This window comes from Pinus tabuliformis, chromosome 5_2 (assembly GCF_031772625.1).
Source record: "Pinus tabuliformis cultivar Carrire ecotype Pingquan chromosome 5_2, CPIR1, whole genome shotgun sequence".
Taxonomy (NCBI): Eukaryota; Viridiplantae; Streptophyta; class Pinopsida; order Pinales; family Pinaceae; genus Pinus; species Pinus tabuliformis.
This window is the reverse complement of record NC_142306.1, coordinates 436,836,121-436,908,209: the sequence shown is the minus strand read 5'-3', so window position 1 is coordinate 436,908,209 and position 72,089 is coordinate 436,836,121. Positions and strand designations below refer to the sequence as shown.

Sequence of the window (72,089 nt, the reverse complement as noted above, 5' to 3'; positions counted from 1 at the left end):
ACACCTACATGCAGACTCTTAGTTAGAGCATGGAACTGCATGCAAGATTCCTTTTGCATGTTGGAACTACTACACACCTACATGCGGACTCTTAGTTAGAGCATGGGATTGCATGCAAGATTCATTTTGCATGATTTACTCCTTGATTTGCTCATTCTTTAACTCCGCAACTGACAAGTTATCTCCAAAACTTGTTGTAGGTGTTGAGTCTTCTCATTGATCACCACTATAGTGCATTACCTTGGGATCTTCACCCAGTGATGCTATATCATGAGCATTGTAACATAATTTCGAATGTATCATTCTTTTCTTCTTTCGATTTTTTTTTAGTGTTTTTTCTCTGCAAAACTGTGTGTTCAACCTTTACTAGCTAGATTCATCTGTGCAGGTTTTCTAACACATTTACAATCTGTTAAATTCACATGGACAGCAAGACATTAGGAAAGATAAATCATTCAATACCTTTTTTTATTAACATAAGATACACATTTATAGTACAATACGTGACTCTTGGGATTCAGATCCCAAGGTCTCTTGGACTGCTTTTGTCCATTCGAATTCCACACTAACCCTTTAGGATTAGGTGTCCAACATTCCCCCCCTTAATCCGAAGGGTTATGTATGAGTCCAAGAAGAGAGCTGTAATACAAAATGTGCAAAAATGCATGGCAGCACTAGGCTGAATGTGCTCTATGAAATGTTAGTAAAAAAGGGCGGTGGTTTAAGGATGACCACCAACACTGGAACGCTTAGTGCAGTTCCCGGAACTCTTCCAAAACTGGCAAGAAACTGAAGTTTTCTGCTAGAGGAAGTGATCCTATTGTTTTAAAGAGGGAAACCTTCAACCATGAAAGGGAGGTCTCACCCCGTATAAAAGGTAAAACTTCAACCTGAAAATGGAAGTCTCAACCTGTGATGGTTTAAGGATGACCAACAACTCTGGAATGCTTAATGCAATTCCTGAACTCTTCCAAAACTGGCAAGAAGCTGGTGTCTTCTGCTAGAGGAAGTGTTCTCAATCTGTTCATGGGCATCTTTGTCTCTGGCTGCAACTCTGAAACTGATGTGGCAGGTTGTGACTCAGGTTCGCTTGATGTGACTTTGAAGCTTGTAGATGACCATCATTTCCCCCCCTGTCAGATACAAGGTGACAAGATGGAGAAAACTCAACTGCAAGACTGTTCAATACTCTGGAACAAGTTCTGACATGTGTTTGGAATATCTTCTTGGCTGTTGATGCCCATTGCCAAGAAGCGATCCATCCAAGATGAATCTTTGTTCTTGCAGGGTGTTTGTTTCTGAAGCATCTGTTTGAAGAATGGCTGGTTTTATGACAGTGCTTACATGGATGAAGATCAAAACAGTGATCTTTCAGATGGCCAACTTGATCACAGTGTTGGCATTTCTCAATCTGTTGTTGTTGTTGTTGTTGTTGCTGTGGAAGAGGAGTAGAATCTAGAACAGCTGGAGCTGAACTGTCATGAGGAGCAGGTGAACTGTCATAAATGAATCCAGCACTCTGAAACTGAATGGGCTTGGCATAGTCTGGAATATGAAAGGACAAGTCCTTGTCATATCCAAGACCAGTTCTGTGCTTGTTGTGGACAAGCTGTTCCCAAGGTCTGATGATGGGCTTGGGAAGTGCAGACTGAGTTTCTGCATCTGCATATACAACTGTTGCTTTATTTGAATGAACTGTACCATTATTAACATGCTGTTCATGGGAGTCTGTTTCATTGTTCTGAACAGAAACAGGTTCAGAATGATGACTCCACTGCTGTAATTCTTCCTGCTGCAGTTGTGATTCAAGCTGCAAAAACTCTATTTTTTCTTGTGCATATTGCAGACATGTTTGAATGTCTGAAAGAGATGCTTTGTTAATTTTGACTGTGCTGTTAGCAGTGGACATGATTAGAGTTCTCAATAATTCTAATATTCTTTCAAGCTTAGCCATTTTTCTACACCTTAAAAATCTCCAAATCCCACAGAAAAATGTAAGCTACTAAATATCTTCAAGTTGCACAAGAGAGCCCTATAGCTTAAAGAGAAAAATCAACGAGAGATATCTTGAAACTTGTCAAAATTATACAAATATCACCAGACTTTCAGAGATTCTGTTCTTTAAATTCAGCAAATGTTAGGAAGAACAGTGGCTGTAGATAAGTGTAACCACAGAAAATACAAGTTTGTAGCCTTGGGGCTAGATCATTCTTTATGGAAGTCGCTGTAGAAAATACAAAGTTGGCCTATGCAGGTCACGAATCAACTTTAGAAAGATTGCTTTAGGCCTGGAAGTTACAAGGCTATTGGAGGAGTACACCTGGTATAGGCTCCTTCTATTAAGAAATTGAACAAGTTGATTGCATACGCCACTGAAATAAACTCAATCTTCTGTATAGGTAGTCTGCTACAGAAATATGGCAGAATACTCAAATCAATCAGCTTGCAATACTGTGTATAAGAATACTCTCCATTGCAATAAGAACGTTTAGTATGTATGTTGTCTTTGATAACTCTTTAAACCTTGCAATCCTTCCACCATGAACTGTAACCCCTGAAGAGTCAAAGATAAAAACAGGCTCGGTAAATTTAATCAGAACTGCAATACTATGTTCCTTTGTCTTTCCCGGTGAATTTGTATTTTTTTTCTTGTCCAACAACCGAGGAAGATGTGACACTCCAAAGGTTCTAGTTCTTAGAGCAAAGAATCTCATACATGCATGTAAACGAAATCTTCTTCGCTGGGAAAGACGAATTGAAGTCTGTCATATATTCCACCACGCGCTCCAAAAGTCCAGTGGTTCACGTTATACAGCAGAAAATGTTTCTTAATGCAAAAAATTCCATGCCCACCACAAAATATCGTGTGGACCGAAGAGAAAATAACAATAAAAGTACAACAAAAATGCTGGAAGGCCACGGCGACCCAAGACAAAATTACAGTGAAAATACAACAGTGGCCCACAAAATAGGCGTGTTCATCACGGGAATCTGCCTTATAAAAATGGGGTTAGCCTAGCATCACCATACCCGTTCAGAAAATGACATGATAAAGCAAAGTTTAAATCTTGTCAGCACAATACTGAGTTTATTCTCAGAAAAAAGGCTCACTCCATTTCAATTTCTTAGAAAAATGAACGGCTCTCTTCACCTTTTTTTTGAGAAAAGGGTACACAGTCTCTCCATCCTCACCACCATGCAATGGTCATTTGTTGATTTAAAAACTTGTATACAGTTACCCATCAAAATCATTATCTTAGCAAAATAATGAAATATTCTTTAGATTTAAAACAACGTTATTCTGGAAATATTCCATAACAACTCTTCTTCAACAGCCTCCTACTTCCGTTTGGTCCAGATTCGGAGCACTTCGCCTTTACAATGCAACAGTCCCACTGTTCGTCGTGTGTTCAGTGCGCCAAGATAAATTTTGAAATTGAATCCGCCGATGGAACCGCTGAGCTGGACCTGGACAATTTGGCCGGACAATTTCCCTTTTGAGGCGCCTTGTCGGCCCCGCCTGTAAAGCTTACAAACAACGCGCAGATGTGGTCGGACGCTCGATTCTCACTGAGTGGTTTAACGCGGAGAAAACCCCTTTTGGTCTTCTCTCCCAGGGATTTGGATCTAGAGCTATTCTCAGAACATTCGGGTATCCTGTCAAAATTCTTTGCTTCGCGACAGTGAGCATTACGATTTTACTGAAGGCAGCATCAGAGACGTATGTAAATACAAATATCAGTCCACTGGCAGCGTATATGTTCAACCCAGCATCCAGTGTTTGACATCAAAGGACGCAGCCGTTAGCATGACTTGAGGAAAACTGGTTGTTGTATAAATGGGACCATTAAAGTGAATGCCGCGACCCCACTGGGAAACTCCGTGCAGAGCTTCCGACCATCATTCGTATATGTTAAACACAGGATACCCAACAGAGCGCTGATATAGTTCAACGCATATACAGATTTGTACGGGCACTGAAACAGAGTTTGTCGCAGACGCTTGAAGCGCTCTTGGTGCAACGGAAGGGCGTAGTGCCATACAAGGACGATGAGATCACGATTGTAACAAATTCTTGAACAAGAAAACTCGATTCCAGATTAAGAGAGCCGTGGAATCCATGGTTTTTTTTTTTTTTTTTTGGTGAGTAAGCATACAACGTTAATACTCAAACGCATTCAACTACGATTCAATAACCCATTCAATACCACAGCGTTTCAAACTCATTCAACTACCATTCAACAGCGTTAATATGCATTCAACTTCGATCATAACGCATTCATTCAAAATCGTTCATACGCATACCATTCAACTTCGAACCATAACGCATTCAACAGACCTTCATGGATGGTGGTGAATCTCTGCAGTGGCACCTTCAGGCTTCAGCTCTAAAACAGGATCTCTGCAGTGGCACCGTCAGGCTTCAGCGCTAGAACAGGAAATGATGGTCTAAAATGGAATTTCACACAGTCTTCGATGCGCAGAGGATGAAACGCAGGACAGAGGCAATCAATGCGCAGAGAGACAACGTTCAGGCATGGCCAGACAAACGTTCAGCATTTAATATATCAGAGTGCGCAGTCAATAAAATTGACAGACAAGCATCTCAGAACCGTTTTGGACAGATGCGTTATATGGCAGAGGCAGCATGTCAGGGGCGCTGGAAAAGAATATGGCAGAGGGCCAGGACTGACATGACATGCACATAACAGGCCACAAAAAAACAAGTGGCTCTGATACCATGTTAAATTCACATGGACAGCAAGACACTAGGAAAGATAAATCATTCAATACCTTTTTTTATTAACATAAGATACACATTTATAGTACAATACGTGACTCTTGGGATTCAGATCCCAAGGTCTCTTGGACTGCTTTTGTCCATTCGAATTCCACACTAACCCTTTAGGATTGAGTGTCCAACACAATCAAATCACCAACGTACAATATTACCTGTGTTATTTTTTTCCTCTACAATTGAGCTTACTCTCATCATGGTTTCCTCCTTGAAAACAATAAAATCTCCAAACTCCATGAAAATTGGCTGGAGCTACAGCATATTTCAGAAGATATAAATCATTAAGAGTAGACTGTGTTCGCTCATTGAGAGTAGATCAACTTACTGCCGTTGGTCAATGGTATTCTTGTGATTTTCAGAGCGGAAAAATCAACGTTGTATCTGAGACTATATATCACATTCACCATCTCTGGCAAAGTCTTTGCAGTCGCGGCAGGAAAAGTGCAGGTGGTGCAGGAACGGGCATTAGTCCTCATGAAGTTGGTTTGTCCTCAGTTTATACCATCTCCTTGTCGACTGGCGGCTCTTCGGACTCTTCAATATTGGCAGAGATATCATTGAAAAGCCATTGAAGCAAAGACCTCTTCCTCACGGTAAAGTGTGGGAACAATGGAATCTTGTTGCCTTTAATTATACTGCTTATAGAGGGACAGAATCTGCAAGTGAATGATGATTTCTTCTCTACAAACGACACGGTGGTTTTCCACTCTCTCCACCTGAAGGTGCGTATTTCTAGGATATCGTTACGAAAATATTTTGTTTGAAGTTTGAAAATAATAGTTGTAATGTCAATGAATGTTTAATAGGACCTCCACATTGTTGATGCTCCTCGCGGATAAGCTTTGACAAACACGTCACCCAATATTATCAAATCGGAGCATCGAATCAGTTTAGAAAAGGGTGATTAAAACTTTATATGCGCCATTACACCCACATTGTAATCAAGATATTGCTCAATAAAATAAAATTGCAGGTATGTTTTATTTGATTAATTGCTTGTTTGATTTTATTTTCCTGAACTTCTCGCAAATTAAAAAAAAAAACACTTGTTTATCATTATTTTACTAACATTTGTAATGATCCCATACTTCCGTGGAATTTAGAAATAAATGTTTTTCCGGGTTCTGTATTGAAAACCTGGAATAGGTTGGTCTAACAATATTCCGCTAATGTATAAAGTTGTTAATATTGAACATCTATTGCTCAAAATGTGGAACGGGTTTACCTTGTCAATGTGCATCATTATTTTCTGAAAGTTTCAGTCTCAATTTTCCGTTATGTCCTGCTTTATAATTTGGAACAGTGAACATTTTATATCATGGTATTACACTCAACGAATCTCTTTGATTCAATATTTCTCTTCTTAATGTCTTCTCAATTATCCGTGAGTGCAATTCCACTATGTTTATGACAGAAAAACATCGGACCCCACAAAATTAAAGCAGTAGAAGATCCGAAACCTCTAAAAGAACCTTACACTCAAAGTGTTTTTGCCACTATTCTTCAATGAGCTTGAGAGTATCCTTGTTCACAAGGACTCTATAGAAGAGCAGGTTGAGCAGCTTCAAATCAAATTGGTGTATAGGACTTCATAATGTTCTTGTGTTTGTGGGATAAAATATATGTCTTAACCTAGTGATTTATTTTGTTTTAACGAAATGATTACTAAAATCTTCAGTGATTTACTATTTGTTTTAATGCAATGGTTTACGAAAATCTATATAAATGTAAAGAACTCTCCTTTAAATTTGTACATGTACATATAATTTTTGAAGAAGAAACATTTCCATTTTTTTAACTATAATTTTTAGTAAAGTGTCTAGCTTGTAATGATTTACATATTTTTGACCTTTTAACCAGATAGGGTAGTTAGGTAGTTAGCTTTATGCATTCAAGTTTTTTAATTATGATATTTGGCTAGATAAATACTTTATTGCTCAAAAGGATTAACATGTGATACATGCTCTCTGAAAATTATGATAACGGGTTTCAGTGAATCAATTTTATTAGTATCACGAGAAGCATGAAATAATATGAGATGAAGGAGAGTTGCATGTGTTCATCAAATTTCATTAAAAATAAATAAATAAATTTTTAGTTACTTTATCGTCCAAATATTATTCATATGGATTCATATTTAAACAATAACCAAAGCATATTTAAAAATATTATTGCTATACAACTTAAATAATTATTATGAATTATGTTAATTAGCTAATTATTATAATAATAAACTTTTTGGTAAAGGTTCAGTAAAAAAAATTTAGAAGAATAATATTTAAACGATTTTTGTTTAAATATACTTTATATTTATTATAATATAAACCTTAAATTCTATGATGAAAGTTAGAAGGTGAAAAAAAGGAGAAAATGAATAGGGTACACTATTTTACATAAAATAAAATAATTTATAACACTACCAAACAATAGATTTATTTTAAATTAAAATGTATAAATATTAAAACAAACATAAATATAATATTTTATAGTTTTCAACTGGGGTGTGTGTAATAGTTAGTTTTAATTAAAGCTGGGATCTAATGCATGACTTTTAACCTTCAAACGTTGACCTTACTACTTTAGAAAATGAAAAACATATGGCATACATGTCTACAAATGTATTTCCTGTACAAATTTTCTAAATTAACAAACCTACGGCCTCTCTTTGCACCTTTTGGAGAAATGGCTAGTTTATACCATCGAATTTATTTATGTACTAATTTTGACTACATTTCTTAGTGAACATTAGGAGTAGTGCACTTGATAATTAACTGTATTTTAGAATTGTATTTTTTTTAATTTTACCTTTTTCTGCCTATTTTGTAAGTAGTATGCAAAGACTATCATTCTCTATTTTTCAAATATACAACAACCCATTGGCAACCAATTTTATGCACTTATTGTGGTAGTAGGTTGCTCCTTCATATGAGATTTGATGTCTAGGAGGTGCTTGCTTTGTTCTCCCTATAAGTTCTAGATCACCATTTGATATTGGGTGATATTAGGTGATTAACCCATGAGGTGTAAACCAATTGGTTTACATGGGGTTTAGTCCCACCCACATCATAGGTTGAAACCTTATGTTGAGGGGTTGAGGATGGAAGCCACTTTTGCAAAATTAAATTCCCAAAGGTTGTCCAAGCTTGTCAAAGCCTCACATGATCATGGTGATAAGCATCCCATTGTGGGTGGATAGGTCCTATTCAAATGGGTGGATTGATATTCTTCCATCCAATAAATGGGCTAGCTCCAACCTAGGCTAAACCTAGCTACAAAAAAAATGGTGGTTGGCTTAATCATATGGATTCGAGTGTAATAGTAGTTGGAGTAATTTGATAATGGTTGTTAGGAAAATCTAGGATACTTGGAATTTATGAGCACCTGGTGGTCCCGACACCAACCCATTGGGGGGATTAAATTGCATATTTAAGCCACAATAAAAGTTGATCAAAGTTATTGTATGGAAACATGCTCATTATCATTGGTTGTACTTTTATTGATTGGTAATTTAAATTTGTCATGAAGACTAAACTTGTTGGTTTGATTAGAGTTTACATCACACCATCTTCTAGTTCAAATTTTATGGTACCAATTGAGGATGGAAGCCATTTTTGGGGGAATTAAATTATCCCAAGGGCATCCAAGTTCAATGGAGCTTCACACCATCCTAGTTGCACGAATAGGATCTCTCTAACCCAATATGGAAGTGATGTTGTAATGTTATGTTATGTAAAAATTTTGACACAGTTAAATTACATAAATAATAATAATAATAATAATAATAATAATAGACTAACATATTTGGACTCAATCAAATTAGATAAAAATAATAATAAAATGATAATAATAATTACAATTATTAACAATTAAACCAACCTAGATCTATTTGAAATCTAGATCTATCAAGCTCCCAAACAAATCAAATCTTATCCTATCATGTTAACTAAGTACTTAAATCCAAGAGACTAATTGACCCCAACCTACTTTCAGCAATTGTTTTTTAATGTTTTTATAATACAATGATGTGTTAGCTCTTATGACATGTTTAGGTAATGTATATCCAGTTATCATGTATTTTGGTGAAGAAAATATTTGCAGTTTATTTCTAAAGACAACAACATCATTTGATCACTAACATATCATTATATAATATAAATATTATTTTTCTCTACTCTTCTTTATGGCATATTTAGTCTGAAATAAACGAGTGTCATTCTTCACCTAAGCCAACCTACAATAAATCATTCTATGATGTAGAGTTTCTTTAATTCTCCTCTACTCTGGGTTAAACCAATTTTTAATTTAAAATCAACTATTCATTCTTTTAAATATGTAATTCTCTTAGATTAAGTATTATTTCATGTTATATGTTTCACTTTCATAATGTTCTTTCTTCTCTACTTCGATGCAATTCCCAGTGAAGTATAGAGTAAGGTAATATATGTAATGTCCTGGCTGTCAGGTTCATTTGGTTATAATCCCAGTTGAATGTTGTTATGGTATTAATTTATTGTGTCTTAAAATTTATAAGGTTTGTGGTGTATATGTGATAAGCTTCTTGGTCCCGTTGGTTAATTCTCTATTTATTATCATTGATGTAATATATTACCACATACCATTCTTCTAGATGAGTCTATGTAAATTTGGCTTTAATCTACTATGATGTGGTGGATACAACCCGACCCTAGATCACTAGGAATTGGATTTGATGGTCCAAAACAATTGGGTTTAGTTATGGGTGTAGCTTCCCCTTACCCTCCCTGCACTTGCACCTCATTCTTGCTTTTAAGCACTTGGCACATCTGCACTCCGACTTTTCGAACCTAGGTCACTGGTTTGTCGATTCCATGTTAATACACCATTCATTTCAATCTTTATTAGTTTATGTTATTAAACGGTCGAGTTTCTTTGCTAAATTTCCATGACCTGCAAATGAAGAGATGCAGGCTTCCACAACATTAATGTTTTCCTTGGCTTTTCCAGGGATGTGGAAAGAACCTTTTCTCGTTCTTTAGTGTTCGAGGTCTCTATTGCCACTTATAGGGTTTTCAAGTTCTAAATATTCACTAGAGAAGAGATTAAGGTAATGTTTTATTTGAGTCCCTTTACCATCACTACTATAAAAAAAAATTCTTTTACTTATGCTTACAAGGGTACTATCCCTATTGGGCTTACCCATCTATAGGTTGGAGCCTCAAAAATGCCGATCATTCAGGTATTAATAACAATTCCAACTTTTCTTTTCATTAGTTTGACCTTGCATCCCTTCTTGGTCCACTTCCTATTATTTATCCTCTTGTTAGGGCTCCTTGGTAGGTTCATTTGTTGTGGAGTTTCCTCCATCATTTTCTTTGGGTTTGTCATTCAATTGTTTAATCGACCTGGGAGTTTTTCCCTTTCGGGTTCTGACCATAACATACCTTTGTTTAACCGGTTACAAGAATTGATCTTTCATCTTCAAGACCACCCCGACCTAGATTGTTCACTTATTGTGTGTTTAATTTAAGTCGGCCATTTGACCTAGACCTTCCTTAAAGATTAATGTGATAGTTTGGCCATTCGAACCTTGAAATACTTTTTCCTAGTCAGTGTTTGAATTTTCAACAATTGTAATTATAGGTTTTTAGCAATTACTGATTTATGAAGACAATTTCCTCCTTGTTAATCTTGTGCTTTGTCTTGTCTATGTGGTTCTAGTGTGTGTGTATGTATATATATATATATATAACACATTTTTAAATGTAAAAATAAATTTAGCTGTCAAAAAATTACTGAAATACTAGATATTTCCAAATTAATTAATTTAAACTAATGAAATTTTAAAAATCTAAAATAGATTTTAAGCAAAATTGAATTGAAAAAAACTGGCAAAAAATACATTTCATTTAATAATTAAATTGAGCATTTAAATATAACTTAAAGATTATATTGAAGATGTAAGAATCCCAATCGGGATGCGGGCCGACAACTGGGACAACAAGGGTGCAGTAATGAAGGGTACCTAGGCACTCAATACCATCATCCCCCACATGCACAAGGTAGAGGGTGCAGTTACCCTGGGAGTGATTGCATGCTCGGGAGGTCGGCAAGGTGGCGAGAATGGAGACAAGGCAGGGTATGATAGATGGCTAGGAAATTCGATGTGTAGTCTTAGTGTGGTAGCTTGTGGAGAAGGGTGGTATCACAGGGCTGGAGGAGAACGTCAGAAAGCGAAGAATGAGGGCCGTCGACAAACACCTGCAGACTTCGGGTATGTTATTCAGTTCCACCTTGAAACTGAAATTATGGTCTTGTTGGCGTTTAGCCGGGATGCAAGGTGTTCTTTCTGGGGCATAGGAAATTGTTGGTGGAAATGGGCCATGCAACTGCTCGCCATGGCCTGGTTGTACGTCTATACCTTCTGTGAAACCCATGACTGCTGGGGGGTCAATTTCTTGTTGTTAGGATGAGAAGCTTCACGCTTTGTAAAAAAGGATAGGGCGAAGCTTGACTGTCGCAAGGTAACATAGGAGGGGAAATTTATCTTAGATGGGGCCAGGGGAAATCAACTAGTAGGAGGCTTGGGATGCAATCATACCCGTGACTCGCAATGTGAGCATTGGGCAACCTGGAATGCATGTCGGGGTGATGGCAAAGGCCAAAAGCTCTAGGTGGAGACCTAGTTGGGGGGAACCGAGAGGGAAAAGCACTAAGTTTGAGGCAAAGGGGGAAAGGTACCTAAACTATAGCAGACATATAAGAAGATGCAAGGGGGTCTGTGAGCTTGACATGGGCATGGGTTGGTAGACCAGCATACAAATGAGAGAATGGGAGAGGGGGAAAAGGGCACCTCAAGGGGCTGCGGTCATGACCTTTCCCATTAGGTGTTGCAGGCTCTGACCCATCCAAGCATGACTATGGGGAGATTTGGCGGAGAGGGGAAGCAAGGAAAGAAGTACCTCGCTGCAAGCAATAATGAATGGGTGAGGTGGTGCATATTTTCAATTCTGTGTTTCAATCTAACTTACTGCGGATGTCATCAGTGCTCAGGACAACAGATTATGGCTCATTCTGCATGAGGCCATGGGCGTGGTAGGAGAGGCCCGACACCCTAGAAAGATAAGGGGCTGAGCATGTCGGAGCCACTCAAGGGAAGAAAATCCACAGAAGATCTCATAACAGAGGCAGTGGAGGCTTGTCGAGAGGGGACAGATGTTGGCATCTGGAAAGTGCTAGAAGAATGGGAAGAGGAAGTGAAAGAAGGAAGTGAGACAAAGGAAGAGATGGACAACTGGAGGACCATACTCCCAGATTCGAGAAACACCCATGGAAGGATCACTCAGTTCAAGCAAACTCTGTACTTGTATTGGCTAATGAAGAGTTTACTAGGCAAGGAAATGGAGCAGATCTCAATGGGAATGGCAGCGACACTACAGGGAATGTTGAACTATAAGAACGATATGGAGAAGATCTTCTTTCAACTACATAAATAGGATATTAGGCTAGACAGAATTGACAACTATATCCCTTGCATCCTAGAGTTGTACGACATGCCAGGAGCATCTGCCAAGGACCCGGCACCTGTTGCATCTATCTTAAAGGAACAGAAGGAATAGATTCCTACCCATGCATAATTTTGTCTTATGTGAATAGCTTTTAATTTCCATGTTGCAATTATGAGTTTATATAGTTATGTAGTGTTTGGTCATGAAACAAAGGCATATCTATCCTCGATGGAAAGACTAAGACAATATTATTTTTGGATGGCTTACAATGTAGACTGGTGGCCAATAGACTTGGTTTCCCTTTGGGTCAAGTTGAGTCTACTCAGTTTATCAGTGTGGTGTAAACTTGTTTATGTTTAATAGAAAATGGAATGGTCCTACAAAGTTTAACAAAAAAAGGATTAGATTCAAGATATAAATTTAAATAAATAAAACTCAAATATTTAAGAAAGGATAAATTTTTTTTTTTTTTTCTAAAGCTAAAATTATGAATTCAAAAGGAAGAAAATGATATTATTTAAATATAAAAATATAGTAATGGGTATTATTATATTAAAATTACATTAAATGGATAAAGGCTATATATATATATATATATACACACATATACATATAAGGAGCTTTGAAGACCTCGGGGAGAATTTTTTTGGGTTGGAGCTAGGCAAGCTCTGTAGTGCTTAGGATCTCATAATTTGCAACAGTCTAACGAAGTGGCCCAGTTCTATCCAGATGACCTGCATCCATGGGCTTAGTAGTAGCGTGGTAGACTATGTTATTTCCGATCTCTCTTTATACAACAAAATAATAAAGTTTGACATTTTAAACGACCACGAGCCTAACTCTGATGATAGGCCTTTACTTATAACTCTCAATTTTGTCATGCATAGAGATCCCATAGAAAATAATCCTTATAGCCAAAAGAACTTAATATTTGATAGAAATAAAAACGATCTCTTTCTAAATGAATTAAAAACTAATTTTCTTCCTTTATCTAGTATAGACAACATAGAAGACCTCTATCATAATTTTACTACAACCCTCTCATATTCTATTAACAAGTTCTCAATTGAAGTTTCAAATAGTAAAATAAGTAGCAAAACTAACCCATGGTATGACAAATATTGTAAAAGTGCAAGGAGAGAAATTAAGGAATTTGTTGATGAATCTCTTAAAATGGGAAAGATAAAAATATACAAAGCCCTAACTAAAAGGAAAAAGAGGCAGTACATTCCTCAAAGACAAGAGAATCTCTTACACCTCTCTAAGGTAGCTCCTAAGAAATTTTGGAGGTAGATTCTGACTAGGAAAACTAAAGATAATAATAAAATTGCTCTACACGATTGGAATTCTTATCTTAAAAAGCTTTATGAATCTCCAAATGTCATGGATAACTTTGAAACCCTACTCACAACAAAAGAAGTTTTCTCTTTAGAAGACAGTGAGTTTGGGGTTAATCGCCTGGCTAATGGGAAAGCCAAGGAAATTGAAGGTTACGAGGTGGAAATCATAAAGAATGGAGGTCCTGTCCTCATCCCCCACATCCACAAGCTTTTCAATCAAGCAGTCAAGCAAGGGTTCCCTAAACCATGGACTGAGACCCTCATTATCCCTATTTTTAAAAGTGGGGATACAAATAACCCCTCTAATTATCAGACAATTATGATCAGCCCTCTCTTAGCCAAGTTATATGGTACTATTTTGGAAATGAAGTTGAGCATATGGCTTGAAAGTGAAGGTAAGCGGGCTAAAGGCCAAGCGGGTTTCAGAAGGCATCACTCAACAATAGACCATCTCATTACGCTTAGGACCGTTGTGGAGGAATGTCGTAATGATAAATCCAATCTCTTCTGTTGCTTTGTGTACTTTAGAAAGGCTTTCGATACATTTCCTAGAAACAACCTTTAGAATAGATTAGAAGAGCTAAAGGTTCCTTTTGGGATGAGAGCTGCCATTATAAGGTTATACGAGAATGTAATTGCCAAGCTAAAGAGCAATGAGGGGTGGTCGAAAGATGTTAAGTGTAATATCAGAGTTAAGCAAGGTTGCCCCCTCTCCCTTACCCTATTTGGCATTGACATCGACAAGCTCGAAGGTTATTTAGAGGAATCAAGATGTGTTGGCACGATCTTAGCTGGGATAGTCGTCATCCTTCTTCTCTATGCTGTCGATATTGTTCTTCTTGCAAGGTGCCCATCTAACCTTGATAAGCAACTTAGGCTTCTTAAGGATTTCTGCTCTACCATGGGTGTGACTGTTAACACTGACAAAACAAAAGTTATGATTATCAAATCCAAGAAGGACACTTATTATAATTTTAAGTATGACAATAATAACTTGGAGGAAGTGTATTCATACAAGTACCTAGGAATTGATATTCATCACAAGCTCAATTGGAACCATAGCATTAAGAAAAGGATTAATGGGGGGTGGAAAGCTTATTTTGGTCTTGAAAATAATTGTAAAACGACAAACCTCGTAATGTGGGATAAAAAGAAGTTCCTCTTTGAAGCTTTAGTCACTCCTGTTATCCTATATGGATGTGAGGTTTGGGGTTGCAGCATCTCTAGAGAATCCTGGAGAAAGATTGAGCAAATCCAGAAGCATTTTATAATGTATAACCTGAAAATTAAAAGAAATACACCCTATCCGATTCTCCTTATAGAAGTAGGTCTTGCCCCTATCGAGAGCCTAGCTATGATTAGGCTTTTGTGGTACAAGCACAAACTCAATAACATAGGAGATCATAGACTTCCTAAGCTAGCTTTAAATTCCAGCCAAAACCACCTAAGGCTCAAACTGGGGTGGTATAAAGACATGAGGGCTTGGATAAACTATTGGGAGATCAACGAGAATGATGCATTGCAAAACATTAATAACATTAAAAATATTGTTACTTCTAAGTTCAAAGAAAAAATGTGGTGTGAGAAAGATTTAGTGGCTAAAAGAAAATTAAGTTATTATAAGAAGGTCATCAACCCTACCCTTGAAGATCAAAAGTATCTCTCTATTTTAACTAGCTCAAGAAGAAAATTAATATAGCAAAGATTAGAACAAACTCTCATGAGCTCCATAGTGAAACAGGTCGTTGGGCAGTTCCTAAAACACCATGGATGGAAAGGATCTGCCATCTCTGTGAGAATAGGAACATCGAGGATGAAAACCACTTCCTCTTAGAGTGCCCCACATACAACCACATTAGATCTCAGTTTCATAATCTTTATCACAATACTGACCTTCCTAGCCTTTTATGATGTCAAAAGTATAGTGAGCTCGGGAGGCTTCTCTCCAAGATTTTTGAGCATAGGAATAAAATCTTAAATCAAACTAAATAATTTGTTTTTTTTTTAGGTCTGATAGACCAAAGTTTGGTCTCAGTGGACGTTAACCACCACCACCATCATCATCATCATCATATATATAAAATATGTTGGAAAAAAATCCATTTTATTTACTAATTTAATTAAGCATTTAAGTATTACTTAAATATTAGATTGAATATCTAAATTTAAATAAATAAAACTCAAATAATTTATAAAAGCATAAAAAAATATTATTGTCCAAAGCTAAAATTATGAATTCAGACAAGAAAAAGCTGATATTATTTTAATATAATGATGTAGGACCATTCATTGGGACAATCTTGAGCTTCGTGATATGCCTCCCTCCCTCTATATCACGGGGCCAGCCAAGCACGCATTGACGCTGATGCACCAATTGCGGTTAGGTCAAGTGAAGTTATGATTCACTAGCTACTTAAATGTATAGAAGGCCAGCTACTTCACATGCATGTTCACTCCACTAAATAGAGAGCACTGAGGGCGTATAAGGAAAATAAGGCTCGACCCTTTATAGTTTTAAATATATATATATATATAGATATATATTTAAATAGTAAATTTTGATTATCCAATCATAATCATACTCTCTTTTTGGTTAAATGATATTGCGATTATGAGAAGATACAGTCAGTTTTAATATAGAGATATGGTCATGGGTATTATTATATAAAAAAAACCTTCAATGGAGAAGATTTCCCAGAATATATTAATAATATAATTTGATTTTTTTTAATAGATTATGGTGGAAACTTTAATTATTAAATCGTAATCATGCTACCTATCACCAAAGTTACATCAAAGTAAATTTAATTATAATCATTATATAGAAAGGTCCTTTTATTGAAAAAATAAAAAATCAAAATACCGAGATTTAAAATAATTTCTTAAACGTTTTGATATAAACATGAATCACTTAGATTTATAAACATGAACCTTTTAAATTTGACAAATTGAAAAGGTAATAAATAGCAGATCAATATCCATATGCTCGATAACTTAGGATAAAAGATAATGTGAAGTAACTGCTCATAACTATTAGCTAAAGTTGCAAACCATGCATAGCTAAACTGTGAGAAGGGGGACATTCGAGAAGACACAGTTTTGAAAAGTTATGAAAGTGTTTGTGGGCACTCAAATGCAAGGAGACAAAGTTTTGAAAAGAAATGACAATGTTTGAGGGCATTCAAATTCAGTTGTGATAATGGTTGGCAAGACACTAGAATTAGTAGGTGTCACATCTCCATATATATTATAATAATAAAAAAATTACCTTGTACCATAGCTCTTTTACCTACTTACCATATAGTCATTTAAATGATTACTATCTATCAAGGTTTATTGTAATTTCCATAAGTCAAATAAGAACTTTCGAGCATGGTTATGATGGTACTTACTATAATCTTTATGTTGATACCATATACAATCTTATTTCAAATGATATTTTAGTACTGATATGCATATGATACGTGTAATGTTTACAATTCAAATCACACTTGGGCTTTAGTGTTGTACATAGTTCTCAGTACCTAATTTAAAGCTTATTAATGTTCTGCTCTGCCACGGAGTTGTGGTGGGAGCAGGCTTCATCCATTACGCCGAATGCCCTCCAGCTGTCCTCCTTGCCTCATTCTCTTCGCTTCATCGATGGTGCACAAGCTTCGGTGCCGATCCTATGGTTGTTATACTTTTTGGAAAACTTCAATGTGCAATATGTTGGTAGTGTGGTTCATTATTCACTTCTACTCTTGGCTCTTGGGCTATGCTACCAGGGTTTCACTCTAGGACGGTTTGTGTAGTGTCGAGGATGTCATGGCATCTGTAATGACTCTTGAGGCAAATGATTTCTCTACCCAGGTGCGGCATATGTTAGGTAAGTCCATAAATTTCATTATCTTTTTCTTGGCTTTCGTCTAATTTCATCTCGGCTGGTATCTTCTGACACCTTGTTGACACTGGGATGTAGGTTTTGTGGATATAGTCTTGGCATTCCTAAGGACCCTCGTAGTAGTTTACGTTGATCCTGCGACCATTCTCCTGCTCCAGTAATTAAAGGGTTTACAGGTATGCTTTAGTCTAGCCGCGGTCTGTGTAATTTTTTAGTAGAGAGGTCAGTTGTTCCTGTAGATGTTGTTTTCAGTTGTTTAGAGTAATTGTCTAGGTTGTCTAGATTTACACTTGAAAAAAAAATGTAATTATTCTAATTTGAACAAAAAGGGGCTTGGCCAGAGGAAAACTTCACAACTGTGAGTGTATATTTAACTGGGTATTCCTTTATGTTTTCGAATGATTATACATATCTCTTGTTTGTTGAAATGGAATAAGGATTTAGCCTTTATCATCTTTGTTTGTATTTAAGAGGAGGCTTCAAACCTTTGTTCTAATATTCAAATGGTATCTAAGTTTACACTAGCAACCCTAGAAAACTCATGGGAAGGCTCGAATCCTTCTCTGTGATGCTTCCATGTGTACTGATGCCTTTTGGACTTGTCGTGTTTACAACATAGTAATGGCATGATTTTTGATGATTGGGTATATAATGTTTTTAGCTATGACTAAAATCTATCTTTAGTTTTATTTGGTGTCTTCGATGAATAACCCTCTGTTCCGGCATCTCTCCAGTTTTGGAGCATGATGCATGCGAACTACTGGGCAATGAATCGAACTCTATTATTTCGACATATGTGAAATTTGGGGTTTTTAAAACATTTTCTTGACTTATAAGCACAGTTCTTGTTCTGAGATGCACATCTACTTTCGATGATTATTAACATCTTTCTATGGTTAAGCTATTAATATATTTATATGGCTATTTTCGTCATGCTTATTCTGTCTATTTTCCCTAAATGACTTTGGGATACTACTGGTCAGTGCTACCATATAAGTTTTCAGATTTTATTGCCAGTATTAGAAAATGTAGAGAAAAGAAAAGGGTTATCGTGATTTTTCAAATTTAATAATTTATATAGGTTTCACCCGTTATTTTTATCTATAAATATTTTTCTTCTCGGTTTTAGCAAGTAATTTGTTCGTACATTCTTCTCGTGGGTAATTGAACTTAGTTCTTTTCTGTTAATACTATGCATGCACAGTTTTTCTTTTTCTCTCTCAAAAACTATTTTCCTGAGTCTGGACTTAATTGTTCAAATATCTATTTAAGTAGGAATATCTTATCTCTAATTTTCATATATCACTATACAATAATCATTTTAGGTGTTATTTATAGCATTTACCAGAACTGAACATTTTATCCTAACAGCTCATAAAAAATAAGTTGCTCTAGGTTATTTACTTACCTGTATAGCTGTAATAAAGAAAGAAAATTCAAATGTTGAAGTCACCTCTGTAATTTATAGATTTCAATCCTCCCATCCATGAGACTTGTCGTCAGGTCCAAGTCTCCCCCCAAGCTTTCTCACAAAACCAATGTCTTCTTGCAATACTTCACACACAGTGCTTTCGCTATTTGGTCACCACCAGACTTAGCTTCTCTTACCGTATGACCCCTCAGCATGGTTCCTCTTCCTTTCTCCCTAGTAACTCACATGTTTTTCTCCCATTTTTAAGTTCTTTCTTTGGAGCATTCATAATCAGGGAGGTAGTTAAGGTTTTTAGAAACTGCCTACCTTAACTTTCTTGATATGAAAAGTTACAAGATTTGTTAACACTCAAAAAATATCTTTCTATCTTTAATAATTAACAAAATTGAATAGTTAATTCAAGTAATAATCATAATATCTAGTTTTGTTTTTACTGTAGTAAAATAAAATATTTACAGTCTTCTGGGGACATCACATCTCCCCCTGAAATCAAACATCGTCCCGATGTTTTTCTACCACAAATAGTGTTGGAAAAGTTTCTTTCATGAGTTGTTCATCCTCTCATGTGGCCTCATCTGGCCCAAAGTGCTGCCATTACACTTTAACCTGAGTTATAGCTCGTCTCCACAACATTACTTCTCTCCGATCAAGTATAACGAGAGGCTTGACCAAGAATTCTCCTTCCGGTTCGACCTGTAAAAGCAGTAAATTGAATCAGTTCCTACTATCATTAATGTATTATTTGGATTACTTAAATAAACTCTCTTAACTGTATATCTTTCGAACTGATTATGTGTTTAGGATCATAAACATATCTTTTTAGTATAGACACATGGAAAACATTGTGGACTCGAATATGGCTGAGTAAGGCGAGTTGGTATGCCACTAGCCCGACCCTTTCCAGAATTTGAAATGGGCCACAAAACATGGGTGCTAACTTAGCACACCCACTCAATTGTAAAGTACTCTTCTTGGCGCGTACGCTTACATATACATGATCTCCTACTTGGAATTCTCCGAAATTCCTTTTTTGATCGACGAAGTTCTTTTGTCGATCTTAGGCATCCCTTAAGTTAGAACGTACCTTCTTAACCATTTCTTCCATTTCCTTTAACATCTCGAGTCCCAACATCAACTTTTCCTTCGGTCCTCCCTAACTAGATGGTGTGCGGCACTTACGTCCATACAAAACTTCAAATGGGCTCATTTGTAAGGAGGTATGATAGCCGTTGTTGTAAGAAAATTCGACCAAATGTAAGTAATATTCCCATTTGGAAGGTTTCTGCATCACATACATTCTTAACATATCTTCCACCACCTGAGTCACCCATTCTGTCTATCCATCTGTCTGAGGGTGATAGGCAGTACTGAAGTTTAACTGAGTACCTAACCCTATTCTCCTTTCCCTTCAGATGTTTGATCTCGAAATCGAATCCACTTAAAAAGTCTACCCACTGGGCTTGCCTGGTATTCAAAGTGGGGTGCTTAAAGTAATTAGTCAAGTTGTGATGGTCAGTCATTAAAAGAAACTTCTTACCCATCAAATAGTGCTGCAACATTTTTTATGCATGAATAACGAATGTCAATTCTAAGTCGTAGGTAGAGTATTTCTGCTCATGTTCCTTCATCTTTCTAGACTCATAGGTGATTACTCTTCCATATTGCATTAAAACACTGCCTACCCCTTCCTTGTTGGCATCTGTACACACCACATAGTCCTTACCTGGATCTGCTATGCTTAAGATTGGTGCAGTGGTGAGCAGATGCTTGAGTTGTTCAAAGCTCTGTTGACACTCGGTTGTCCATTTAAAAGTTTTTCCCTTTTTCTGTAAGGAGGTAATGGGATAGGCCACCACGGAGAATCCTTCAACAAATCATCTGTAATATCCTGCCAGTCCCATAAAAGATTTTATATCTACTACGTCTTTTGGTACTGGCCATTCCATTATGGTCTTTATCTTTTCTAGGTCTACAGTGATTCCATCCTTGGTAATAATGTGGCCTAAATAATGAATCTGTTCGTTAAAAAAGCCACACTTGCTGAATTTTGCATACAATTGATGTTCTCAGAGAGTCTACAACACTATCCTGAGGTGCTCCTTATGTTCTTCAAAATATCAGGAATAAATCAGTATATCATCAATAAATATTAATACAAATTTATCTCAATACTGATGAAATATACTATTCATTAGACACATAAATATCGTGGGGGCATTGGTTAGCCCGAAGTGTAACACCACAAACACATAGTGTCCACAGCGGGTCCTAAAGGTTGTTTTAGCTATGTTTTCCTCCTTGATTTTGATCTAGTGGTATCCTGACCGCAGGTCAATCTTTGAAAACACCGCCACACCTTTCACTCGATCAAATAGTTCGTCTATGTGAGGTAAAGGGTACTTATTCTTAATAGTCAAATTATTCAACCGACGATAATCCATACACATACATAGGGTCCCATCCTTCCTTTTGGCGAATAGTACAGGGGCTCCCCAAGGTGACACACTTGGGTGGATATAATTTCTATCCAACGGCTCTTGTAATTGCATTTTTAGTTCCGTCAGCTCTAGTATGTGTTATACTCCTATACCAATAGGTGTCATATTTCATGATTGACTGGTTGAGCTCTGTAATATGTTCATCTCTTTCCTTGTTGTAAAGGTTTCCATATTATCAAAAAACCAAAAAATGTAAAAAATGTAAAGAGGGTATACCCTAAAAGAAAAATCAAAGGGTAAAAAGAATAAAATAGTCAAAAAAGTGAAAGAAATGAACCCCAAACAAAGAAAGACCAAGAAAGTGTGAAAATCCAAAATGCCACTACTTTTTCATTTTCTGTAATAGGCATTGTGTGCAGCTTGTTGAACTTTATGCCACAATTGATGAATGGCCAAACAACTTAATCTTGGCCAGTTCATGTTTGAATTTCATGTTTTAGAGATAGAGAATAAAATCTGACCAAACTGTTTAATCTTGGCAGATAAGTAGATAGGTAGAGAAGCAAAGGAGCTCAACAGTTTAATCTGAGCCCTTGGATGTAATAAGGGCAGAATTAGGTAGGCTTCCCATGCAAAAGAAAAGAAAATTTGATAGTTTGCTAATCTAAGTGCACCCAAGTAAAGAGAAGAAAAAATGCTAGGCAAAGGAGGCAGGGTAGGTAGATTGGTGTTGTAGAATGATACTTGTGATGGATTATGTTTCTAAAAATGTGTTAACTTTCACTTCATCACAAGTGCAAGGAAAATATTTTTGATGCAGCTCAAGCGAGACAGATTACATAACTAAATCCCCTTCATACTTTTCCCTAATCATTCACTAATTTTCCCCGTAAAATATTAAGAATCTATTCTTAATATCACTAAAAGCCACTCCATCTCATTTCATAAAGTGCCTAAGTAAAACCCTATTTTACTTAGGAAAAATGGAAAAAAAGTCCTCATGAAAATCCTTGTTCATCCTGAGCCTAAGTTTAAATTACAAAAGCGAACTGTTTTTATACTTAGCGTGCATTCATTCTATTTTTTATATTAACTCTAATTTTTATTATATAAATCCCATGTAAAATGTTACCCTTCCTGTAATATGCATATATAATAAAAATCCCGATATCATTACATATGCCCGCCCGTGGTCGAAATATAACCATAAACGTTTTGTCCGGGATTAATAGATTTATTTGAAATTTATTAATAACCTAAACCTCCTCACCATGCAACAACAAGATTAATTAACCCCCGATTAATTAATAACCAAACCTCCCATGAACCAATTAAACTGCACCCGATATGATTTATTAATGTTAATTATATTGGGCCCATGCAGTTAACTCCCTGCCAAGTTCATGTTCCGTCCACCATCCGATCAGTGCCCTCACATCCAATAGTCTATGATCAATATCACAACCGCCTTTCCACCGAACGTTAACGCGCGATCGGCCAGCGGTTTTCCACTCGTACTCTGCCACGCGTCACGTTCCCGGTATGCTCTCTCACCCTCCACCTGAAACCACTTGACCCCAAAAGAGGTGTCGGCAAAAACGCTTACCACCTGCTGGCGTCATCTGCTGACATCCTCCGTCCTATGCTAACTTCACCCACCACATCACCTGCCCTGTACTTCTGCTGATGTCATCCATCCTTCAAATCATAAAATCGCACCAAAACTTCATTTTGTCGAATAAAAATGGAAAAAGGGTCATTTCTGTTGTATTTCTATACGTATCACGCTCCAGAAATAAAATCAATTGAGGTCGCATTTCGGTTTCCGACCAGAAAGGCTCCATCGATGAGCTCGCAGCTATTCAAGCTGCAGCATGCAGTTTTCCTATGTAAAAACAGGTACCTATTTTAGCTATCTCCAACAATCGGCTATCAGCACATCAATTGCCAGGATTTCTCTGCAATCTCTGCGGGAAATTTGTGTACCAGCCACAGAAATTCTAAAGGAAAGGAATTGGAAGGTGTAGAACAACCTCCAGCGTCCCAACAACAGGTGTTTATTCATAGTTGCGCTGTTACCATTGGGAAAAGGGAAATTTTGGGCTAAATACCAGAAAACGGTGAGAAGGGGTCAGTCTAGCATTAAAGAGTATCAGTCCATCATTAAAGTGTATCAGATCAGCGATAAAGATGTCAAAGCAGAATTAAAAGCAGCAGAAAATAAGTAAAGAGGGGTTAGATTAGAAGTAGAGAGCACAGTTAAGACATGAATTCGGCGCAGAGTTATTGCAAAGGACAGCTTCAAGTCGAACATTAAAGAGCCTGCCTCTAGCACAACACCAGTTTACCCTTTTCTTATCATAGAGACTAGCTGTTTCTATTTTTGTAAACTCTTATTAGTTAAACCTAGATGTTATCTCACAACTATTATGAGATATTTGTTGTACATATTTGTTGTATAAATACCCCCTCCATTTGAGTATGGGGGTGGGGTGTGGATTCCTAGACTTTGCTATAAATTTGAACTGTTGGAATAAAGAACTGTTTGGAACCAACTATTGTCTGGCCTACTGGATGAAGAATTGAAGCAGAGGACTTGTCACAAAATTCTTGAAATAACCTCTGGATCAATAAGTCCTCTATATCTTGTGCTTTATAGTTTTTCCAGTTTATTATATCATCTGTGTTTCATAATTTGAATGGTAAAGAAAAGGTTAATTTCAAAATTTTCTTGACTGCACTCTGTTTTCCGTCATTATTTTTCTTCAGAATTAGAATAAGTAGTGAAATCTTAATTGCTCTTGTTTCTTGATTCTTTCATGTTGATTATTTGCTAAAGAATTCTTAACTGCTCCTTATCAATAATCATCAATTTTCCCTCTTTCAATAGGTTGAAGTATTCTTAACTGCCCTTCACCCATTTGAGCTCATTCCATCTGTTTTCGGTATCTATTTGTCCCCTGTTTGACTACCTTGCTCTGTGAAGCCATCCTCTGTCAAGAAACCAAATCCAGAAAGCCTTTTCTTAAACTCCATCATGCCCAATGGACTGAACTATTCTATCTTACTTCTCTGTTTTATGGAATCTCACCACCCAAACTCAAAACAAAACCCTTCAGCTTCATAACTAGCCTAACACCTTTAAAAAACTAGCTAAATCATAAAGAGAGAGCCATCTTTGGATAAAGATTGGCTAGATTCTATATCTAGAAGATTGGTCTATGGTTACCTCGGCATCCTTCCCTTTATTACAACTTTGGGGAAAACCTGAGTGACAACATCATTGGTGACTCCACTGGGGACCTGAATAATTGTTTATTACTACTATTTTCTGTATAAGCTACAGATGGAGCCTGAAGTTAGCCAGGTAGCCTTTGAAATTATTTTTCTTTGCAATTGCAGAAGTAAATAAATGCTACTTCAGTCTATCTCTGGTTTAGCTTATAGATTGAACATCTAGCTTCAAATACTTGATCAGTTCCTCTTTTCAAAAAAGTCTTTGGGAAAGTTCAAAACTCCCACATCTAAAACCTCCTAGAAGAGACTGTTAAAGTTGTATTGTCAAATCTATTTCAAGAAAAAACAAAAAACATACCTAGAAACTAGCTTCAGAAAGGATTCATTACACCAGATCAAATCTTGATCCTAATCCCCCACCTGTGTTTGAAAATCCTAATCTGATTCCTAGAATTCTTAGAAGACAAGGGAGCCAAGAAAATTCTGCTAATTCTCAGCCTCTATACAGATCAACATCCTGTCCTGTGAAGTGGAACTACCCTGAGGATGAACCTTTTGATAAATGTTTTGAAAAACCTTTATTTGAGACCTTTTCAGAATTTGGGTTAACCCACACAGTTCAAAATCCAATATTCATTGAAAATTTGCACACTGAAGTTGTTACTTCACACCTTGACAAAAATTTGCAAAACTCCATTCAATCTGAGCTTACCTCTGAGAGAACACCAAACCTTTCTGTGATTACTACAGCTTCTCCAAGTTCACCATCAGCACCTCCAACTACCCTTTCCACTCCTCCATCTACAACACACATTCCCATTGTTATCGCTACTCTTCCAGTTGTCACATCTATTTCTGCAACCATGGCAAACCAATATACTCCACTAAACTTACCTGCCAATCCAGGGGCTCTGCCCCAAGACTATCAAAGTAAAATCCCTTCTTTTGAAGGTATTGGAACTTACACAGCTCAACAACATACCAATAAAATGACCAACTATTTTGAAAGTTATGAGATTGATGCTGATGATGTTAGAATGAAAGTATTTGTTCAAAGTTTAACTGGAGATGTTAGAACCTGGTTTAGAGCCCTCCTTGCAAACAGTATCAATAACCCACAAGCTCTTTATCAGACCTTCCTGAACAGATGGGAAAAGAAGAAAGTTCCTTTCCACATTTTATCAGAGTATGAAAACGTAGGAAGAGGCACACAAGAAACTGTCCAAGATTACTATACCAGATTCAATAATGTCTACAATGCTATTCCTCAAAATCTCATACCTCCTCCAGATTTGGCCTTGATCAAATTCCCTGATGCATTTGATTCTGATATGGCATACCAACTTAGGGAAAGAGCTCCTCGAAACTTAGAAGAGATGCAGAGTATAGCTGTCAGCATTGAGGCCAACCTGATATCTAAATGATCTAGAGCCAGAGTTGAAAGAAGGACACCTTTCAAAGAAGAACCTTTTGCCTTTGAATAGAAATTAGATGCTATTATTAAAGGAATGGATAGACTTGGAGATAGAGTAGAAACAATTGAGAGAAAATCCCCTTGGGATGGTCAACCAAGCAATACTGGGAGAAATCCAAATTTCAAGAAGAACCAAAATCCTAACATTCGAAAGACAGGGCCTGACCAAAATATTAGGCCCCCATTTCAAGAAAATTATGCTGAAGCCTCAAACTCTGATGACCCAACAGAAGACACTCAAATTAATTTGATGGGATTCAAGAATGAACAACAAGTTTTGTTGACCCAAGAGGATCAAGAAGCTCACATCCTTAAACAATTCCAAACTCAGGCAGGTGAAACATTTGACTTTAGGGAGGGATATGACACAGCCACTTATGAAATCCACAAACAATACAATCTGAGGAGCAGAAGAATAGATGTCCCTAAAACTAGTAAACGGACAGATACCAAGCAACCTAACAAAGGTAAGATTAGTACCCCCCTTGTACATATTCTTTCTAAAATAGATCCTAACTCTAATAACCCAATTGTTGAAGATGTATCAGATAATCAACCACCTAACAGACAACCTTCCACTTCTATTCCTTCTAAAGGAAAAGTAGGGGAGCCTCTAATACTTGACTTGGAAGCAATTTCAGCCCATAATCCCACTCCTGAAGAGGAGAAAAACGTAGAAAAACCAGCTGTCTGAAATACAAAAACTTAGACCAAAAAACGTTTTAATCTTGAGACAGAAGTAGCCAAACTAAAGGTAGCTATTCCATTGTCAAAATTAGCTAAACATGATGTCTACAAAAGTGAAATCAGTAGATCACTCAAAATTTCTATGAACAAAGATTCAGTAAATGTTTTTGATGACCAGCCTGAATTGATATTTGGCCCTGGAGTAAATGGAAAAACAATAGAGGGAGAAGTTCCTCCTTTCTTTGTAGGTTTAAACATACATAATAAAATACTTCATAATGCCATGTTTGATTCAAGTGCTTCTCATAACTTGATGCCTAAATCTGTAATGGAGAGGTTAGAGCTTGACATCACCAGGCCATATAAAGACCTTTTCTCTTTTGATTCAAGTCAGGTCAAATGTTTTGGTTTAATCAAAGACTTATGTGTGTCACTAGTCCAATATCCTACCAAAACCATCTTAATGGACATAGTAGTAGTTCATATTCCACCAAAGTATGGCATGTTATTATCTAGATATTGGGGTGCAAAGCTTCAAGTATATCTACAGTTAGACATGTCTTATGCTACTATTTCAATGTTTGGTCAACCCAAAAGACTATACAGAGAAATTTTAATGAAGTATGTACTAAGTAGTCAAGAGAAACCTCAAAATTTCCCTATCTACTCAGTACATTCAGACCTGGATTCTTTTATCCTTTACAATGTTGAAATTGATCCCCCACATGCAATAAAAGTTTTAACAGATGAAATAGAAAAAATTGTGAATGAAAGGTCTGGTGTCCAAATCCAAGAAATTTTTGAAAATCATGAAAGATTAGATAAACCAGAAGAAACTAAAAAACCAGATCTCCCTATTAAACAGATCCCAGAAACTCCAGATACTAATTATGAAAATGAAATCCTTTGGTACTTAGAATTTGATGGTTCTATGAACAAATTAGGAGCAGGAGCAGGAGTCTGGGTGCACAATCTTGAAAACAATCATGCTGAAGGTCATGCCTACAGATTAAATTTTAGTTGCACTAATAATATGGCTGAATATGAAGCTCTGTTGCTAGGTCTTAAACAGGTCAAGAAATTGGGAGCAACTAGGGTGTCAGTCCTAGGAAATTCTGATTTAATCATCCAACAGATCAAAAGGGAAGTTATCAACAAATGATCCTAGATTAAGAGAGTATAGAGGAACAACTGTAGAGATCCTCAATACATTTCTAGAAACTCAGGTTGCCAAAATCCTGAGAAAACATAACTTGCAAGCTCATAGCTTGGCCATGTTTGGTAGCACCTGTAAATTACCATTTTAACCAAATCATCAATTCACAACTGAAATTAGGCACAGGCCAGCCATACCTGATAATGTAAATAACTAGCAATTGTTTGAAAGTGATAACCAGATCAACAATTTTTTAACCCTAGAAGAAGAATTTTCTAGTACTAACATAGATGGAGATATAGTTAGTGAGTTTGATCCAACAAATCAGATAGAAATAGACATTTCAGTAGAAAATGCAACTCAAATGCTTCATCCGACGAAATTTACCAAAGAGGAAATACAAGATCTTAAAGAAACAGATGTTGATGAGATTATTGAAGGAGAATCTAAAATTATCAATTTGAAAGACAATCATTTGCCCAAAGGATTAACTCCTTTGGAAGATCTCTTTCATTTCAATGATATTCCAAAGAAACTCTAGATGGAACCTCTAAAAGCAGACATTGAAGACTACAACATAGGAACTGAAGAGGATCCAAAAATGGTAAAATTGTCCAAATCTTTGCCCCCAGATCAAAAAATTAATTATGTAGAACTGATCAAAGAATTCTAGGATGTTTTTCCCTGGAGCTATGAAGACCTGGAGTCTTATGAAACCTCTATAATTCAACATACAATACCCCTCAAGGAAAATCAAAAACCATTTAAACAAAAGCTCAGAAGAATCAACCCTGTACTACTTCCTTTAATAGAAAAAGAAATCAAACAAATGCATGATGCAGGGATAATTGCTCCAATCAGATTTCCAGAGCGGGTATCTAATTTAGTGCCTACCAGGAAGAAAACAGGAGAAATCAGATTAAGTGTTGACTTAAGAAATCTAAACAAGGTTTCTTTGAAGGACAATTACCCTTTACCTAAGATGGATCATATTTTACAAAGAGTAGTAGGTGATTCCAGGATTTCACTTTTGGATGGGTTTTCAAGTTTTAATCAGATTCTGGTTCATCCTAATGACCAAGAAAAGACTGCATTTACAACACCATGGGGTACATTCAAATATGTTAAAATGCCATTCGGACTTAAGAATGCAGGGGAAACCTTTCAACAAGAAATGTACATAGCTTTTGCAAAAGAAATTCACAATTTTCTGGTTATATATCTAGATGACCTCACTGTGTTTTCTAGATTAGATCAGCAACATTTAGATCATTTAAGACAAGTGTTTTTAAAATGTAGAAAGTATGGTATTTCATTGAATTCTAATAAGTCTTTGTTTGGCCTACAAGAAGGAAAACTGTTAGGCCATAACATCTACAAAGATGGCATCAGAATTGATCTTGCTAGAATAGAAGCTATTCTACGAATACCCCACCCCAGAAATGTCAAAGAACTTCAAGCTTTCTTAGGAAAGATTAACTTTTTGAGAAGATTCATATCTAATTTGGCTGAATTAATTAGATTACTGAACAATATGTTAAAAAAGGATTCAAAGGTTAAATGGAGAGTAGAAGCCAAACAAGAATTTGAAGAAATTAAAATGGCTTTGACCAGAACACCAATCCTCACAAGTCCTAAGTTCGATAGAGACTTCATAATTTTCTCATTTACATCAAAACACACTATAGCAGTTGTTTTACTATAAAAAGATGATCAAAGATGTGAAAATCCCATAGCCCTTTTTAGTAAATCACTCAGAGATGCACCCCTGAATTACAAAATCATGGAAAAACAGGCTTTTTCACTTGTGAAAGTTAGTCAAGATTTCAAGGTCTATATACTATACTCCCATGTAATAGCTTATGTACCAAATGTTGTTGTCATAGACATCCTAACTCAATATGGAATTGAGGGCAAATGAGGTAAATGGATAGCTAATATATTGGAGTATGATATTAAGATAAAACCTATAAAGCTTATAAAAGGATAGGGATTGGCTAAACTCATGACTGAAACAAACTTTCAAGCCCTGGATATTAATGAACTGGATAACGAAAAGGAGATGGCGACTCCACAAATCAGCCAGGCCTTCTTAGAATCACCTTGGTATGCTGATATAACTCATGTATTATTAAACTTGCGGGCTCCTCCAGGGTTATCCAGAACAAAAAAAAGGTTTTTAAAGATGAAAGCTTCAAAATTTTGTATTTTAGATAATGCTCTTTTTTGGAAAAATCATGAATGTATTCTATTGAATTGTTTAATAAAAGAAGAAGCTAACAAAGTTCTCAAAGAATTTCATGCAGGGGACTGTGGTGGACACCTTTACTGGAAATCAACTACAAACAAAATCCTAAGGGCGGGATTTTACTGGCCAACCTTGTTCGCTGATGTAAATAAGTTTGTCACTGCTTGCCACAAATGCTAAATTTTTTAAGGCAAAAATAAACTGTCACCCTTACCCTTGAGACCAATTTCCACTGAAAAACCCTTTCAACAATGGGGTTTGGACTTCATTGGAGAAATACACCCTCCCTCTTCTGGCCAACATAAATGGATTCTTACTGCCACAGACTATTTCACCAAATGGATAGAAGCCATTCCTTCTAGACAAGCCAATGATACAATAATTATAGGATTCTTAGAAACCAACATCTTGTCTAGATTTGGCTGTCCTGAAAATATCATAACCGATAATGCTGTTGCCTTCAAGTCCAAGAAAATGATAAATTTCTGTAACAAATACCATATCACTTTAGGCCATTCCATAGCCTATTACCCTCAAGGTAATGGTCTAGCTGAGTCCTCCAATAAAAGCCTGATTAATATTATTAAGAAACTGTTGGAAGAGAGTAAGAAAAACTGGCACAAGAAACTTACAAATGCACTATGGGTAGACAGACTTACTACAAAGAGATCTATTGGAACTAGCCCTTATGAGTTAGTCTATGGCATGGAGGTTGTGTTCCCTTCATCTCTAGGAGTTCCTGTAATGAAATTGCTACAAGAAGCTCGGGTGGAACCAAGTGACATTCAAAGGAGAATAAATTAGACCATCCATTTGTAGCAGACCAGAGAAGAAGTGCACTAAAGATCCCAAGTGTTACAAGAAAAACTTGGGAAAATATTTGACAAAAGGACCAAAGCAGAAGACTTCTACATTGGAGGAAAATTTCTAAGGTGGGATTCCAGGAGAGAAGATAAAGGAAAGAATGGGAAGTTTGACTTCCTGTGGAAAGGGCCATTTATCATCCAGGCATTGCAAGGGAACAATACTTACTTTCTGAAGAGCCTAGATGGTACATAGATAGAAGAAGCACCAGTGAATGGTCGAATGCTGAAACATTACTTTGTTCCAGTTTTCTAATGTATTCTGACTCTAACATGTACATACTATATCCTTGATAGTGTCACAGTTTGGATTGGATAGTAACTTACTGCAATTGAAGCCCGAAGAGAAGGCCCTAAGCTTCACAAAATGTGTTGTCATATATACAGATAAAGCAGCCAATGAAGGGAGATTTCAGAGCACAATAAAAGTTATTTAGAAGGCCATCTGACCTACTGTTCTTGACTCTCCACCAGGGAAAGCCATTCCCAAGTGGAGCCACTGTTATACTCCTATACCAATAGGTGTCATATTTCATGGTTGACTGGTTGAGCTCTATAATATGTTCATCCCTTTCCTTGCTGTAAAGGTTTCCATATGATCAAAAAACCAAAATATGTAAAAAATGTAAAGAGGGTATAGCTTACAAAAAAAATCAAAGGGTAAAAAGAATAAAATGGTCAAAGAAGTGAAAGAAATGAACCCCAAACAAAGAAAGATCAGGAAAGTGTGCAAATCCAAAATGCCACTACTTTTTCATTTTCTGTAATAGGCATTGTGTGCAGCTTGTTGAACTTTATGCCACAATTAATGACTGGCCAAACAGCTTAATCTTGGCCAGTTCATGTTTGAATTTCATGTTTTAGAGATAGAGAATAAAATCTGACCAAACTGTTTAATCTTGGCAGATAAGTAGATAGGTAGAGAAGCAAAGGAGCTCAACAGTTTAATCTGAGCCCTTGGATGTAATAAGGGCATACTTAGGTAGGCTTCCCATGCAAAAGAAAAGAAAAGTTGATGAGGGTTTGCCAGTTTAAGTGCACCCACGTAAAGAGAAGAAAAAATTCTAGGCAAAGTAGGCAGGGTAGGTAGATTGGTGTTGCAAATTGATACCTGTGATGGATTATGTTTCTAAAAATGTGTTAACTTTCACTTCATCACAAGTGCAAGGCAAATATTTTTGATGCAGCTCAAGCAAGGCAGATTACATAACTAACTCCCCTTCATACTTTTCCCTAATCATTCACGAATTCCCCCCTTAAAATATTAAGAATCTATTCTTAATATCACTAAAAGCCACTCCATCTCATTTCGTAAAGTGCCTAAGTAAAACCTTATTTTACTTAGTAAAAATGGCAAAAAATTCCTCATGAAAATCCTCATTCATCCTGAGCCTAAGTTTAAACTACAAAAGGGAACTGTTTTATACTTAGCGCGCATTCATTCTATTTTTTATATTAACTCTAATTTTTATTATATAAATCCCATGTAAAATGTTACCCTTCCCGTAATATGTATATATAATAAAAATCCCGATATCATTACATATTCTCGCCCCTGGTTGAAATATAACCATAAAAGTTTTGTCGGGGATTAATAGATTTATTTGAAATTTATTAATAACCTAAACCTCCTCGCCGTGCAACAATGGGATTAATTAACCCCCGGTTAATTAATAACCAAACCTCCCGCGAACCAATTAAACTGCACCCGATATGATTTATTAACGTTAATTATATTAGGCCCGCCAAGTTCATGTTCCATCCACCATCCGATCAGTGCCCTCACATCCAACGGTCTATGATCAATATCGAAATCGCCTTTCCACCGAACGTTAACATGCGATCGATTGGCGGTTTTCCGCCCGTACTCTGCCACGCGTTGCACTCCTGGTATGCTCACTCGCCCTTCACCCGAAACCACTTGACCCCAAAAGCGGTGCGAGAAAAACCGCTTACCACCTGCTGGCGTCATCTGCTGACGTCCTCCATCCTGTGCTGACATCACCAACCACGTCACCTGCCCCGTACTTCCACTGACGTCATCCATCCTTCAAATCATAAAATCCCACCAAAACTTCATTTTGTCGAATAAAAAGGGAAAAAGGGTCATTTTTGCTATATTTCTCTGTGTATCGCGCTCCAAAAATAAAATCGACTGAGGTTGCATTTCAGTTTCTGACCAGAAAGGCTCCATCGACGAGCTCGCGGCTATTCAAGCAGCAGCATGTGGTTTTCCTATGTAAAAACAGGTACCTATTTTAGCTATCTCCAACAATCAACTATTAGCGCATCAATTGCTAGGATTTCTCAGCAATCTCCATGGGAAATTTGCATACCAGCCACAAAAAGTATAAAGAAAAGGAATTGGAAGGCGCAGAATAACCTCTAGCGTCCCACCAATCGGTTTTTATTCATAGTTGCGCTGTTACCATTGGGAAAAGGGAAATTTTGGGCTAAATACCAGACAACGGTGAGCAAGGGTCAGTCCAGCATTAAAGAGTATCAGTCCAGCATTAAAGTGTATTGGATCAGCGATAAAGATGTCAGAACAGAATTAAAAGCAGTAGAAAAGAAGTAAAGAGGGGTTAGATCAAAAGTAAAGAGCACAACTAAGACAGGCAGTCGGCGGAGAGTTATTGCAGAGGATAGCTGCAAGCCGAATATTAAAGAGCCTGCCTCCAGCACAACACCATTTTACCCTTTTCTTATCATAGACACTAGCTGTTTCTATTTTTGTAAACTATTATTAGTTAAACCTAGATGTTATCTCACAACTGTTATGAGATATTTGTTGTACATATTTGTTGTATAAATACCCGCTCCATTTGAGTATGGGGGTGGGGTGTGGATTCCTAGACTCTGCTGTAAATTTGAACTGTTGGAATAAAGAGTTGTTTGGAACCAACTGTTGTCTGGCCTACTGGATGAAGAATTGAAGCAGAGGACTTGTCACAGAATTCTTGAAACAAACTTCAGATCAATAAGTCCTCTATATCTTGTGTTTTATAGTTTTCCTAGTTTATTATATCATCTGTGTTTCATAATCTGAATGGTAAAGAAAAGGTTAATTTCAGAATTTGCTTGACTGCACTCTGTTTCCAGTCTTTATTGTTCTCTGTGTTTTTCTTCAGAATTAGAATAAGCAGTGAAATCTTAATTGCTCCTGTTTCCTGATTCTTTCATGTTGATTATTTGCTAAAGAATTATTAACTGCTCCTTATCAGTAATCATCCATTTTCCCTCTTTCAATAGGTTGAAGGATTCTTAACTACCCTTCACCCATTTGAGCCCATTCCATCTGTTTTCAGTCTCTATTTGTCCCCTGTTTGAATACCTTGCTCTGTGAAGCCATCCTCTGTCAAGAAACCAAATCTAGAAAGCCTTTTCTTTGAATCCATCACGCCCAATGGACTGAACTATTCTGTCTTACCTCTCTATTCTATGGAATCTCACCACCCAAACTCAAAACAAAACCCTTGAGCTTCATAACTAGCCTAACACCTTTAAAAAACAAAGCTAAATCATAAAGAGAGATCCCTCTCTGGATAAAGATTGGCTAGATTCTGTATCTAAGAGATTGGTCTGTGGTTACCTCGGCATCCTTCCCTTTCTTACAACTTTGGGGAAAACCTGAGTGATAACAATATGCTCATACGATAAGGAGCTCGGGACACCGGGGCTACTCTTGGCACCAGTTCAATGGTAAAATCTATGTCTCTTTTCGGAGGTAGCCCTGGAATTTCTTCAGGAAATACATTTGTAAAATTTTGTATCACAAGGATACTTTCCAGGGAAACAGACTTGTCCTTTGAGTTTGCATAACCAACCTGAATAGTGTAAATCTAGCATCCTTTCTTGATGCACTTTGCTAGTTGAGAGGCAGTTATTGGTCGTAATTTTAGTGGTCTCAAAATTCCTTGTATTTCTTGTTTGCTTCCTTGCTCATCCATATAACAGATAGCTTTCATTTTACAGTTTATAAGGGACCGGTGCTTCTCTAGCTAGTCCATGCCTATCAGGACATTATAAGATCCTAGGGGTAGGGAAAATTTTAAGAACCCCCCCAAATTTACATGTATAATAAATGGGCGAATCTCCATGGTATATAGGAAAAATGGAAGGCGATTTTATCAATAATATGATATGTATATATAATTTTTTGGAAAATCTCTCACCAGGCATGACGAATATTTTACTCAATTATAAAATCTTGTGTTTATTGAATACACAAATGAAATCATTGCATTTCTTTAAAATATCTTTTGAAATCAAAATTAATGAAATTACATATCAATAACCTAGTGGGTGTGGGATAAAATTCACCCGTGCCATTCACAGAAAGCATGAGAAAAAACCTAATACTATATATAAAACCAAGAAAAATTCAAATTCATCACTTCTAGGGACCTCGTAACCACCCTGCCAATACACAAGTATGTTCCTGTTTGCAATTAGAAAAATTACCCAAATTACAATCTATTTACTCCAGCATATGTTGGAAAGTTATAGAAGGATGACTAGTGCAATCAATCCATTCCTTTTAGCCCTAGATTTGTTTCAGATTAAAACAGAAGTATACAAATATACTTGTCCAATATCTATGCCTTAACCATTCACCTTAAGATGCTTTTACAATATAATTTCCTAAGTCTATTTAATATCTTCATTATCATAAAAACCAACCTATATCCATCTTAACTCCACATCTACCACTCTTAGGGGAATGAAATCTATTTATCCCTCTGAGCACTTGGTAGACCCAGAATTAAGATGGATCTAAGATCATAGAATTTCCCCTTTAGATAGTCTATGCTCACATGAATACCATGGGTTATCATAAACCTGGAGCTTAAAAATTACTATTAGTAATTTATAAAATTTAATAAAATTAATAGTTGATTTTTATTTTATTTTTTATTTTAACCAAGCTAAAATGTTTAACATACATTAAATTACAACATCCATTTTTACTCTTGATCGGATCAAATATTTTTTCACTCTATGCTAGTTTGCATATCACGATATTTGATACCTCTCTGGGATTAGTAGATCCAGAGTAAAGATGGATCTATGTTGGTTTAATTACCCCATTTAAATAGTCTACATTCCAGGTGAATACCATGGGTCAATACCATGTGCCATATTTTTTATTAATACTAATATTAGGGTTAATAATGTTTTTTTGCATGGTATTAATAACAATCTAGTCCATGGTATTTGTCCCATAGGATTTTGCCCATAGGTTTCACCTAAATATAACGCATTTTTTGAGTGTTCATAAATATAAGGTGAATTATGGAGTAAATATAAAAAAATGTTTTATTTGTTTACCATACCTCTCGTTTATTTATATTTTTATTAATTTACCATACCTCTTTTACAAATATGGTCTTTGGCCCATAGGATTCACTTAAATAAAACATCTTTCTTGAGCCTTCATAAATAGAAAGAGGGTTATGGACTAAACATAAAAAGAGGTTTTATTTATTTACCATGCATCTAGTTTATTTATATTTTTATTTATTTACCATACCTTTTGAGTAAGTATAAAAAGATGTTTTATTTATTTACCATACCTCCACTTTACTTATATTTTTATTTGTTTACACCCTTGCATGTATATAAGGTGACTTATGGAGTAAATATAAAAAATGTTTTATTTATTTACCATATCTCTCATTTATTTATATTTTTATTAATTTACCATACCTCTTTTATAAATATGGTATTTGGGCCTTTGGCCCATAGGATTCACTTAAATAAAACCTATTCTTGAAAATGGGCGAATGGATTCACTTAAATAAAACCTATTCCTGAAAATGGGCGAATGGATTCACTTAAATAAAACCTATTCCTGAAAATGGGTGAATGGAAGGTTGTAACTCCTAATTTCAAGGGCTAAATTTACCTTTTTTACCCTCTCCCTTAAAATAAGGTGGGCTATTTGAGGTGATCTGTAAAAATGTACTATGATACAAAATATTCGCCCACTAAAAATTTAAAACCCCTTAATTTCGCCAAAGGGCGAACATTCGCCCCTAAAATTTTCTATGCCTAGGGGTAATATGTTTAGATCTGCCACCAAAGGATAACCTGCTATTTCTAAGGGACAGTTACTGACCTTGGCCAACACGCGCCTCTTTGCCCCTGTTGTTAGATGTACTAACCAGGGGTTTTTAAACTTGACAGCTTGTAAACCACATTGATCAACTATTTTAGGACTAACATAACTTAATGTAACTCCTGGGTCAATTAAAAAAGATATAGCATGATCAAAGATTTTACCTTCGAATTCCACCATCGTTGGTTGGTATTCTGCTCGATGATCTTCAAGGGAGGCATTAATTTTTGGAATACTCCTGGCTACATCTCCTACTATAGATGCCTCTTGAATCTACGAAATATTCTCAGTGTCGTTGTGGATAGGACAATTCCTAATGTAATGTGGCCTTCATCCCCAGCAGTGTACTGGGGGTCTTGTCGTTGCTTCGACTTCAGTTCTGCCTGATTGCTCACTGGGTTTGGGTTCATTGGAAGGTCTAAACCTGGACTGATTCTTATGTAGATTTCTATTAATATGACCCCTGGGGGGTCCTTTATTGATATTGCCCTTGTTTCCCTTATTGCCAACAAAAAAATTATTGCCCTTCTTGCCAGTCCATTTCTTTCCCATAACTTCTCTTTTCTGTTTACTTTGTTGATAACATATCCTAGCCTTCCGTATGACCTCATCCATCATTTTTGGGTTGTCAAACTCAATTCGCTCTTTCATGAACAATGGTTAACTACTGATAAATCATTGCACTTTTGCCTTCTCTTCCCATATCTAAGGAACATACCGAAGTAAGGAGGTAAATTTGGTAATAAACTCATCCATTATTTGTTGACCAAGCCATAGGTCATGAAACTCTTTTACTTTCTTGTCGTAGAATCGTTTAGTTAAATATCTTTCTTTAAAATATCTTTGAAACCTTTCCTAGGTTATATTTTGTTAATTCACCCCGTGTACGGTCTTTACCTCTTCCCACCATAAGGTGGCATTTCCTTGCAGCTGGAAAATGGCCAAACGAGCCTTTATGTTGTGGTCATACTCATATAGCTGAAAGTATTTATTCATATTAACAAGCCAGGCTTCAACTGCCTCTTCTTGTTCTGCATCAAAGAGGGGCAGCTTTATTTTCCATAACTCCCCTTGTAGTTCTGTCCTTTGCCTCTTTTGTGTCTTATACTCTGAGGCATTATCTGACTTTTCCTCTTGATTTTCTTCCCCTCCTTCTGTTTCCATATACTCTGTCTGATACTCTTGTTCTCCCGATATGTGCCCATGTTCTTGGTTGGGAATCACCTGACACTAATTTTTCTTATCTGATAGGCATTTCATAATATTTTACTATTCCAGCATTAACCGTTCATTGTCTACCCGTAATCGGGCCATTTCGTTCTTTAATTCATGCATAGTCTCCAGTATTGTAAGATTGGTACTGCGAGGTTCTTCTCCTAACTGTACCCATACTTTAGGGTTGGTTTCAGGGAAGGTTGTAGGTCCTAAGCCTATCATGTTTCTGTGAGGAGCACTATCTTTCCTTCTCATGTTCTTCTTTTGTTGTACATGTACAAGACTATCAATCATTAGTTTTTTTTTTGTATATCTGTTCTCTCTAGAGGCCTTAGTTTGGTAACCTGGCTCTAAAACCACTTGTCATATCTCCATATATACTATAATAATAATAATAAATTACCTTATACCATAGCTCTTTTACCTACTTACCATAGTCATATAAATGATTACTATCTATCCAGGTTTATTGTAATTTCCATAAGTCAAATAACAACTTTCGCGCATGGTTATGATGGTACAATCTTATTTAGAATGATATTTTATTACTTATATGCATATTTTACATGTAATGTTTACAATTCAAATCACACTTGGGCTTTAGTGCTATACATAGTTCTCTGTATGTAATTTAAAGCTTATTAATGTTCTGCTCTACCACAGAGTTGTGACGGGAGCAGGCTTCGTTGATTACGTCGGTTGCCCTTGAGATGTGCTCCTTGCCTTGTTCTCTTTGCTTCATCGATGGTGCACAAGCGTGGGTGCCGATCCTATGGTTGTTATACTTTCTGGAAAGCTTCAATGTGCAATATGCTGGCAGTGTGGTTCATTATTCACTTCTGCTCTCGGCTCTCACGCTATGCTACCATAGTTCGCTTCAGGAGGGTTTGTGCAGTGTCGAGGATGTCATGGCATCCATAATGGCTCTTGAGGAAAATGATTTCTCTACCCAGGTGTGGCATATGTCAGGTAAGTCCATAAATTTCATTATCTTTTTCCTGGCTTTCATCTAAGTTCATCTCAACTGGTATCTTCTAACAACTTTCTGACACTGGGATGTAGGTTTTGCAGATATCGGCTTGGCATTCCTAAGGACCCCCATAGTAGTTTACGCTAATCCTACCACCATTCTCTTGCTCCAATCATTAAAGGGTTTATGGGTATGCTTTAGTCTAGCCACGGTCTGTGTAATGGCCGAGTAAAGAGGTCGGTTGTTCCTATAGATGTTTCTTTCGGTTGTTTAGAGTAATTGTCTAGGTTGTCTAGATTTACACTTGAAAGAAAATGTAATTATTCTAATTTGAACAAAAAGGGGCTTGGCCCAAGGAAAACTTCACTGCTCCAAATGTATATTTAAGTGGGTATTGATTTCTATTTTCGAAAGACTACATATCTCATGTTTGTTGAAATGGAATCAAGGTTTAGCCTTTATCATCTTTGTTTGTATTTAAGAGGCTTGAAAACTTCCTTATGATACTCAAATGGTATCTGGCTTTACAATGCCAAACCAGGAAAACTCATGGGAAGGCCTAGATCCTTCTCCACGATGCTTCCAGGTGCATTGATGCCTTTTGGGCTTGTCATCTTTACAACATAGGCATAGCATGATTTTTTATGACTAGGCATATAATGTTTTTAGCTACGCCTAAACTCTATCTTTAGTTTTATTTGATGTATTCATTGGATAACTCTCTGTTATGGCATCTCTTTGGTTCTGGAGCATGATGCATGTGAACTATTGGGCAATGACTCGAACTCTGTTATTTCGACATATGTGAAATTTGGGGTTTTTAAAACGTTTTCTTGACTTATAAGCATAGTTCTTGTTCTAAGATGCACATCTGTTTTTTATGGTTATTAAAAGCTTTCTATGGTTAAGCTATTCATATATTTATATGGCTATTTGCGTCATGCTTAGTCTTTCTATTCACCCTAAATGACTTTGGGATTCTACTGGTCAGTGCTGCCATATAAGTTTTTAGATTCTATTGCTAGTATTAGAAAATGTAGAGAAAAGAAAGGGGTTATTGTGATTTTTCGAATTTAATAATTTACACAGTTTTCACTCATTATTTTTATCTATAAATATTTTGCTTCTCAGTTTTAGCAAGTAATTTGTTAGTACATTCTTCTCGTGGCTCGTTGAACTTAGTTCTTTTCTGTTAATACTATGCATGCATAGTTTTTCTTTTTCTCTATCAAAAACTATTTTCCTGAGTCTGTATTTAATTGTTCAAATCTCCATTTAAGTAAAAATATCTTATCTCTAATTTTCATATATCACTGTATAGTGATCATTTTAGGTGTTATTTATAGCATTTACCAGAACTGAACATTTTATCCTAACAGCTCATAAAAAAATAAGTTGGTCTAGGTTATTTACTTACATGTACAGCTGTAATCATGAAAGAAAATTAAACTGTTGAAGTCACGTGTGTAATTTACAGATTTCAATCCTCCCATCCATGAGACTTTTGTCAAGTCCAAGTCTCCCCGAGAGAGATTGCTCAAAAGACCAATGTCTTCTTGCAAGACTTCGCACACAGTGCCTTCACTATCTAGTCACCACTAGACATAGCTTCTCTTACAGTCTGACCCCTCAGCATGGTTCCTCTCCCTTTCTCCCTAGTAACTCACAGGTTTTTCTCCCCTTTTTGAGTTCTTTGTTTGGAGAATTCATAATCAGGGAGGTAGTTATGGTTTTTGGCAACTGCCTACCTTAACTTTCTTGATATGAAAAGTTACAAGATTTGTTAACACTCAAAAAAAAGCTTTCTCTCTTTAATAATTAACAAAATTAAATACTTAATTCAAACAATAATCATAATATCCAATTTTGTTTTTATTGCGGTAAAATAAAATATTTACAGTTTTCTGGGGACATTACATCAGGCAGTTCCTTTCTTACATGAGAGCACGCTTGTGTTCCTGGTGAGATTTTCCACAAGGGCTGAACTCTTTGGTCTACCACTGTATGCAGTTGCATAGGTCGAAAGCACCTACAATCCTAATGGCATGAAATGTGCACCATTTAGCAGTGCATCAACTTCTGATATCCAGTTCCACTTTTTCCATTCAATTTCTGTGGTGTTTTTCCTCCTGGTTATTTCTTTAGCTAAGGGATTTGTAGATGCCATGAATCTATTGCCCTGACTCAGTATGGTGGGGTTTGAACTTCCACCGATGGCATACATTCCCCACTTAGTGTAATCATTGTTAAACACATGGAAGTATCCAAATAGGCACCTACATCTAGTTAATTCATAATATAATTTCTAAATAATATAATAGTTGTTTCATACTTTTCCTTCACAACAAAATGAAAAATAAGAGGGGAAATGAATGAAATAACAATTAAATTATTCACCTTGGCATTCGTTGCACAAGACGTTCGCCAAAATGGTTGAGTGCAAATTTTGCATGCATAACTTTGTCATGATGGTGGTCATCACTGTGACCCAATAGCATTACCTACCATTGGAGAACAGCAGACCATTGTCAAGGTAGAAGAGAAGGAATAAAATAGAGTGAATTGTAATTAATGAAGGAATGAGTATGTGAAGTCACCTTGTTGTGGCGATGGAAATAATCATTGGAAATGGTGATATAGGTGTATGAATTAACTGAGTCAATGAGGCCATTTTTGCAGTTAGACATAGAGAAATGGTCCACCCATATGTGCCTCGCTGTCGAGATGGAAATCCCATCTTCATGATTTATTTTTCTCGACACACTCTTAAGAGGATACATATTTACCATAGCGGTTCCTAGACTTTTACGATCATGAATGTGGATGCCATGAATGATGATGTTTGTTGCATATTTTATGGTGACTTACCAATGTGGACTTTGGCGCCTCATCCATCGATTGTTTTGAAGTTGTTAATAAACAACTCTTCCTTGAGCTGGATGAGCATGTCATTGTGGAAGATGATCCAGAGCGGCTCCGTCTGAATCACAGCATGACGTACTGTGCCATGGGATGGATTCACGGCATCATCACTGGAATTCGTAACCACATAAAACTTATTGTCTTTGCCTCCGATCGCATTTATATTATGTAACCACATAATAAATTATAGTCATTGTTCATTTATATTTCGTAAGTTTTCTTTAGATAAATGTTTATACCCAAATACACATTAATTCTTTAAGCCTTAGGAAGTTATCTTAATTTTTTTATGCAAAATGTTTCCTCTTTTATATAGATAAATAACTTATGACAAAGCATCCTAAACTCATATATTTGTAAATATTTCATCATTTATATAACATACAATATTCTAGCACTACAATTAACAAAATTTTGAGGTAGTTTCTCTTGCACAAAGATAAAGATAACTGCAATAATAATTGTAGTTATTGTAGCTATTTAAACAATATTTAAGTAATATTGAAACCAATTGTACTATCATTTTAACAATAATGCAAATTTGAACTTTTATCTTCATAACTTATTTTTAAGTTGTATTTAATTGTAGCTATAAAAAAGTTATTGCACTTTTCTTTATTCTTGTTGGGATAAAATATGTGATTTTATAATAGTTGTTAAATATTTTGATTTAATGACATCGTCTTTACTTTATGTTTCATATATGCACCATTTAGATATATGTTATAGGTTAACATTTAATGTAACCTTTCTATATCATGTGCATATTATAATTGATCCCATGTTCATTATTCATATTTATATTCGTATTGTTATCCCAAAATTTATTATTTTTATTAAATTTGAAATCATTTAAAATTTATTAAAAATAGCTAATATATATGGTTTAATAATGTCATGTTATTTTTTTATAAAAGAATCATATTATGACCATGTCAATATTGTATGTTGATAAAGTTAATATCTTTTTAAGTATTGTAGTGCCTTTAGTTTCATTGTAATTTACACTAATAATTGAGTGCATTCTAGATTTGTTAATTACTTAACTTTCTTGATTCAAGTGATTTGACTTGATTGATGTTTGGTACTCTTTTGGATTATACAAGCATTTAATAATTCTTTCTGTCATGAATATATATGAGTTATGAACATAATAAGAGTTACTTAATGTTGTTGGAAAATTTGATTGGGTGTATGAACAAGTGACTTGATTTGATGGTGAATATATATGATGGTATAAATATGATTTGTACTATTGAATTAATCTATTTATACAAATATATTCATAATATTTCAAGTGGATATGAAGAAACACATGAATATGCAATGAAATCTGAGTAAAGTTACAAACCCAAGTTGTGCATAGGACATTATCTATCAATTTGAATATGGTGTTGTGAGCATGCTAATATGATTTAAACTTGTTGGAAAAAATATCTATTTGATGTGTATATGTAAATTTCCATGAATATATAAATAAATATTGCTAATTATTTCTACACATGTAAATGTTGTAAAAAAATACAAAAATTACACATTTCCATGAGGATATGTCATATGATGAAACTCAGAAGGTATTATGGAGGGGCTTGTTATACCTACATTAAATCCTCACACCTGGATGACCATGAGTCTCCCACCATGAGTAAATGGAATGTAGATAACATAGAAATTTTGGATGTTATATTAATTTCCTTCCTACCATAAAAATTTCTAATTAAACTATATGAGTAAGTGGAACGTAGATAACATAGAAATTTTTGATGTTATATTAATTTCCTTCCTACAATAAAAATGTCTAATTGAATAGATGATCATAACCTCGCCATTGGTACTGATTATATTGGAATCAATCAATGTTGATATACTGATTGTATTGGAATCAATGGTAATGTTGATATAGATTGAATATTTTAAGAAATATATCCGTTATGTGAATCCAATTCAAAATTACATTATGAATAAGTAAATTTGTGAAACTAATATTTATACAAGGAAAATTACATGTATTTCATAAGAGTAGGCATTTGAGGTAAAAATAGTTTTTTTTCTATGTGGAATTTGAAATGGAAGTAAGGCATTAACAATATGTATTAGTATAAATTTGATATAATATCTTACTTTTTTTTTTAATGAAATAACACATGAAAAAATAAAGAAAGTTAGAAAAGATAATAAAATACATTGAAAATTGGAACAATTGTTGAGAGAGGAAATAATAATATACATTTTTAGAAATTAAAATTATTTATGGAAGAGACATGTGGAGGGATGATCATATATATATTAGTGAATACACAATTAAAAATTTTGGGTGAGTGAGCATGTCTTATTTTGTAAAAGTAATATAAGAAGAGCATAAAGAAGGCTATATAAGACATCTAGATTTCTTTTTTTAGAAAAATCAAAATAAAATCTTAAACATTTTTCTAATAATGATATTAAATTTTAATTAAGTTTTATTTTAAAATAAATATTTCATATCTCTTTTATAATTATATAATTGATTACTGAAAAAGTAAATTTTTTTAGTTATTGTTAATTTATCCATTTTTATATAAACTTTGTAACTTCAAAAAGCTCCAGCTCCACTCCCTCTTCCATTCACAAAGCTGAACAATAAGAGAACACTAAACAACTAGTATAGAAACCCTATCTTCCATTTGAAATAGAATTCTCCAACAAAAAATTACAACTTATATTCATAAAATAGGTAAATTAAAAATAATACATATAAATTTAATAGGCATAAACTCATTTTAATATTTTTGAAGTTTTATGTTAACTTATTGTATATTCGTAAAATAGCTAAATTAAAAATAATATAGCCATTAAAAATAATATAGCCATTAAAAATAACACATACAAATTTAATAAGTATAAACTCATTTTAATATTTTTGAAGTTTTATGTTAACTTATTATATATTCGTAAAATAGCTAAATTAAAAATAATACCTATAATCTTAATATACATAAACTCATTTTAATATCTTTTACTCACTTATTTTCAACGTGTACACATTATTTTCAACTTGTACACATTCCTATAACCTTTGTAATTTTAGGATGGCGAGCCCTCACACCCTGTGATTACATGAGAAAGCGATGAAAGCGAACGAACCCTAAAAGTTTGCAATATCTAATTATGTTTTGAAAAAATTGGGAAATGTTGGAGGCTTAAAAGTCAAAAGATCGAAGTTTGTCGTATTCATATGGAAATTTAAGTGACATGTATACATATCTTCATCGCTTGCCGTCAAATCTACAACAGTATTTTCACACGACACGTTTAATTTGAATTTAAGATAAGTTTAACACGCAAATCTTAGGTAAATATCTAATCGTTAAAGAGATTAAGTTTAAGATGTCAATGGCAAGAAAATGTCAATAAAAATTAAGCTTAAACTATAAATTTAAATTCAACCAAAATAATAAAAAAGAAATATTTATTAATTTAATCAAAATAAATCTGAAATTAATTAAAATAAAAGCATAAACTATATATAAGTTTTATATAAATATCATAATATATTAATATTACTTTTCACAATTATTTACCATAACGCTCCATCATCACGTTATTTGTTAGCCACTGCTCATTAGACAAGATTTATGATGGTAAACTTATAACTTTTGATCTTATTTGTGAGTGTGGAATTATTATGTTATATTTTTAATTTTGATCCAAATTTTGTAAAATTTATATTAATATTTTTTATATTTTTAATATTATAATAATTTTTAATAATATATTTTTACAATTAAATAAATAAATATAATTAATTTTATATAAATATATTTATTTATTTTTAATTAATTTCTTACTATTTTAATATACCCTAACACAAAAGCTATTTTAGCCCAGCACAAGCACACATATAAATGGGCAAAAACAAGAGCTCGTGTATGCAAGTGAACCAAACTTTTCTTGAAAACATTTAATCAATTTTTATTGGAATATAAAGATGCACATGTGAATATAAAGATATATTTTTAGTAATGAAGGTTTAAGTTTATATATATAAATCAGAGTAATTTTTGTCATTATGATTGTAATACTTGTGTTTTGATATTTTAAATTATATATAAATTTATATAGTTAATAGATTTATCTGAAATTTTATTTGAAATAGAGTTAGATAAACGTTATAGTTTTGAGGGTTTTATAATTTGTAACGGTGTAATTAAGTGGCCAAACTACAATTAAATGATTTATATTCATACACTTCAACTTAGTGTTGTAGATTATGTAATATTAGATAACCATATTTCTAGCCAAATTGTAAATCTTGACCTATTAAATGACCATGATTGATTTGTATTCATACACTTGAACTTAGTGTTGTAGATTATGTAATATTAGATAACCATATTTCGAGCTAGATTGTAAATCTTGACCTATTAAATGACCATGATCTTGACTCGAGCATGATATTGACTCTCATAATAGACCTTTAACCTTAACTCTAAACTTTTCCATGAAAAACAAGCACATACATGACAATTGAGAGAGTCAAAGGCACCTACTTTTGGACAAGAGAACAAATTTTTAGCTTCTTAAAGTATTTAAATAGGGATCTACACCTCTTAACTTATTACATTGAAAACCTCTATGATAATTTCACAACGACCATTAAAAAGTTCTCTAGCAAGGTGTCATATAAAAAGAATAGTAGAACTACCAATCTTTGGTATGATAATGATTGAAAAATTGATAGAAAAACTATTAGAGATGCTACTAACGAAACCTTAAAGCTTGATAACATAAATACCTAGAAATTGGGTATTAAAAGAAAGAAAAATATATTTTACAAGTAAAAAGAAAGATAAGCTACTACACCTCTTTGAATTTGATCCTAAAAAGTTTTAGAGGAAATTTTTCATTCCTAAGTGTAAAGAAAATCTTTTGATTCCTTTGAAGAACTAGAATATTTACCTTAAAAAATTCTATGAATCCCCTAACACCATGTTCACGATTTTGAATGCCTTATAGAGAATGATATCATTTCTTTGGAGGATATCGAGTTTGGGGTTAAGAAACTTGCTAGTGAGAAATCTAAGAACATTGAAGGATACCGAGTTGAAATTTTTAAAATGGAAGAATATATCCTCATCTTGCACATACATGGCCACTTTAATTTAGTAGTGAACCAATGCTTCTGTATCACTTGGATATAGAGCCTTATTGCTTCTATATTTAAGAGTGAGGATAATAGAATTCCCTCTAATTACAAGACCATTATGTTTAGCCATATTTTAGCCAAAGTATATGGGCTTATTTTTGGAAAAGAAGATTAGCCTTTGGCTTGAAAACCATGGTAAAAGACCTAAAGGCCAAGTTTGGTGTAAGAGATATCATTCAACCATGGACCATGTCATTACTCTTAGGATAATTGTAGGGGAATGCTTCAATAACAAAATTGATCTCTTTTGTGGTTTTGTTGACTTTAGAAAATCTTTTAGCACTATTCCTAGAAAAGAGTCATGGAAGAGGCTAAAAGAGATAATGGTTCCTATCGAGTTCAAATATTCTATGGCAAGGCTATATGAAAATATTATTGTAAATTTTATGGCCACTCAGGGTTGTTCAGACAAAATTATATGCAATATTAGATTCAAGTAAGTTTGTCCCATATCCCTTACCATTTTTGGCATATACATGTATAAAATATAAGGTTTTTTGGAAGATGTAGGTTGGGTTGGCCCCACATTCACTTGTATGATCATAAAACTTCTCCTTTACATTGATTATATTGTTATTTTTCTAAGGAACTATTATGATCATGGTTAGAAACTCAAAAGCCTCCAACATTTCTACTTCAAGTAAATATGACTACAAATACCAACAAAACTAAAGTCATAATATCCAAAAATATCACCTATGATATTTTCATTCATGAAAACAACTCCTTGCAATAAGTCCATTCATACAAATATTTGGGAAATGACATCCATCATAAGCACAATTGGAATTATAACATTGAGAAAATGATAAATGGAGGCTGGAAAGTTTATTATGGGTTGAAAATGATTATAAGTTGGTAGAGTTTTAGATTTCGAATAAAAAATATCCTCTTTGACACTCTTGTCACTCCTGCTCTTTTACAAATGTGTGAGGTTTGGGGTTGCAATATATCTAGAGATTTATGGAAGAATATTGAAACAATTGAAAAGTAGTTTATTACCTAAAACCTTAAGAATAAAGGACTCTCTACCCCGTCCTCTTAATTCAAGAAAGACACTCCTACATAAAAACTTGGTTATGACTAGTTTTCATATGGATAAGAATTCATATAACACGGAGGGAAAGAGATTTCCCAATATTCCTTCCAACTCTAGTAAAAATTCTCTCCTTCAACTCAAGAAAGGGTGGCATAAGGATCACGAGTATTGGCTAGATCATTGGGGAATAAAGGAGGAGATCATGTTTCACAATTTGGATACTACTAAAAATATTATTACTTCCAAATTTAAGGAGAAATTAAATAAGGAGATCATCTTTGACAATTTGGATAATAATAAAATTATTATTACTTCCAAATTCAACGAGAAATTTTGGGAAAATAAAGAGGTGGAGGGAAAAAGAAAAATATGATATTAGAAGGAGGTGATTAACCCCAATCTCAAAAACCAAAAGTATCTCTCTACCTTGACTAGTGCTAAGAAGAAAATGAACATTGCCAATATTAGAACTAATTATGAGGAGCTTTAGAGTGAAACTAGGTATTGATTGATTTCCAAAATTCCATAAGATGAAAGAGTTTGTCACCTCTACTATCCTCGAAGGGTTGAAGAGGGAAATCACTTTTTATTAGACTTTGCATCTTATACTAATACTAGATCTAATTTTCAAAATATTTGTAATTATATAAACCTTTTTAACCTTTTAACTCAGCAAAATGATGGTGATCTAGGAGTGCTCCTAGAATTATATTTTATTTTGTGGAAATCAATTTTAGGTCAATTATGCATTTTATGGAGACATGCTTTGCTTTGGCATGCTGGAAATTATTTTTGGTTTGTTGGTGCAAAGAGGAAATTTGTTTCTTTTTTTTTAACTTCATGGTCTCTCCTCAACTATGAAAACAATGTAGAGAAGTACTTATAGACTTGGTCTCATTTTCTCTTGTTTGTATCCACAGTGGAAATGATAACTATGCTAGATGTAATGGAGTGAACATTCTTCTCTATGGCTTTGTTGTACTTGGTTTTTTGGGTTGTCATGTTTTACTGGATGGACCTAAATGTCAAGATCTATAATCACTTTCTTCCAGATGAAATATAAGTAATTCAACTTACAAAAAAAAGAGTGGAAATGAGAGCTAAAAGGAGAGGGATACTATTTTGAAAATAATAACAATATTTGAGGGTGCTTCAATTCAATCATGATAGTGGATAAGAAGTTGTAGTTAACTTTGAGTCTTTTTATTTGATGAGAGACTGCTTGTATTCCTAGTGATTCATTTCATAAGGGCCAACATCTTTGGTGTTAAACTATATGCAATTACATATCCCAAAATCTCATGTGATATGCATAGCTAAGAACCACATAAATTTTTGGTTTCTAGTTTAAATTCTATTTAATTTCATTATTGTTTTAAATTGGCTTAAATGAAAATAGTGGGGTTTGAACTTCCATGGATGGAATACACTTGCCATGAATTCTAGTTATTTTTAATTACATATATGTGTCCAAACCAACACCTACATTCATGTAATTCACAATTTAATCTACAAATAATAATATTAACAATGTTGTTCTTTCACAAAAAAGTTGCAAAATGATATAGGAAGTGGTAGAACAAAACAATAATTAATATTCACCTCATCTTTTGATGCTCAGTACCTTCACCAAAATGGTTTCTTATACCCACATAATTCTATCATCATGGCAATTGTGAGTCTGACCCAACATTAACACCTACAATAGGAAAAAAACATACCAACCTAAATATCTTATCATTGTGAATCTAGAAGAGAATGAATAAAATAGTGTGAATTGCAATGAATTAATTAGTTAACACATTGTCTTTGATTGAATATTGAAGTTAACCTTGTTGTAGTGAGTGAAATAATCGTTAAAAATCGGAATATACATGGATTAATTAATTATGTCAATGAGACCATCTTCATAGTTATACATGGAGCAATGGTCCACCCATAGTTGCCTCCCTGTGAAGATTGAAATCCCATATCCATGACTTAGTTTCCTCAAACCACTATGAAGAAGATATATGTTTACTATATGTCTCTTACATTCTTATAGATTTGAATGCACATGGAAAGAATGATTATGTCTATAGCATTTCTTTATCATGATACAAAAGCTCTTAGAAATACGGATGTTTGTTTCTCATTCATAGATTGTTTTGAAACTATAAGTTATCAACTCTTACTTTAGTTATATAACCATGTCATTATAGAATATGGCCTAGAGTGGCTCCATTTGAATCACACCTTCTGTCACCCCACTATCACCTAGCTAAGGGACATTAGGAATCAACTTTTCCTTTATTACCACAATTGTCTAAGAAGTCAACTTAACTCAACAATACATGAATGTGGCTTGAAAATGGACTAAAATAAGAGGGTAAACCAATTATATAGGTTGATGGTATAGAAGGGTTGATTGTGTAGTTGAGTAAATCAACTAATAGATCTAGTAGACTAGAGTAACACATATGCCAACCCATGGGTGTAAACTCTTGTCCAATTCAACCTTTTATTAGTCTAAGTTTATAATTACTATAAATTCAATTTTTTGTTTGTAACATGACTCACAAAACTTTGGATTCCAATGCTAATCATGCCACTAGTCTCTAATTCCTATTAGCATCATTTTAATATATATGTTTTAATAATTTCAGGTTATTTTTTTTTATAAATGATCATATTATGAGATTATATTATGTTGATAAAACTAATATCATTCTTTTAATATTGTAATGTCTTTTTTTTCACTATAACTTACAATAATAATTCACTGCATTTTAGATTTGTTAATTACATAACTTTATTGATTGATGTGCTTTGGCTAGATTGATGTTTGGTACTTTTGGGATTATAGTGTCATCTAAAATTTCATCATGCCATGAATATATATGAATCCTGACCATATCAAGAGTTATATAAGATTTGTTAATTACATGACTTTATTGATTGATGTGCTTTGGCTAGATTGATGTTTGGTACTTTTGGGATTATAGTGTCATATAAAATTTCATCATGCCATGAATATATATGAATCCTGACCATATCAAGAGTTATATAAGGTTGTTGGATATTTTTAGTGGGTGTTTGAAGGAATGAGTTGATTTGACGGTCTATATATATGATTTGTACTATTAAGATAATCTACTTCTACAAATCTATTAATGACCTCAAGTAAATATGAAGAACCACATGGATATGTAATGAAAATGAGGTAAGTTACACACTTATATTGTGGATAGGGCATTATCCATCAATTTACATATGAAGTTGTGAACATGCTAGTATGATTTAACGCTGGTTGGAAAATGAGATATATATATATAAAAAAGAAAACCCTCTTTTTTTATATAAAAGAGGTTTTCATTTACATAGGTTTCGTCCAGATTTGTCCCCCAAAATGGATATTAAATTATGCCAACCCAACACATAAAATGCCTTAGTCTAACTAGACTGTTTTTTTCCCTGAAAATCAATATGGTAGGGATTTTTGCAAATCCAAGTTATAGCTATCAAATTTCAAGGTTTTGGGTGCCCAAAAGTTTTTGATGGGGCTAAATCGATTTCCTGCATCAAAACCATGATTCAAACACGACACATAATTCTTTTGAATAATTTAAAATGACTATTTTTAAAATTTACATTTTCATATAAACATGAATCTTTTCATATATGTGCTGAATAACTTATTTTTTTTTTTTTTTAATCTAGGATGATCGGTAATATGCTGGATAACTTATAATTATAAAAGATAATGTGAAGGATAAAAAGGGCGACATTGAGAAGTGTAAGAAGGGCGATATTGAAGAAGACAGTTTACAAAAGTAAAAGCAATGTTTGCGGCTACTCAAGTTCAGCTGTGATAATTGTAGGTAAGAAGTTGCAGTTAGCAGCGAGTTCCTTTCTTGCACGAGAGCACGCCTGCGTTCCTGGTGATCTCTTCCACAACGGCCGAACTCTTTGGCCTGCCACTGTATGCGGTTGCATAGGTCGAAAGCACCTGAGATCCTGACGGCGTGAAATATGCACCATTTAGTAGCATATCATCCTCTGATATCCAGTTCCACTTTTTCCATTCACTTTCTGTGGCGTTTTGCCTCTTGGTTACTTCTTTAGCAAAGGGGTTTGATGCCATAAATCTATTGCCTTGACTTAGTATGGTGGGGTTTGAACTTCCACCGATGGCATACATTTCCCACCCAGTGTAATCATTGTTAAACACATGGAAGTATCCAAACCGACACCTACATCCATTTAATAGCTATTTCATACTTTTCCTTCACAACAAAATTAAAAAATAAGACGGGAAATGAATGAAATAACAATTAATTACTCACCTTGGCATTCGTTGCACGAGACCTTCGCCGAAATGGTTGAGTGCAACCGTTGCCTGCATAACTTTGTCATGATGGTGGTCGTCACTGTGACCCAATAGCATCACCTACCATTGGAGAAGAGCAGAGCATTGTGAAGGTAGAAGGGAAGGAATGAAATAGAGTAAATTGCAATGAAGGAATGAAATAGAGTGAATATGTGAGATTGCTTACCTTGTCGTGGCGACTGAAGTAATTGTTGGAAATGGTGATATAGGTGGATGACTTGATAGCGTCAATGAGGCCATCTTCGCAGTTAGACATAGAGCAATGGTCCACCCATATGTACCTCGCTGTCGAGATAGAAATCCCATCTCCGTGATTTACCGCAGCGTTTCCTACACTTGTACAGTCATGAATGTGGATGCCATGAATGATGATGTTTGTCGCATCGTTTATGGTGATACACGGGCCCTTACCAATGTGAACGTTGGCGCCTCGTCCATCGATTGTTTTGAAGCTGTTAATAACCAGCGCTTCCTTGAGCTGGATGAGCATGTCATTCTGGAAGATGATCCACAGCGGCTCCGTCTGAATCACAGCATGACGCAGTGTGCCATGGGATGGATTCACGGCATCATCACCCGCATCCTTAACGACATAAAACTTGCCGTTCTTTCCTCCGATGGCATCCTTGCCAAATCCAATGCTGCAATCCGCTAGCAGTTTTCTGTTGCGCTCCCAGTTGGGGTCGCACCGCCAACAGTCATCGATGGGATTACCCGTTGCACATGACAACACGCTCTGATCCTCTTCTTCTCTTGTACTGTTAATAATGCTTCTTCTTCCTCTGTCAATTCAACCTCCAACATCAAATAATTAAAAAAAACAACAGAGAGATTAACAATGTAATGTCGCAGTGAGCGATTTACTTACTGTTGAACTATTTTCGCTCCGTTCCTCTGATCTTTCTCCACAGGGAACGTGGATCTAGTTATATTGCCCGGTGCCTCGACTATCTTCCGTCCCATAAACTTCTCTCCATATTTTGATTCAAATGGCTTTGGCGCCCCGCCATGGACGCAACGGAGTATTCCAATCAATAGCATGCAGCTCAAAATACTAATTTGATTCCTCATTTTGACCGCCACGACTCACGTTTGTCTTCTCAAAGAAACAACAACACTAAGAACACTGGTGGTGGTTGCTTCTGCTCTGATCCACTCTTGCAAATGCCGGGGCCTTCTTATAGCTTCCACCGTTTTGTCGTTACCGACACTGCAGTACCGCTCTTTCAGTGATACACATGGTGAGGGAAACTCCAGACAAAATACGGAATATTGTGAACTTCTGAATATTGGCTTTCCCAACCCTAATTGTTACCCGTCAAATCTCTACCATAGTATTTTCACATGTCATAACTTGCAATCCACGTTTCATCTGAATTTCAGATAAGTTTAGCATGTAAATGTTAGGTAGATGTCAAATCATTAATTATCAAGTTTAATATATGGATTTAAATTCAGCCAAACTCATATAAAAAATTATGTATTAATTTGATCAATTTAGTAGATAAATGTCTTTTTGAGTAATCACATCATCATGTGATTTTTCCAAAACATATATATCTACAAGATGGATCACAAAAGTCTTAGATTTAACATTGATCAATTTAGTCAATATGAAGATGGAATTAATTAATTTGAAAGCATTGTTTTTATATATAAATAAAATAAATTAATATTACTTTTCACAATCATTTACTTGAGGTTTTAGGCACCCTTGTTTAGACACGATTTATGATTGAAAATTTATACCTTTTAAATTTATCTATAAAGTTAAGACTATCGTGTTATATTTTTATATTTTATTTGAAATTTATAAAATTTACATTATTAATTTTTATACTTCAAACATTATCATAATTATTATATTTTTTTATAATTAAATAAATAAATTAGATTAAATACAATTGATTTTATATTAATATATTTATTTATTTTATATATATCTATATCTATATCTATATATATATATATATATATATATATATATATATATATATATATATATATAGTTTTAAGGGATAGTTTAGTTGGTCGAGTTCTTGTTGCTAAGTATCTTGTCAATTGGGATGTTACGGGGTCAAATCTCCTTGAGGCATTTGGGGTTACGCCAACCAAATAAGTCGGCGGGTAGTTCCCTTCGAGTGGATCTACCTAGATTATTACCTTTGGATCTAACAACCACTCAGTGACCATGAAACACAATTGAAAAAACATATATACATTATTAATTTTTATACGTCAATCATTATAATAATAAAAAGATTCCCCCAAATATTATCCATATATATTTCTTTTGTATGATGTATTTTGTTTCCTTCATTGACTCAAAATATGGAGGAGTACACTATACTTATAGTCATTCTACATTCCTACTCATTAAGTTCTCTTTACATAAATCTTTATAGCTAAGCATGTGTTACATTCTTTAATCTGTAAGAAGCTATCTTAATTCTTTATGCAAAACATTGCCCCCTTTACATAGAGAAATAACAAATTATAAATCATCTTAAACTGTCAGATTATATCAAGCGAAAAAACTTATATTTAATTAAATTGAATCTCCACCCAACGCCATTATAATGCCCTCATCTAAATTATGGAAATTTTAATACACAAAGAGACGAGCGGCAAATTGTTAATTTGTACGAGGTTGAAGATTTTATTAAAAGGAAAAATTGAAGCACATGTACATAAAGAAATCACCAAGACTTGAACTCCAAATATGTCCACCCTCTAACAGTCAAAGAATGTGCTATGAAGTGACTTCAGGATAATGTGTATAATTTATGGGAAATTAAACGACCTGTCCCACATGGTGAAGACCCACGATCACCCTGTCGAACAATTTCTTGGCATTCATAGTAGTACTACATAGCTCCTATCAAAACAATTCTTCAACGATATCTCTCAGATCGACATGATGGTTGTGCGACCTTTCAGGGTACGCTCCCTGTACAGTTGATACTGCGAAGATTTAGGGTGTATCTGTGGCAACTGCCTGTTGGCTTCTTTCCATGATAACCCAGTCATAGTTGGGTCAACGATGGCCCCTTCTTTTCACCCAAAGTGTTATCAATCCTCACTGCTATGTTACTGTTGCATTAACTGACATTGTATATAGCTTGACACAACTTCCACAAATGTTGTAAATTCCTTTGCAATTCTCTCTTGCTGCTGAGTTATTGCCTCTTCAAATCAGTGGTTTCTCAATCCTGTAGTCGTGGGACACTGTCAACCAAATCGTGACTCAGCAATGGGATTCAAACTGTAATGAATGTTGAGACCTTGTGAACTGAAGGGTCGATCTTGAGATTAGGCGCCACCTTTTCCTTTGTGGTCCCTCAATCCAGCCTCTGCACCATGGAAGAATCAAGGGCCGACTTTTACTTATAAGGAATGAAACCATTGCTCAGAAAAATAATAAATGTGAATAACCTCCCCTTTCAATAAGAAGAAATTGAGCCAACTAGGGTGATTTAAGGAACCACCGAAGTTGGGTTCCCAACTAGGGTGATTTTAGGAACCACCGTAGCTGGGTTCCCAACTAAGTGAGATTAAATCCCACCGATGTTAGGCTGAGGTTTTCACCTGAAACCCTTGCTTGAAAACTCCCTCGAGCTCTCAAAATGACAATGAAGAAGATCTCAAATTCCATATCTTCCCTTCCTTATTCCTTTTCCCTTTATAGTTTTCTAATATGTTTCCTCCAGGATTTTAGAATTGACATAATACCATCGATGAATACCACCGGAAAATACTATCAACAAACATCTTGGGAAAATACCAAATCCTTAAAAATTCCATTCTTTTCCACTTTTATTATAAATAGAGAGTCCTCAAAACTATCCTTGTTTCTAGCTTAAGGGCAATAAAATTCCATCTTCCAACAGTAGCTTGGGGATATTAAAATCCTACTTTCCCAAAATTTCTTGTCCTCAATCAATTAAGAATCTATACATCAATGCTAGGGTCCCAAAGGCTCCTGTAATTTTTTTTGCATAAGTATGGTATTATCTTGGTTGTACTAAATTGTGCCCCATAGCTATTTTCTCCTATGCTGCAAAAAATCTATCATAGTGTAGATCTTCCTCCAACTTCATAGGATAACATGCTAAGATCACATTATCAGATGGAATAGATGTTGTCGAGAAGAAGAAATAGTCTCTTGACAATATTTCAACCTATAATTGTGCATACTTGCTATTGTTTATTATTAAAATTACTTTAAGGTTACATGTAGTGAGTGGAACAACAAAAAAATCAATGAATATATTTATAATATCTATTTCCAATTCCTCATCCCTGCCAAAAGATCTTATCGTCCATATAATGCATTGGAATTTACTCCAAGGCATGCTAGTATGTCTTATAAACTATGTGGGATTAATATCCCATAAGATCTCAACGTATAACTTGTCCATGTTCATGTTAGCAGATCCTGACCTTGTGTAATTGGTTTTGAGTTCATTACAGTTATGATAAGTTTACTTGGATCATAATGTGAGGTAGGATTTAGAGACGAATGGAAGTTGGACTCTCTAAAGAAAACAACACATTCTATATTATGTTCTTTAACATCAGCCAAAATATTTATGAGTGGTGCTGATGGAGTTATTTTAACTTGAACATAATTCCTATATTCTAAAACCTTTGAAGCTTGAATATTAGGAGAGAACACGCATTCCCTTCCATATTGGCATCCTTCGAACATCTAAAAGGATTTACACAACTCTTGTTCAACCTTATTGGTATGTGAGAAAAAATGGTTATTCCTTCTATTGCACATTTCCTTGGAAAAGATCTTGCAGATAGGTGAAGTAGTTGTTGGTCGGTGATGGAAATAGTGTTCTTTGGAATATGAAATATTTTGTTGTGAACACCGCATTCTTATCTTTCTGATAATCCATGTAGGATCATTTCCTACACTTGAAGTATGCAAGGACACTGAATTAGTACATGAATTCTGAATACAAATTTCATTTTATAGCTCAATTCTAACTGTAAAATTCAAGTTTGCTTCAATTTTTCCTGGAGAGGGAAAGTATGTGTGATTGAGCTCACGCTCACTACGATATGATGGGGGACCTTCCCAAGGGCAACGAAACATATGCTTGAAGCAAGGCCTTATTACCATCATGACCCCATTTTCCTTTCTGTGGCATGAAGTGATGGAAACATCGAATTGACAAAAGAAGACCCCTCCTACTCATGCTTAGAAGAAATTGAAGAAAATTCTTTTGTCTTAGTTGTGAAGATCACATTTCTAGCCACTTGATGAGTCATTGCAATTGGTGCTTGTCCTGCAATAGGTCAACAACCCATTTTCTTGTATAAGCAAATAAGATGTCGAACAACCCATAATTCCACAATATTAACGTTGGCTTCTTCTAGCACGGAATGAGGTTCTTGAAGTTCCATCGAGACTATTGACTGATTTCTATTAGGAAGATTAATGGTGTGATGTCCAGACCCATGAAAAAATTCACGGCAAGGAATATGTGTGAAGATGGATTCAAAATCCACATACTTTTCTTTGTTTGCAGCACAGTCCTCAGAGTCCATAACATTAACTATGTTCTGATTTGTTGATTGAGACTTTTTAATCTAAGAGCTTCTCTAAATGTATGAATAGAGATCAAACTTTCCTAGAGAAAAAATCATAATCACTTGGGATCTTAATATCTCACAACGATCCATGCAGATGGAAGCCTAAATACTTAGTTCTCTGATCATATTTGAAGGACATTCCAGAGAAAAATAAGATAGAATTTCACTTGGAGGGGCTTGAAGGATGCTTCCCTCTAATGGATGTTTCAAATTTTTCTCCACAAGGAAATTTATCACAAGAACTCTAGCCAAAATTGATGCAAAATTGTAGTGCAGAGACACCTGATACTGGAAAAATACTAAAGGTTGGGGGTCGTGCCATATGCATGTCTAGTTTCTGTGTATCCTAATTATGATCTTCTTGTCTAATAGTTCCTTCGAATGTGAAGTCTTTGTCCATAGGCCCCATCATTGGGTGAAGAAAAGGATCCCCCTCTCTTAGTGTTGGTTGTTGTCCATCTTGTTGTTAATTATTTCAAGAATGAAATGCAGCATCCACACCTTGTCCCTTTGGACTGTCCTCTATTTTAGGTAACTGAGTATATTTTTCATTTGAACTCTCCGTGTTTGCCAAATTTGGAAGAACATTTAATGTTGTAGACCTCATTTGAAAAATTGTAGGAGATAAAATGGTATGGGCCACCATTTGAGAGTGGTCAAAAACATGTGTCGAATTTGTTTGAACAGGACTAAAACTCGTCCTTTTAACTAAATCCTCCTTCAAAGAATTTTTATGCAATTGAACTGGATTGCTTGATTGCATTGATTTCTATGTCACAACATTGTTGATATCTTGAGGTTCTGAATTATTTTGTATTTGAATTGGATTACCCCACTAATGTGATTTTTCCTTCACGACATTATGGATATCTTCAAATTTTGAAGTTTTTATGTGCAGAATAGAAGCCCTGGGACATTCACTTTCTTCAAGATTACAAAGTTTTGGTGCATGTCGTTCGTCCTCATCTTGATCCATAAATGGTTATCTTTCTGTTCCATTCACAAGTGTAAGCTTTCTTAAAGACTTTGATAACATTTCCTTGTTAGACCTCTAAGCCTTCTTCAGGCGAAAGTGCCTTTTCACTATGCTCCTTGCCTCCTCCAGATACTTTGTTGATGCTGAAGATTGATATGAAAAATCCAAGTGTGGAGTTTTTCTCTTAATTTTTATAGATTCTAAATTTGGTTTTTCTTGAATTATAGAACTATATTTTAAATTCCCTTTAAATTTTCTGAATCAATATGTTACAGCTTGGGATAACTCCCATGTTCATATTACATCCTTCTCTGGCCTGCCACTTCTCGCTCTTCTTCACATATTCTTACAATTCCAGGCTTTCCTTTTTTCATTCAAATTCTTCAAGTTGGGTGACAACAATAATATTTGATATCAAGTGCTTCTTCAATGTCTTTCCTTTACCCTTCTGTCTTCTAGCCCTATGATTATCTACTTTGCTCTGGATCCCATTGTTTCCCCCCATAGTTGATACTCGGGTGATACCATCATTTAGAATGGAGGATGCCAATGTATTATTCCCATACTTCTCATTTTCCTTCTCTGCAGTAACCTAAAAATATTTTATTGTTAAGGTGGCAATTACTTCAGGAGGTAATGTTTAATATTCTATAATCCAAGTTGTGACTGTTCTTGCCATGGGTAAGAGAGATTCACACTCACTGTAGGAATCAACCATAAATGTTGGCATAGCTGGCTTGCTTCCATAAATGTGTGGTCTATTCTAGGGATTGGTATGAGTACGTATATGAATTATCTTACTGAAATGTGAGACACCATCTCCATTATTTCTCTGATGGTTAGAATTTCCAATTCGAGTGTGGGAAATTTTGGTGAGAAGCTGCATGATTTCTCCTTGGGTTGAGGTGATCCTATCAAGAGAATTTTCTAGTTTAGAATCCCCTATGTCATTCATTATTTCCCCTCACTCTTTTGGAATGTCCTTGAGATATGATTTAGTGGTACATATCCTTCCTGTGCCTTGGCTTCACATCCCACAACTGGCAAAGACTGTGGCTTTGATACCACTATCATATTCTGCTAAGTGAAAAAACTTATATTTAATTAAATTGAATCTCCAACCAGTGCCATTATAATTCCCTCATCCAAATTATGGGAAATTTTAATACACAAAGAGACAAGCGAAAAATTGTTAATTTGTAAGAGGCTGAAGATTTTATTAAAAAAATAATTGGAGCACATGTAGATAAAGAAATCACCAAGACTTGAACTCCAGATTTGTCCACTCTCTAACAGTCGGTGAATGTGCTATGAAATGACTTCATGATAATGTGTATAATCTGTGGGAAATTAAATGACTTGTCTGAGATGGTGAAGGCCCACGATCACCCAGTCGAATAGTTTCCCGACGTTCAAAGTAGTACTCCACCGCTTATATCAAAATGATTCTTCAACGATCTCTTGAGCTCAGCGTGATGGTCCTTGCAGCCTTTTAGGGTGCGCTCTCTATACAGGTGATACAATAGAGATCTGGGCTAGATTTGTGGTGGCCTCCCATCGACTTCTTTCAATGATAACCCTATCGTAGCTTGGTCAACGGTGGCCCCTTCTTCGCACCCAAAGTGTCATTCATCCTCATTGCTATGTTACCCTTGTATTAACTAGCATTGTAGACAACTTTACACAACTTCCATGAACCTTGTAAATTCCTCTGCAATTCTCTCTTGTCACTCTAGATCAGTGGTTACTCGATCCTGCTATCATGAGACACTGTCACCAAAATTGTGACTCACAATGGGATTCAAACTGTAATGAATGTTGAGACCCTATATGAATGAACTGAAGGGTCGATCATGAGATTGGGCGCCTCCTTCCCCTTCGTGGTCCCTCGGCCAGCCTTTGCACTATGGAAGAATCAAGGGTCGACTTGTAATTATAAGGAATGAAACTAGTGCTTAGTAAAACAATAAATTTGAATAAATTCCCCTTTCAATAAGAAGAAATTGAGCCAATGAGGGTGATTTTAGGAACCAAGGAAGTTCGGTTTCCAGCTATGGTGAGAATAAATCCCACCAAAGTTAGGTTGAGGGTTTCACCTAAAACCTTTGCTTGAAAACTCCCTTGAGCTCTCAAAATGACAATGAAGAAGACCACAAATTACATATCTTCCCTTCCTCATTCCTTTTTCCTTTATAGCTTTCTAATATGTTTTCTCTACGCTTTTAGAATTGACATAATACCATTGGAAAATACCACTTGAAAATACCATCAACAAACACCTTGGGAAAATACAACGTCCTTAAAAATAACGTTCTTTGGCCTTTTTATTATAAATAGAGAGTCCTCAAAACTCTCCTTGTGGCTAGCTTAAGGGAAAGAAAATGTCATATTCCAACAATAGGTTGGGGATATTATATAAACTCACATATTTATAAATCTGTCATCATTTATATAGAATACAATATTTTCAACATTCAATATATACACATTTGATTAAATACCGACATTACTTCACAAGTTTCTAGAATTTGAACATGCACTACAAATTATAACATTTTATGGAGATAGTTTCTCTTGCACAAGGATAAATATAACTAGCAATATATAATTGTAGTTATCGTTCAAAGACTTGATTTGAACAGTATTTAAGAATTGTTGAAACCAATTGTATTATCATTTTAAGAATATATACTTTAACAATAATGTAAATTTGTACTTTGATCTTCTGTAACTTCTTTTTAAGTTGTATTGAATTGTAGCTATAAAAAAGTTATAACACTTTTCTTTTTTCTAGCTGTGATAAAATATGTGATTTTATAATAAGTACCAAATATTTTGATTTAATGACATTGTCTTTACTTTATGCTTTATATATTCATCATTTAGATAGACATTTTAGACGTTTTAGGTTAACATTTAATGTAGCCTTTGTATATCATGTGCATATTATAATTGATCCCATGTTCATTATTCATATTTATATTCATATTGTTATCCTCAAAGTTATTATTTTTTTACTAAATTTGAAATAATTTAAGATGGTTAAAAATAGCTAATATATATGTTTTAATAATGCCATGTTATTTTTGATAAATTAATCATATTATGAGAGTGTTAATATTGTATGTTGATAAAGTTCATGTCTTTTTTTAATATTGCAATGCCTTAAGCTTCATTGTAATTTACTCTAATAATAGAGTGCATTCTAGATTTGTTAATTACTTAACTTTCTTGATTGATGTGCTTTGACTAGATTAATGTTTCGTATTCTTTTGGATTATACAATCATTTAATAATTTTGCCCACTTTTTCCAGAGGAAAAGAGAACTTATAGCATTATCATTTTGTCTGTCAGGTTGGAATTAATGGAAAGAAAGAGATGGTCTAGGCTCTGGGAAAAGAAAATGGATAAAAGGTATCGGGGCAAAGCCCTAAAGGAATGGTTCAAGGGCTATAGCTTCATGTCATCAATATATATAAATCATGAACATATTAAGAGTTACTTAATGTTGATGGTAAATTTGATTGGGTGTATGAACAAGTGGCTTGATTTGATGATGAATATATATGATTGGATATATATGTTTTGTACTATTGAAATAATATACTTATACAAATATATTCATAATATTTCAAATGAATATGAAATACCACATGGATATGTAATGAAATCTCACTTAAGTTACACACCTAAGTTATGCATAAGAAATTATCTATCAATTTGAATACGATGTTGTGAACATGCTAATATGATTTAAACTTGTTGGAAAAATGAGCTATTTGATGTGTATGTGTAAATTCTAGTGAATATATAGATAAGCATTGCTAATGATTTCTAGACATGTCTAAATGTTTTAAAGACATGTTGATACATGATAGAGAAGTTAGACATTTCCATGAGGGTAGGAAATATGATGAAACTGAGAAGATATTATGGAGGGGCATGTTATAGCTACATGAAATCCTCACACCCCAATGACCACGAGCCTCTCACCATGAGTAAATGGAATGTAGATAATATAGAAATTTTAGATGTTACATTAATTTCCTTCCTACAATGAAAATGTCTAATTGAACAGATAATCATAACCTCACCATTGGTGCTGATTATATTGGTCTCAATAGTAATGTTGATATAGATTCAATATTTTAAGAAAAGTATCCTTTATGTAAATCCAATTCAAAATTACATTATGAAAACTTTAATTCATGAAAGTAATATTTATGCAAGGCTAATTACATGCATTTCGTAAGAGTAGGCATCCTGGGTAAACTAAATTTTATTTCTATGTGGAATTTCAACTGGAAGTTAGACATTAACAATATGTATTAGTATACATTTAATATACTATCTTACAACTTTTTAAAATGAAATAACACATGAAAAAATCAAGAAAGTTAGAAAAGATATAGGAAACATTGAAAACTATCAAGAAAGTTAGAGAATATAATATAAACTTTGAAAATTGGAACAATTGTTGAGAGAGGAAACAATAAAATAGATTTCTAGAAATTAGAATTATTTATGAAAGAGAGTTGTGCATGGATGAATAACAAATATATTGGTGAATACATAATTAGAACTTTTGCATGAGTGGACATGTCTTATTTTGTACAAATAATATAAGAAGGGTGATAAAGAATCGCTATACAAGACATAAAAGAATTTTTTTAAGAATTTTTTTTTTTGTAAGCTTAGGTAGATCCTCCTTTTCTATTTATATATAAACAAACTGGAACCACATACAGTTAATAGGTGGCCTCAACTTTCCGTGTGGGAAACCAAGTCTGTTGGCCACCGATGCATATTGTAAGCCATCCAAAAACGATAAGTTATCAATCCTTCTACCCAAGCAATATATACATAACTATTTAAGAACCAGTCTATAGTCTTAGATACCATAAGCATGCATGTAAAAGAAAGCTAGACGCTAAAAAACAAAAAAACATGAGCTATCATTATGCTCAGCTATTATTTGAGGTCTTTCGGTTCTGACTCAACTGTTGCTGGATCTTCAGCTGAATCTCTAGGTGCTGGTGTCATTTCGATAAAGCATGGAATGTGCTGTTGGATACGATCCAGTCTAATGTCCTATTTGTAGAGCTAGAAATGGATAGTTTGCAGGTCCTTTTTGTAGTCTAGCATGTCTCTAATGATCAGAGCCATCCCCATGGACACATGTTCCGTTGCTTTTCCTACCAATATTTTCATGAGCCAATACAGATGCAAGGTCTGTTTGAATTGGGATTGTCTTCCTCTGGTGTTCCAAGGATCTGGAATGTGTTCTTTCCATTCCTCCATTTCGTCCTCGGAGTCCTCTGTAGAATTTTGTAGAATTTTTCTACAAATCAGCCAACTCTGATACCATGTAGAAATTTTTCTACAAATTAGCTAGCTCCGATACCATGTAGAAATTTCCCACCTGTAGATCACCTGGTAATGCAATATACTAAAGCAAAACACTTGATCTACTTCTACAAAAAATTTAGCAGAAGCTTAATCAACCATAAGCAACATCAATAAGAACACATATAACTGATAAGAAGGAATCAATCACACATAACACAAAAGAATTTACCTCGGGAAAGAACATGCCTAAAACCCATCTCTGTATTATCATACAAGTGGAAATATGTCCAGATTACACAAAGCGTTAGCTCAAAAGCTATCCAGCTCTCAGTACAATCCCTCTGTTGCTCATAGACAGTCAAGGGCTTCTCACAAACCTTCTCCTCTACCCTCCAAACCTCCTATTTCTATGCACAGTTTTTCCTGGGTCCTCTAGCTGCAACTTGTGTGATTCTCACCTCACACACAACACTGGCCTATGAAATAACCACACAAAATTGAAGGAGAAAAATCCTCATCATGGATGAGCTTCCTTTATAGGAAAAATATTCATCCAACTGATAGTACACTATCCCACATCTGATCTCAACTGGGTCTCTGACAGAACTGACATGCATCAGTTATCCATGAGTGAATACACAGTTATCTAAAAATACTAGTTGTCACATGCATGCAAGCATCAACAAACTATATCTCATTAATTTAACAACTTGTTAAATTAATCTAACTAAACTTAACTAAGTTAAACTAAGTCAACTCATCCTCTCAATATAGAACTCATCCTTAATTCCTCATTTAGTGGAGCAAATCAAGGACACATTCCCCAATTTGTGGAGAAATAATTGCATGTTCTCACAAAGACTTCAAGTTATCTTTTCCTTTACTAATTAACTCATGGATAATTAATTAATTAATATTTCAAACTTCTGGTAAGACCAAATTCGAATTTACTTCCTATAGATAGACCGGGGACTATTATAAATAGGAAGGGACCCAGAAATGCTATTTTTAGAAGATGCTATTTTAAGCAGTTTCACCTCTCACCCAAGGTGGCCAAAATGCTCATTGGCCAAACTGCTATTTTTAGCACTTTCTAAATTTAGAATTTCTTGTTGAACATTTTTCAACACTCCCTCTCAACAAGAAAGGCTTCCTCTCGAGCCCGATCCAGTAACTCTGGACTGTTATGCATACAACACATCTAACAAGTGCAGTTGCTCCAGCAACACTCGGAACAAAAAAACTCCCAACTGACCACTCTGTTGGGCTAGAAACATACTCTGATGCTGAAGATCTACTTGTTTCTGACAAGTGCTCCCTCTCTAGCCTCTGTGCTACTGCAACATCTCCATGCATCTCGCACCGTCGCACCCTTCTCTATGCTACCCTACACTGTGCAACACACTTGTGCCTCTCGCATTGTTGCGGCCTGCATGCTCTGCCCTAGCCTGGGATTCTCTGCACTATAGCTCTCTCTGCCGCTCCATTTGCATCTGTCTCTACCTAATCAGTCAGTTCCTACTACTCCACATCGGGGCTCCTATAGCAAGGTCTCGTCCAAGAGGTTGGGTACCTCAAGGATCCTACCGCTCCTCCTTGGGACAATCACTCTATATCGCCCCACCTCCTTCCTGGAGGTATGGAGTCATGTGATCCCTCTGCCCACCTACCTCAAAGTCTCCCCCTACTATAGGTCTTTGCATTAGTAGATGTATCTACTCGATCTCCACTCAACTTGCGCTGTTGTGGCTACTCCAAAACCTCCTGAAGTTGTTGCACCAATCATGGCTCCTCCTCAATTGTCTGAGACTTCTTTTGGCTCTGCATGTTGAGAGGTAATTTACTCTCCCTCTCAACCACCAAGTATATAACCTTTACCTTGCTCCTCAAGGTTTTGTATGCATCTTGTACCTCAAGTTCATATAGGTTCTTGGCTAGGACACCAATCTATTTCCACTTTCCCACTGTCACAAAATTTTCTATAAAAAGAGCTGATTTTAAATCAACCATATCTCCCTCATCCGAACTCCGATTCAGCCAATTTTTTTATTTTTTTTTATTTTGGGTATTTTTCTACAAGAAATCCAAATCCACTATTTCTTTCTAAAAATTTTGTACAAAAATTTTCAGATTTTCTCTACAAACTCTCGACCCAAAACTCAAAAATTTGAAATCTCCTCTCATGATATTGTTCTCTCCTTGATCACCTCTGCTCTGATACCATGTATAATTTTGTTGATTTTTTCTACAAATCAGCTAGCTCTAATATCGTGTAGAAATTTCCCACCTGTAGATCACTTGGTAATTCAATGTACTAAAGCAAAACACTTGATCTACTTCTACAAACAATTTAGCAGAAGCTTAATCAACCATGAGCAACATCAATAAGAACACATATAACTGATAAGAAAGAATCAATCACACATAACACAGAAGAATTTACCCGAGGAAAACACCTGCCTAAAACCCCATCTCTATATTATCATACAAGTAGAAATATGTATGGCTTACACAAAGCCTTAGCTCAAAAGCTATCCAGCTCTCAGTGTAATCCCTCTGCTACTCATAGACACTCAAAGGCTTCTCACAAACCTTCTCCTCTGCCCTCCAAGCCTCCTATTTCTATGAAAGTTTTTCCTGGGTCCTCCAGCTAAAACCTGTGTGATTCTCACCTCACACACAACACTGACCTCTGAAATAACTGCACAAACCTGAAGGAGATAAATCCTCATCATGGATGAGCTTCATTTATAGGAACAATATTCATCCAATTGATAGTACACTGTCCCACATCTGATCTCAACTGGGTCTCTGACAGAACTGACATGCATTAGTTATCCACGAGTGAATACACAATTATCTAAAAATAATAGGTGTCACATGCATGCAAGCATCAACAAACTATATCTCATTAATTTAACAACTTATCAGAAGAAAATTTCGGCGTAAATCACATTCAAAAAATCATTATCGACGCGTTTCGAACCAACCAGTGTGGTTCATCGTCAGGACGAGTTGAAGAAACAGATCCAGCTTTGCATGCTAAATAGTCTGCGCAGAGCCTCCAACTGCTAACTTCACCAACGGCTAATTTTGACTTAGGGATCAAAGTCAACAAACCATTTTTATAATTTTAAAGGAAGTTAGTTAATTCGGTGACCATACCTTTAAAATAAACTTTGGAAATGTATTTATTTATTTCGATAGTTTTATTTATAAAAATATATTCTTTCTAATTTCTTGTTATTTGATTTTAATATTAGTTACAAATTTTGATTTTAATATTTATTGTAATTTTGATATATTTTTATTTATAAAAAGCAATTCTGATTTTGAACTTTAAATATATATATTCTTTTAAATATATTATTTCTATATAATTTAGTTTAAAGATTTATGTTTTGAATTCTTAAATATGTTTTGAATTTTTAAATATTTTAATTTATATTTTAATCGGTGTTTAAGTTAATAGTTAGTTAAAAAGGCACCGGATGCGGGTGGCATTAACAGCTATTAATGAGGAGCCGCACTATACAGGCAGCTGGCCTGGCAGATGGCAGGCGGATGGTCCTTATGATACGCGTCGTAGGATGGCAAATGGATTTAAGGGCAGGTGAAATCAATACTGAGCAGTCTCGAATGTTGGTCTTGCAGTCAGGCATTAATGCGAGCATGGTTGATCGGCAGACAGATTGGTTTATTGGTATGGATCCGTTCAATGCGCCTGTCTCAGCTACTGGTTCTTTTTATTGTGGAGCAGAACCGCTTCAGCACCCCTGCTTGGCATTTCGAATTTGGCTGCTAGCCTGGGTTTGTAAGCTCCCTGAAACTCTCTGCGTTCCTCCTGTTATCGGCTTGCTTTGCCTCAATCCCTCTCTCGGTCCATTTTCACTTCTGAGTATGGCTCGACGCCAAGGTATCCATCGTAGAGGCAGCCATACCGGGAACAGAGGCCGCCCTTCTCATCCTGTTCCACAGAATGTTGTCCCTATCGCCTCAGCATCCCCTTCTTCTCCGCCTCTGGAACAAGCTAGGCCTATCCCGAATAATTCATTCCAGACCTCTAGGTTTACTTTTCAAAGCCGGCTCAACAGGCCTGTTTTGACAGCAAGTATCACCATCATTCTCGCGGAGGAAGAGAGCAATCAGGTCAGCTCGGCTCCAACTACCTCCTCCCACTCTCAGGAAGACAATGTTCTTCAAGGGGACATGACAGGGATGGTGTTCCAAGCGGACAACATGCAAGAGGATGCCCCTGTCTCGGAAATGCCTCAGCAGCCCGTGGATCCGACTCAGAGCGATATTCTGGCCTGTGGGCCGTCTCAGAGTGCAGGTGGTATTTTAAATCTAGTGACCACTCCTGATGGTGGCGCAGCGGCATATGATGAAAGCGGTTTCGTTACTTGGGTAGCTTCTTCCATCCAGGTGGACAGGGACACGCCGGATTCACCAAAGCATGCAGATTAAACCTGTCTCCTCACTGTCGGGTGGCCTGTGCAATTTTGGTTTTGTGTCGTTGATTTTGAGGTTAGGTGTCTCTGTCTGGTTCATACTCTTGTTACAGGTTGTGGCAAATGCCAATATAGGTTCTGCTTTTTGTTATAAATATGGCTATGCTAGTTGCTTTTCTGTTTTTTTGGTCAATGAAGGGCATGACGGAATCAGTCCTGGTAATCTCTTTCAGTGTGTCAAGGCCCAAATACAAAATTTTGTAGTCTATACTGTAAATTTGGCAAGAAGCCTGAACTGTAATGTCTCTGAGTTTTTGGTTGAGGAATGGCCTCGGCCTCCTCTGAGGTCTTGACCTCATTGTATATATCTTTTTACTTTCTTTAATAGAATTAGTATTTACAGAGAAAAAAAAATAGTTAGTTAAAAAGGCATCATTTAATAATTAAAAATCATAAGTTATTTGTAACTTAAATTGGATTTAGTTATATGGAAGAAATTTAAGATAATAATTAGTTAGAATAAATATATAGAGGAACGAGAAAATAATAAAAATTAAATTAAATAAATAAACATGAAAATAAATATATAAAATAAATAAATAAAAATTAATTAATAACATAGCTGGTAAAGGTTAAAGTTAAAAAATAAATAAATAAATATAGATATATATATATATATATATATATATATATATATATATATATATATATATATATATATCAAATAATAATAATAATAGTAATAATAAATAAATAAATAATAATAGTAATGAATAAATAAATAAATAGATAAAAATAATACATAAATAAATATACTAGAATAAAATAAAAATAAAATAAAATAAAATAAATAAATAAAAATAACATAAAAATAAAATAAATAATGATAATAATACAAATATATAAATATGTATATAAAAAAAATGAGCGACACAAAATAAAAAGAAGGAGAAGGACAGGAAAAAGACCATTAGAAGACCAGAGAGCAAGAACGATAAATCCTAGAAGGAAGGAAAAGACAAGGCTCCAGGGGGAACAACGAAAGCTCGAAAGGATAAAAAGGGGGAGGGGGGGGGGGGGAAAAGACTAGGAAGAAAGGGCAGGGATCCAACAGCTATTGATTTTCCAGCCGTCATCTCTATTGAGATTGTTAGGCCTTCTTTCAATCTCAATAGCTTCCCTGAATTTACGATGATGGAAATGAGCAACTTTGGCAATAACCTTGGCCTCCTTTATACAAACCTGATGCTTGGTCTTTTCCACATGCTCTGCTAACATGGAAGACTTGGTTCTCCCACATCTTAGGTTAGTTGTATGTTTGCTAATCCTCTGATGGATGGAGCGCCCTGTTTCCCCGATATAGGGGGTCCCACAAGAATAAGGGATCAAGTAGACACCCTTCATGTCCTTCGGGTCAACGGGATCTTTCACTGATCAGAGGGATTTACGAATGGTGCTGAGGGGCCTAAAGGTTGAAGGAATATCATACCTCGTAAGGATCCGAGCAATCTTGTCCGTGGTCCCTTGGACATAGGGAAGATGGACACCTAGTCGGCGCTCCTTCGGTTTTTTTTTAATTAATGCATTTTTAGAGGCTTTAAGGAAAGCCTTCTGACCTAGGCACCTACTATAGCCATTCTCTACAAAGACATTAAGGAGATGGGATCTCTCCTTATCAAAGCTCTCATTATCAGAAATCCTAAGGTCCCGAGTAGCAAGGGTGTTAATAACACCCATATTTTGAGTAAGGAAATGATGGGAATCAGCATGAAGATATAGCTCAGTATGCGTTTTCTTCCAGAACACCGAGTGGGAGAGAGAGCACTCCTTATTCTTAGATAAAAGAATATCTAGGAAAGGGAGGCAACCATTGACCTCTTTTTCCATGGTGAACTTAATGGCAGAGGACTGACAGTTGAGGTGATTGAAGAAGAGATCCAGTTTCTCTTGGCCATGGGACCAGATGACATTATTGTCATCTACATACCTCTTCCATAGCTTGGGAAGGAGATGAGACGAGGCTAAAGCTTTGACTTCGAAATCTTCCATAAAAAGATTCACAAGAATAGGGGAAAGGGGGGAGCCCATGGCAAAACCGCAGGTCTGTTCAAAGAACTCACCCTCAAAACAGAAGAAAGTGGAAGTGAGACAGATCTCAACCAAATGCGCGGTATCAGGATCTGTTAGGTGATAGATCACTTCCAAGGCATCCTTTATAGGGATGCAAGTATAAAGGGAGACCACATCAAAGCTGACGAGAATGTCCTCGGAGTCAAGCTTAATGTCCTTAAGCTCTTTAATGAAGGATGCAGAGTCTTTCACGAAGGACTCCGTACAACCAACCAAGGGCTTAAGCTTAAGGGCAAGGAACTTAGCAAGAAGGTAGGTCGAACCACCAATGGTGTTGACGATAGGTCTCAGAGGGACCCCTTTTTTCTGAATCTTTGGCAACCCATAGATCCTAGGAGTAATGGGACTACTCTCAATGATCTTATGGCACAGGGAACCCACCGATCTACTAGACCTGATAGCAAGAGCCACTGTCCTATAAACCTTCTTAAGAGGGTTCTTGTGCCGTTTTTTATAATTGGCACTATTGTGAAGATGATCTAACATATTCATGCGATAATCTTCCCTGTTAAGGATGATTGTGGCCCCTCCTTTGTCAGCCTTCAGAGCAACGATATCTTTGTTCTGGTTTAAGGACTTAAGGGCCCTGATTTCCTCATTGTTGAGGTTCTTCTGAGGGGGATTAGCCTTTCTAACGACGACGGCACAATCTTGCCTAATAGTGTCCTTGATATTATCTGGAAGATCTCTAATCCCGTACTCCATGTTGCAAAT

General features: G+C 35.3%; 1 protein-coding gene and 1 pseudogene across 1 annotated transcript; both read right to left on the bottom strand.

Moving 5' to 3' along the window:
* Positions 1–41,375: 41,375 nt before the first annotated feature.
* Positions 41,376–42,446, bottom strand: LOC149159531 (putative pectate lyase 8 pseudogene; annotated as a pseudogene).
* A 9,437-nt stretch (positions 42,447–51,883) lies between these two features.
* On the bottom strand, positions 51,884–53,932 carry LOC149159530 (putative pectate lyase 18). Its single transcript, XM_089434336.1, has 4 exons — positions 53,730–53,932; positions 53,028–53,643; positions 52,818–52,921; positions 51,884–52,724 (listed from the first exon to the last, which is right to left on the bottom strand). Exons 1-4 carry the CDS (start codon positions 53,930–53,932, stop codon positions 52,367–52,369), a joined length of 1,281 nt encoding a protein of 426 aa, XP_089290462.1. The 3' UTR covers positions 51,884–52,366.
* Between the last annotated feature and the right edge of the window lie 18,157 nt (positions 53,933–72,089).

Bases quoted from the DNA above. Each gene is read 5' to 3' on its own strand.
- LOC149159530 (XM_089434336.1), bottom strand. From the start codon at position 53,932: ATGAGGAATCAAATTAGTATTTTGAGCTGCATGCTATTGATTGGAATA. The intron at 53,644-53,729 runs GTAAGTAAATCG...TTGAATTGACAG, and splicing joins GGAGCGAAAATAGTTCAACA to AGGAAGAAGAAGCATTATTA. The intron at 52,922-53,027 runs GTAAGCAATCTC...CTCCAATGGTAG, and splicing joins ACTTCAGTCGCCACGACAAG to GTGATGCTATTGGGTCACAG.